Below are 72,089 nucleotides of genomic sequence, written 5' to 3'. Positions count from 1 at the left end.
TAAAGAAAATGATCGGGCTCATCTACATGCTATGCACTTAACTTAAGGGCATTACTTAGGCTGCAATAAAAATCCTGCTACCAGAGGTAGCTCCAAGAGGCCCTATAAAAGCAAGCTCCAAGTCTGGGGCTTTCAGTCTGAGTAATTTGCAGCAAAAAGTTGATAAAGTGTCTGCTGGCTTCCTCCACACTGCTGTTTTTGAAACTTGGTTTCCTTGGATTACACTTTCTCAGGGAGCCCTTCCTTAACCATAGAGCTTTGGCTATTGGATGGTATAGAAATGTAATAATAATAATAAAAAACTTTCCCAAAATGTGAGATCTGTTAATGAGGCCCTGCTTCAACTATATCTTGTTTAGAAGTCATTTTGGTTTCCACAAGTAGCAGGGCCTTTTTGGTTGCTGCTCCAGACCTGTGGAGCACCCTTCTGCATCATTATTATCCTTCTCATGACATTCAGAAAGCAAGTGAAAATAATCTTGTGCTGTCAAGCTTTGGGGAATTCACCCTTACAATTACTATTTCATGCCACTGGGTAAGTAGTGTTCTGTTTCTTAACAGAAGACATGATTCAATATTAGTGGCTAATTGATCACCTGTCACAAGCATTATATTCACAGGAATTTCACAAGAGAAGTGTTTTGGAAGGGACAAGTCACTAACTGGCATGTATTACTGAGACCTAGGTGGGGGAACTGGGAGGGGTCACTCTCTCCCAGCTGTGCCCTCCTGGGTACTCAGTGCAGCACCAACACCGACTTGAGGGTCGGGGAGGGGGGGTTGCCGTGGTCTATAGGAATTCAATCTCCCTCTCCAGGCTTCCTGCTCATTCGAGTGCAGATCTTGAGTGTTTGTACCTTGTGCTGGGTACCCGGGACAGATTAGGGATTCTGTTGGTGTACCGCCCACCCTGCTGCCCATCAGACTCCCTGCCTGAGCTGACGGAGGTGGTCTCGGAGTTGGTGTTGAGGACCCCCAGGATGATGGTCCTGGGGGATCTCAACTTCCATGCCGAGGCCGCTGTATCCGGGGCGGCTCAGGACTTCATGGCCACCATGACAACCATGGGACTGTCCCAACATGTCATCGGCCCAACGCATATAAAAGGACACATGCTTGATCTGGTTTTCTCGACTGGGCAGGTGGATGGTGATCTGAAAGTGGAGGAATTAACATCTGTCCCTTTGTCATGGTCAGATCACTTCCTGCTGAGGTTTAGACTCCTGGTGGCCTTTCCCCTCTGCAAGGGTGGGGGACCTATTAAAATGGTCCGCCTCCGGAGATTAATGGATTCCGATGGATTCCAGAGGGCTCTGGGGGATTTTCCTGCTGGTATGGCTGGTGCTCCTGTTGAAGACCAGGTCGCTCTGTGGAATGCAGAGATGACTCGGGCGGTTGACACGATCGCGCCCAAGCTCCCTCTCCCTCTGAGCAGAGCCCGGCCAGCTCCTTGGTATACACCTGAGCTGAGGGCAATGAAGCAAGAGGGGAGACGACTAGAACGCAGGTGGAGGAAAACTTGTGCTGAGTCTGACCGAACACAGGTAAGAGCCCACTATCGAGCCTACTCTGTGGCGGTGAGGGTGGCAAAGAGGCAGTTCTTTTCCACCAGCATTGCATCTTCTCAGTGTCGTCCAGCGGAGCTTTTCCGAGTGGTTCGCGGCTTGTTACATTCTGGGCCAGGGAGAGAGACGGTGGAACCCTCGGTAGCATGCTGTGACAAGTTTGCGCGGCACTTTGAGGATAAAGTCGCTCAGATTCGTCATGAATTGGACACCACCATTAATGCAGTTCCATTGGTAGAGGCGTTCAGAGTACCGTCTGGTCCAGTTTTATTGGATGAGTTTCAGTTACTGAGGCCTGAGGATGTGGACAAGGTGCTTGGCCAAGTCCGATCGACCACTTGTGTGCTTGACCCTTGCCCTTCATGGCTTATTAAATCAAACAAGGAGGGGTTGTCTGGCTGTGTCCAGGAGGTTGTAAATTCCTCCTTGAGAGAGGGAGTGGTGCCTGCCGCTTTAAAAGAGGCGGTAATTAGACCACTCCTGAAAAAGCCTAACCTGGACCCAGAGGATGTTAACAATTATAGGCCAGTGGCCAACATCCTCTTCCTGGGCAAGGTGCTTGAGCGGGTGGTTGTAGGACAGCTCCAGGCACTGTTGAATGAAACGGATTATCTAGATCCATTTCAATTGGGCTTCAGGCCTGGTTTTGGAATGGAAACTGCCTTGGTCGCCCTGTGGGATGACCTCTGCCGGGAGAGGGACAGGGGGAGTGCGACCCTGTTGATTCTCCTGGACCTCTCAGCGGCTTTCGATACCATCGACCATGGTATCCTTCTGGATAGGTTGTCTGGGTTGGGAGTTGGAGGCACTGCACTACAGTGGTTCCGCTCCTACTTGGATGGCCGATTCCAGAAGGCGGTGCTGGGGGATTATTGCTCTGTGCCATGGCAATTGTGCCATGGGGTTCCACAGGGCTCTATTTTATCCCCCATGCTGTTTAACATCTACATGAAACCGCTGGGGGAGGTTATCCGGAGGTGTGGGCTGAGGTGCCATCAATATGCAGATGACACCCAGCTCTACCTCTCTTTCTCATCAAAACCAGGTGAGGCAGTGGCTGTTCTGAACCAGTGCCTGGGCACGGTAATGGACTGGATGAGGGCTAATAAACTGAAACTCAATCCAGACAAGACGGAGGTACTGTTAGTGGGTGGTTCGTCTGCCCGGCTAGGTGATATTCAACCTGTTCTGGAGGGGGTTGCACTCCCCCTAAAGGATCAGGTTCATAGTTTGGGGGTGCTCTTGGATCCAGAACTGTCACTTGAGGCACAGGTGAACTCAGTGGCACGGAGCACTTTTTATCAGCTTAGGCTGGTATACCAACTACGCCCTTATCTGGACAGAGATAGCCTAGCTACAGTTATCCATGCTCTGATAACTTCTTGTCTGGATTATTGCAATGCGTTATACGTGGGGCTGCCTTTGAAAACGGTCCGGAAACTTCAGCTGGTCCAAAATAGGGCAGCAAGATTGTTAACAGGGACTGGCCTGCGAGCTCATATTACGCCAGTACTTTTCCAGCTGCACTGGCTGCCAGTCCATTTCCGGGCCCGATTCAAAGTGCTGGTGTTAACATTCAAAGCCCTTAACGGCTTGGGGCCAGGTTACCTGAAGGATCATCTCCTCCCATATGTGCCTGCCCGGACCTTAAGATCATCATCAGCGGCCCTTCTCCGTGAGCCCCTGCCAAAGGAAGTGAAGCGGGTGGCTACTAGGAGGAGGGCTTTTTCTGTTGTGGCACCCCAGCTCTGGAATGAGCTCCCTAGTGAGGTTCGCCTGGCACCTACATTGTACTCCTTTCGGCGCCAGGTGAAGACCTTTTTATTTTCCCAGGCATTTTAGCATTTTAGCTTTCTAAATTGTTATCTTTGCTGTTTTAAATCTGTATTTTAAACTCCTGTACTGCTGCTAGGTTTTATTGTGGTTGTATTGTTATATTGTGGTTTTAATGTTCTATATATTTTAAATTGTTTTATTGTGTGTTGTTTGGTTTTAATTTTTGTGAACCGCCCAGAGAGCTTCGGCTATTGGGTGGTATAGAAATGAAATGAATAAATAAATAAATAATTTGGGCCTGGAACAAAAGTTAAAGTCGTCTTTGTACAATCAAAATAAAGCGATTTGATTGAAAATCTTTTGTCTATAAATACCTAGCCAAGCAGAGTGTCCTCTCCCTGTTAAAAAGACCTCCCTGTATGTGGGAAGTGCCACATGGCAAGGGCAAAATAATTAAATATTTGGTTTGGCATCACTGCGGGTGGGGTTACTGAGTGTGCTGATGTCAACGATCTTCTTTTACTTGTAATTACCAGGGAAATGCAGGGAGGAAATGCAGTAGCCATGCATTCCTTGTGGTGGCTTAGAGAGCAGACCCACTGAAATCAATGGGACAAATTAGTCAGGACTAACTGATGTCCCATTCACTTCAATGGTTTTACTCTTAATCATGACTAAGTCTGGAATCAGCCCAACATCTAGTTTGGTCCTTATTAAGGCTGCAGTCATATGCATGCTTACTTGAAATTAAGACCCATTGAACCCAGTAGAACTTACTTCCAAACAAAGAATCATAAGGACTGGCCTCTTGATTTATTACATGTTAATAAAATTAAAGAATAATCCATTATTTGTTCCAGTCAAGGATTACTCAAGACTTTTGCTGCCTGAGGTGAAGGACGAGATGGCGCCCTCCCCTTCCATGTATTCCACTGCTCCTGAAGGCACCAGGTTATCTTGGGAAACACACAGCAGGCTTCTCCTTGCTGCCACCTCTTAGCAGCTGCTGCTTGAGGTGACTGCTTCGCTCTGCCTAATGGTAGGGCTGGCCCTGATTCCAATAGTTTTGCACTCATTGGTCTGTCAGAACACTGTTAGATGGGGGCAGTTTCTTCTTGCATGTTTCCCCTTATATCTCTGTAGCTAAAAAGTCTGGAGACGTACTTCAAGAAAAAGGAAAACTGAACATTTTGGAAAGAGGCCTGGAATATTCCGGAAGGGGACAGGGCAGGCTCCTGCAGGAACCCTCTAGATATTGCCCTAATCAATGGCAGGACAAACATCTACCCTCACAAAAGAGAGGTGGGAAGTAATTCATTCTCCAGTCCGTTCAGTTCCCAGCCTGTTTTGTAGGGAATGTTGGGGCTGCCAACAGGAACACCAGTGCCAATTGTGACAGTTGTTGGTGTGAGAGGGGACATCTGTCTACAGAGAAATCTGGATGGGATAACAAAATTATATCCTGGAGGCCACTGAAATGGTCATCAGATAGTAATAACGTCTTCCCATTACTGGCTTGGTTGTGATGTAACCCATTGCCCTGTCAGAGGGGAGAAAGTTCTATCCTCTATAAAGTTGTCATAGAGAAGTAATTTTTTTGCAAACAGGAAAAGCGTTCTCTTCACTGACAGATGGATAGCTGTTGTCAACAGTATCTTGCTTCTATATATTTTCTTGCATTATGAAGTACAGGGCATTATAAAGTACTGAGCAAGTACGTGTGTAAAAAAATGTGCTCTATCACAAGTCTGACCATTAAAATACCGCCCCCCCATTTAAGTACCTGTTCTGGATGTGAATTCTGTTGTATGCTTTGTTTTACTTGACTGGGGATATTAGAGGTCCTTTCAGAAGCTGATAATAGTTATAATCCTGAACCAACACATCCTCGTGACTCAGGAATGCATCTCAGGTTTTGATAGGAGAGGGCAGACTGAAGTATTAATTTAATCCATTTATTAAAATACTTCTACCCTGCCCCTCAGTTACAGACTCCCAAGGGGCTAACATCGTAAATAAATACATATACAAAATGACATCTAATTTTAAAAACAAGTAAAAAGCAGTGACATAATAAAAGTGACAGAGCGAGAATCATCATATATCAGTCTTCCCCTTGAGATGAGGTGTACTACAACTCTGATCATCACCAACCAGTATGACCACTGGCTGGGGATTATAGAAGCTGTAGTCCAACAGGTTTGGAAGACACCAGGTTGGGGAAGGCTGGCATAGATAATACATACCACCACCACCACCACCACCACCTTTAATCTGGACATTAATAGATATTATTATTATTAATAATAATAATTACATTTATATCCTGCCTTTTTTCCTCTTGCAGGTACTCAAGGTGGCTAACATGGTCCTCTTCCTCTCCTTTTTATCCTCACAACATCCCTATAAGGTAGGTTAGGCTGAGAGTAAGTGACTGGCCCAAAGTCATCCAGTGAGCTTCGTGGCCAAGTGGGGATTAGAACCCAGGTTGTGTGTGTACGTGTGTCTCCACCAGTGATTTTCCCTGAGCTGACTGTATTTGGAGGTCGTTAGGGATACATGGCATCTTGGCCATCCAGCAGCCACCCAGGAGCTTATCAGGGAAAAACTGGATTTCCTGAGTCTGCTTAAAGTCCGATTCTTTTCCTTAAGTCGAGTTCTCCCCGGTATAGTTGCTGTGTGCCCCAACCCCCGTATTTACCTCAGGTATGCTAGCCCTGCCCAGGGGTGTGCCCTTCACCATGACCCCGGCCAAGGGGTGTTTCCTGTCCCTGTGTTTCCCAGCACAAACCAGTTAGTGTCTACTCAGAAGTAACTCCCATTGTGGTCCATGAGGCTTGTCCCCTGAATGCGCACACTGGCATTTACAGAGATTCCCCTCAACTGAAATAGCACATTTTAAAGCACCATTTCCCTAAAGGCTGTAAAGTGCTTTCCTGAAGCTGTGATTCTCTATTGTTTGGTTTATTCCCTTCGGAAGTAACTAATTCACACCTTCATTCCTGTGCAGCATAGTGTTAGAAAGGGGGCTGGTTTCCCATTCCTTTGTTTCTGCTCCCTATCTTTCCCAGCACAAACATATGTGTGTCTACTCAGAAGTAACTCCCATTATGGTCAATGAGGCTTGTTACCGAACAGCGCACTCCCAAAGTTACTGAGATTCCCATGTATCAAAATAATGCATTGAGAGAGCATTAATGTCAAAGCTTCAAAGCTTTGATTGATCACAGCAGGGCAGCGAGAACACTGTGTTCCCATAATGATTGTTTATTTACAGAAGTAAGTAATGTGCGGGGGCGGGGGAGAGAGAAGGCGATTATTCACATCTTCAGCAGCTTCAAGGCTAGGGGAATGCTGTGTTCCTGTGATGATTGTTGGTTTAAGGAGTACTAAATGCAGGGCAGGGGGAGAGAAGGAGAGTGATTTTTGGCAAGACACTGGAGGAAACCTCCCAGGATTTTATAGAAGGAGAAAGTGGGGGAGAGCCTAGAGAGGGGGAGCTGCTCTTATTGGTTGAGCAGCCCCTGCCAGTCAGATTATGTTTTATTTTATTTATTTATTATTAAATTTATTAATCGCCCATCTGGCTGGTCACCCAGCCACTTGTACAACATACAATAAAAACAGTTTAAAACAATAAAATTCTACAATAAAAACATTTTCTAAAATACCCTAACCCACCCCAAATGCCTGCCTGAACAACAACGTTTTTAATGCACGACGGAAGCTCATTAAAGAGGGGGCATGATGGAGTTCCCTAGGGAGGGAGTTCCACAGAGTGGGGGCCACCACAGAAAAGGCCCTCTCCCTCGTCCCCACCAGTCTAGCTGTCCTGGCTGATGGGACAGAGAGAAGGCCATCTGAGGCTGATCTTGTTAAGCGGCCTGTCTGGTGCTGCTGGAGGTGCTCCTTAAGATAGGCTGGGCCGGAACCATATAGGGTTTTAAAGGTCAAAACCAACACCTTGAATTTGGCCTGAAAAATAACTGGTAACTCCTTCAGCACTGGAGTGATGTAATCTCGCCGGCAGCTTAATCAGGCGAGCCGCCGCGTTCTGTACCAGCTGCAGTTTCCGAACCGTCTTCAAGGGTAACCCCACGTAGAGCGCATTACAGTATCTAAACGAGAGGAGACCAGGGCATGTACTACCGATGGGAGCAGATGGTCGGGAAGGAAGGGGCGCAGCCGCCGTATCAGATGGAGTTGATACAGCGCTGTCCGGCTCACAGCTGACACCTGAGCCTCCATGGACAGCTGGGAGTCCAAAATGACCCCCAGGCTGCGGACCTGGTCTTTCAAGGGTAGCCGTACCCCATTCAACACCAGGTCAACATCCCCCAGCCTCCTCTTGTCTCCCACCAAAAGTACCTTGGTCTTGTCAGGGTTCAGCTTCAGCCTATTCCTCCCCATCCAGCCACTCACCGTCTCCAGACATTTGGACAGGGATTCTACGGCCAACCTTGGTGAAGATTTAAACGAGAAATGTTCAGATTATGACACAAGCGCACCAAAGCCGATCCCTTGAAAAAATCCAGGTAATCCTCCATTTGCTTTATCTTCCATTGTCATGGAGAAACCCCCTGGGTCTCCCAAGTCCTAGTCCAACACTCTAACCACTACGCTACACTGGCTATCCACATTGTATTATGCCAGTACTTTGCCATGTGCATTGGCTGCCAGTCCATTTCTGGGCCTGATTCAAAGTGCTGGTATTAGCATTCAAAGCCCTAAATGGCTTGGGACCAGGTTACCTGAAGGATCCTGTCCTCCCATATACACCTACCTGGACCCTAAGATAATCTTCAGTGGTCCAGGAGCCCCTAACAAAGTAAATGAAGTGGGTGACTACTAAGAAGAGGATCTTTTCTGCTGTAGCATCCCAGTTGTGGAATGAGCTTCCCAGAGAGGCTTGCCTGGTACCTACACTGTGCTCTTTTCGACGACAAGTAAAGATCTTTTTATTTTCCCAGGCATTTTAGTTTTTCAGTTTCTGTTTTAAAACTGGTCCTGTGTTTTAAATTTTTGCACTGCTGCTAGGTTCTATTTGCTTATTATTTTTATTTTTTATACTATTATTTTAAACTTTTGAATATTTATATTGTATTTTACTGTGTTGTATTTTATGGTTTTAATTGTTGTGAACCGTTCAGAGGGCTTCAGCTATTGGGTGGTATATTTATTATTTATTTACTTACAATATTTATATACCACTCAACATCAAAAGATTTTGGAGTGGTGAACATCAAAGATAAAAGAATAAAACACCATGTCAAAACAATGATTTTTTTTTTTTAAAGAAACAAGTTCTGATAAAACAGAATAAACCGAAACTGGTCACTCAAAGAAGGCTTTCTGAAATAACAGTGGCTTCAGGAGGTGCTGGAAGCAACACAATGTTGGCACCTGCCTGACCTCCAAAGGCAGGGAGTTTCACAGGAAGGGGGCCACCACACTGAAGGCTCTTTTTCTGGTGGACTCCAGCCAGGCCATGGGTCCATGTGGAACCACCAGGAACATGTCCTCTGATGACCTCAGTGACCGGTCAGGTTGGTAAGGAAGGAGATGCTTTCTCAGGTAACCTGGTCCCAAGTTGTTTAGGGCTTTGTACACTAGTACTAATACCTAGTATAGAAATGGAATAAATAAATAAATATAGATAAATAAATACATAATTTGCTTTATTACAAACACATGTATTGGGTTAGATCCAATGTCACACTAGCACAAGTCCAGTAGCGCAATGGCACTTTCTCCCTGTATCCTCCCACTTGCAGCCCTCTGCACTGCCTGAAAATCTGCTCCAGAAGGTTTCCCAGCCTTCCGGAGCATATTTTGAGGGCATGTGGGAGGCTGTGGGTGAGAAGGGGAATCCGACCCCCTGTTCCTGGTTCCGCTGTCAGAACTGCTTCTATCAGCAGAATTGTAGCATCAGATCTAACCCACTGGTTATTTTTGTGATTTTAAAATGAATAGCAAACTTTCATTTGTTAGGAACAACAGCCACAGCAAAGTGTTAAGGCCTTTGGAAGATTAACCTTGCCCCCCCCCCCATCAATGTATTTTAAGAGGCAGTGTTTGATACATTTTATCCCTGCTTTGAAAGATCAGGGTGTTTCTGAGAAATCATTAGATTTGGCACAGGGTGAACGCTTCTTGAACATACCCTGCGTTCAATTTGTCTGCATCGCCAAGGACTTGGTCCTTTAAACAGCATCCTTGAAAATGATAACAGCTTAAATCTTGTTTGAAGTATTTACTTAATTTTGTTTGAAGTGTGTGTGATAAGAACATAAGAACATAGGAAGAGCCCTGCTGGTTCAGTACAAGGGTCCATCCAGTCCAGCATTCTGTTCACACAGTGGCCAACCAGCTGTCGACCAGAAATCCACAAGCAGGACAGGAGCGCAACAGCGCCCTCCCACCCATGTTCCCCAACAACTGGTGTACACAGGCCTACTGCCTCTGGTACTGGAGGTAGCATGCAGCCATCAGGACCAGTAGCCATTGATAGAGTTCTCATCCAGGAATTGGTCTATTTGTTTGGGCTACATCTGTTATTATGTTAAGGAGCCTTTGTTCATGCTTCTATAGTTGCGTTTAGAGCAAAGGCTCTCTGTTGTGCATGATATCAAACTGGTATATATATATCTAATAATCAAGTCTAGTCATAGAAGGGTTGACACAGACAGGGCTTAAACAGTCACTGAGCGATATGTGTTAAGCATGCTGTCTTTAGGATACTTGTGTATCATTTTGTCTGCACCAGAGAGCAGATGGGAACATTCTTAGGACCCCGATGCAGTTACATTAAAAAAAGCTACCGACCAAAGCACATGTTACTTTAAAGACATAGCTAGCAGTTATATCTTTCCTTCGCACCTTTTTGTTTGTTTGTTTACCCTACAGTAAGTGTGCACCCCTCCCCCCAATTTGGATGGGGACCCAGTCCTGATCCAGATTCCCCTCTCCCTGATGAGTGCAATATATATTGCCAGATAGTGACCTCTCTGTTTTTGATGGGATTATGTAGTAATGATGCCTCCTGTTAGAAAGGCAATTTAGCAGAGAAAAACAAAAGAGGCAAAACAGACTGAGCGTTTACCAGTGCCACATGCACAAAAGGCTATCTTAGAATTTTAAATTTTTTTTTTAAAGGCCACACTCTTCTTTAGTGAAGAAAAGTAAAATAGTTTACAAACAATATTCTTGCATATAAGATGCAGGTTCAGCATAGGGTTTCAAAAGGATTCTGTTCAGTCTATACTGTGTTCCATTACACAGGCAGGAGTGAGAGAGCAAACACAAGACATGTTCCTAGCAATGGAGGAGGTGGGGGGGGAGAAGGGGAGGAGCAAAACCACAGGAAACCACACTGTAGGCTATAGAGATCCTAAGGCTAGCTGTGGCCAACATTCCCATGCATTAACTAACTGCAACACTGCCCCCTTCCAGTAACTTTCAGATGAGGTTGCAATATTCCCAAACATTTTAAGGGATCACTATTTGTCAGTATAAATTACAGGCATGCTCCCCACCCCACCCCTGGTCCTGATTGGGACTGCAGCAGTGTGTAGAGTTAATGCCCAATTACCCCCAAGTTAGGGTCTTGATTCAAATCAGGATCCCTGCACTTAATTCTAGAGTACAAAAAGCATAACTGTTAGCTACATCTTTAAAGTAGCGTGAGCTTTACTCATTAATGTGAACAATGTGATTGCATCAGGGACCTAAGAACGCTACCATCTGTCTGCTCTCTGGTGCAATGAAAATGCTTTGGGTCAAAGTAGGCCTCAGCCCGCTCAGCGCCTAGAAAGGAGGGTGCATTTGAATGTAAAAAAAGAAAGAAAAGAAAAGCCACTTTGGTTTGCGGTAGACCACATGCTTTGCATGCAAAAGATTCAGATTCATTCCCCTGGCATCTCCAGGTAGGAATGGAAAAGACACTTATCAGAAATCTGTAGAACTGTCGCTGGTCAGTACTGATCTAGATGGAACGATGATTTGGCTTGGGATATGGCAGTTCCCTATTGATGTAAGTGTGATAAATAAAGTTCTCGACTGTCTTTGCAGTGAAACCGATTTATAGGGCAAAAGTGTTAGCTGTTCCCAGTCTTCTAAACATTTCTACGGAGAAGCATCCTTTGGGGGGTTTTTTGGTCAGTTCTCATTGTTTGGTAACACAATATCAATCTTGCCATCTTCATGCTTTAGATAGATTGGGCAGGGGGAACTGTATTGTAATACTGTCAAAAAACAAAACATGAAACACTTCAACATGTGATTGGCAGGTTGATTACAATAATGCATGTGATTAAACTCTTGGTGTGCTTGTATAACGAACGAGAGGACGTCAGTGGTGATTAACTGTTTTTTTGTTAACTCTCGGTACGTTAACTTTTTGAGTTTGTGTAGCCTGTGCACGAGAACCAACGGGACACCTGATGATGAGTTATTCAGTGGTTTTGTGTCTTTTGTTTATCTTTTTTTTTTAAAAAAGCCAGGAAAAGAGATTGTAATTGGTAATCAGGGAATCAATGAATTGAGCATTAAGTAAGCTAAATACTTTATTTATATGTGATGTAAATTACATGGATGCAAACAGAATAGCACAAAGTTACCTGCATGTTATACTTGATGGGAGGGTAAGCCCAAATTTTTGCTATTGTCCCCAAAGCAGTGGGCGTTTGAAGGGTATCATTCAAAAAATGATGATTGGAATAGGATTCAACGATATGGAGGTTTTTCTGTGGGCTGCACATACACCTGTGGCACAGTGGGTCAATCCAAAACCTACTCTGCTTACTTGGGGTATCAGTCCTTCTGGGGCGAAGGCCGCATCCCTCCATCAGTGTGGCCTGGCTGCAGCAAACCCGCTCCCCCTGAGAGCACATTTTCATTGTTACATAAGGGTGGAGCTAGCCATGGAAGTCAAAGGGGTTAATGGGGGGTGAGGACAGGAAAAGGTGGTGACTGGGAGGAAAACTCTTAATGAAAACAAGAGGAACTGACAAATACCATCCCCACCCTGAAACTAAAGCTGCAATTAATTGGCTAGAATTATCAATTAATAACATAATTTGATCAACGAAAAAGTACTGCAGTTAATTGGGCAGCAGATTCCTTTAAAACCAAGTGTTACTTTTAATGCCAGTGCTTTTAAAAGCTTCCGTGCTTTTAGTACAAATGCATGGTTACCATTATGTTCAAAGAGATATTCCCCTTCTCTCTTGCCTAAGAAGGAATTTCTGTTCTAAGGTGATGCTTGCTTTGACACTCACTTGCACACACGCGTGCGCCACGCGCACACACTCCACATCTAAAAACAATGCATGCGTTTTGCTCCAGAACAATTGGATTACTCAGATATACATTTATGCAAATTTAGGTTGATTAATTATCAATGGCTAGACTCAAACTTTGATTAATCAGCGAGGATTTCTTTAATCAAGTGACAGCCCAGCCACAAACATATGCAGACCTAGAGCCAATTTCACATGGCTGCTTTCCTTGCCTGTGTGACATAATTTTCCCCCAGGCCTATTATGGTATAGGCCATATGAAAAGTGTTTGTGTTGTGAAAGCTCCAACATATTCTACAAACATTTGGCTTCATATTACCTAGGGGAGGGGTCAACCCTATTTCCTGTTGTGATTTAATGGTGTGCACACTTGCTTCAAAATATGTTTCATTGACATTAATAGAATTTCATTACAATTAAATGCGTTTAGTATTGGGATGTGAACACTGGAAGATATCCCAAGCATCATGTGATCCTCTCAATGGTCTGGTCTGGACATCGTAACAACCTAGGTTTGTTTGTTTTTTAAACCCAGGGCTGTTGGGGATGAGCAGGCGTGCTGATGAACACTGGCTGATTCCTTCTGCTACAAGCAGGAGCAGTGAACAACCCAGAACACTCGTTACCTGGGTTGCTTAGTGTTGCATCTGAACCTCTGGCTTGTCTCTCTTGGGGCAAGCCAGAGAAACAACCCTGGTACAAACCATGGGTTCTTTTTTCTGGCTTGTTGAAGGAGAGACAAGCCAGAGGTCCTGGTTCAAATGCAACGCTAATCCAGGGATGGCGCATCCCTAGGTCATTTAGGCAGTGCGCTAGCATGTTGCCTCGTTCACGACAACCCTCACTTTTTTTTTAAATGGTGGGTTGTCGTGATACATGAACTGCATCAGAATGTAAAGCAGTCTTCCCCAACCTGGTGCCCTCCAAGGTGTGCTAGACTACAATTCCCACACTGAAGAACCAGCTCCATTCAGGGAAGGATGGACAGACAACCAGCAGGGATGCCTTAGATCAGCCTTCCCCCACCTGGTGCCCAACATTTGGAGTTGTCTGTCCATCCTTCCATGACGAACATCCAGTGCAGCTGGTTCTTCAGTCTCCTAGAGAGCTTCTTCTAAGGCATACCTTTATGCCCAATTTGTGACTCACCATGCCAGTTTTAGCCCATTAACCATATACTGTGACTGGCTGCCAGCTGCTTGACACCTCCCCTTTTTTTTAAAGTTCCAGGCTGGCTGCAAGACATTTAGCAAGCCCCTGTTGGATCATCAGACATAGCTGGTGGGATGTGCTTGTCTTGCTGTATCACAAACTCTGCAGGTGTAATTAGGGATGCTGGAGAAATTTGAGACAGACTAAGGCAGCAATCCTATGAGGAGAGGCGGTCGCCTCCAAGTTCGGAGTCGACCACCTATCCAACGCAGGGCAGGAGAAGCACAGTGGAGACCATCTCCTCCACGGTTCTCCTGCCCTGTGTTCGTGGCTAGATAGCTGATTCTGGCTGTCTAGCCACGGGAAGTTGGAGCAGGGGCGGCAGTGGCTGGACAACACATAGGATGTGTCGTACCAACATTTCAACCCTCCCCGCCCTGGGGAATGCCCCGCCCCCGCCCCAGGGAATGCTGTTATGAGTGCAGAGTGCGGGGCCATTCCGCGCTGCCTACGAGGCAGCGCGGGAGGGGGTGGGGGTCAGGGAACTGACCTCGGAGTGTGGGACCAAGGAACCAACCTATCTATGATCATCTAGCCGCTGACTAGCAGCCATAGGATTGCACCCTAAAATGAGTGTGGATTTTTAAGAATCCAACCTGCGGAATCTGCTGTGGAGCGACCCCCTCAGGTCATGTGGAGTCCATGGACTTTTGGATTTTTTTTTTTAAACTTTCCAGAAAGGTATGCATACTAATTCATAGGAAAATACACGTTTCTGCTGAGGAAAAGTTGAATGGAATGGGGGACAATATGCAAAATGTTACATGCTAAGATAACTTATGTAAATTCTTATGAAACCTCTTCCGCAATTATCTGTAGGGATGGCGGAGAATTCCGCCACGGATTTCAGTGAGGCCGAATGCACTGGCATTTGGCCCCCCGAAACCCGTGGCGGAACAGCCTCCCACCCCCCGCCACCCTGCGGAATCCCCCCAGGACGAAACTTACCTGGGGCGGATGCGGAGGCGGCAGCGGCTCCGGTGGCGGCTGGTCTCTTGGCCGGCTGCTGCGGCTGCCATTTGTGTCCCACCAGCCGCGGCCGGGCTGCTGCGGCCGCCATTTGCATTCTGCCAGGCTGCCGTGAGAGGCTACGTAAGTATTTACATAGCCTATCACGGTAAAGGCAGCCATGCAAATGGCGGTCACTATGCCATTTGCGTGGCTGCCTTCACCGTGATAGGCTATGTAAATACTTATGTAGCCTATCACGGAAAGAGCAGCGGCGCAAATGGCATAGCGGCTACCGTTTGCGTCCCTGCTCTTTGCCTTGATAGGCTACATAAATACTTATGTAGCCTATCACGGCAGCCTGGTAGAATGCAAATGGCGGCCGCAGCAGCCCGGCCGCGGCCGGAATTCTGGCTGCGGAGCTGCCGTGGAGCAGAGCTGGCCAGGGAGGATTCTGGGGGGGGGGACGGAGCACCTCCCCCCCACCGCGGATCCCCCATTGTGGAGCCAGGTAAGGGATTCGTACATCCCTAATTATTTGTGTATTTTTCCGCATGAGGGGAAAAAAAGTTCTCATCCATATGCAAACAGATGATGGAACAAAAGCTTTTTGTTCTGTCGTGTGGTTTTAAGCTTTCTGTATTGTTTTAAGCTTTCATATTTTATATTGTTTTGTGCTGCATTTTGTGGCTTTAGTTTTTGTGAACTGCCCACAGATCTTCGGCTCTTGGGCAGTATAGAAATGAAATAAATAAATAAATAAACAAACCGGACAATCTATGAAACACAAAAGAAGTGGATTTTACACAGTCCATGCATCCCTACGTGTAATCCAAGGTGTAGGAACTTTAGCGTTTAGGCCTTTCAGTTATACGTATTAGCAGCAAATGAGGATTTACACACACACACACACACACACACACAGCATCTTCTGCCTCCTTGCATTGTGACTGGTCCTAATTACCTCAAGAAATCGCTCTTTGATCAGTAAAGTGTTATCACTAAAGGCCAAACTCACTTCATTCAAGAGCTTTGCATCCTCCCAGCAATAAAGAGTGGCAAATAATACATTTATAGATTCTGGGGTTCTTGTTTTTAAATAGCATGTATTACAAACACTGCTCACATTTAATACAGTTATGTTTAGAGGTATGCTAATGGCCACAAGAAAGTTTTTTCAAACCTCCATAATGCGCTTTAATCACCGGCTGGAGATCAAAAACCACCATGATTTTTATACAGCATGGGCAGCTTCCAGGACTGCCTTACATGGAAACAGATCAATGGCAAAATTGGTAGATACAGCAAAGCATTTGCAATAAAAGCTTTTTATGTATCTTGTTCAAAGCATGTAAGTGCCTTTTAGATCACTGATTGAACTGTAGACAGTATAAAGTGGAACCTTTTAATACTAAAATAAATTTCCAGAGTAAAAATTCCATTATAGGGAAAAGTGTTTTTCCTGCAGTGGATAGATAATAATTCTTTCACACGTAATGGGATTCATGAAATGTTTGATGATAAACAGAAGTCCTCTGTACCGCCATAGCAAGACTGTACTGCTTGTGTGGGCCTGGATGAGATATATTGTGTGTGCTTTCTCCAAGACGGTGATTAGAAGGTCTAATGATGGTATAGGTAAAAAGGTAAAGAGCCCTGTCTTCAATGCAAATTTGGGGCCATAACTAAAGGAAGCACAGCAACTTTGAAAGTCACCAAACCTCCCTTTAATTTGGGTTACAAGCCTGCATTTCTTTAAGAGGCTCCCCGGTTGAATTTGTTGAAGGGCATCATTCACCTGGTATCACAAGGAAAGCCATTTTAGGGGCTAGATCCAATGTAAGATTTTGTAACCACACAATAGTCATTGGAGTGATAGTTATTCCCCATGGATGTATATGAATGAGGTTATTTATAGGATTTTTTTAAACCTGCTCCTCTGTCAAAAAGGCTCCCAGAGCAGCTTGCCAATAAGAAACAAGACAGTCCTTGTCTGCAAGCTTACAATATAAAGAGACACATCACAAAAGGAAGAAAGGATGGGAAGAGGGAAAAGCAGCAAGCGGTTTTTCAGCAGGGCTCATCTCTGCACCTCTACTGCAGGCAGCCTGCTGGAATGGTTGTTGGTGGTGAAAGTTAAGGGATGAGCCTGATGGAGGTGGTTTTAGTATGCTCCTTTCTGTCCTGGATCTCTTGCTAGCCAGGTTCAAGGGTCCCAGGTCCAGTCCCTGGCATCTCCAAACAGAAATGGGTAAGCCCCGTTATTTTGGAACTGGCATGTGGGAATATGTATGAAGCATGGCTCAAGTCCAGGCCCAGCATCAGCCAGTGGCATCCTTGAGGGCCTGCTGCTGTTGACACTAGCTGCCATGGGCCTCTCTTTCTAGTGCTCCTCTAATGAGCACTGGGCAGCTGCCATTGTAATTGCCCACAGTGCTCTGGAACACTGCCCCCCACCCCACAGAAGTCAACAGGAGGAGTGGAAATGATGCCTGCTGACACAGTGGCCATCAATACAGTGGGGCTACCAGGGCCTCATGCCAAGGAACCCTTCAAACGTGGGACTGGCTCTGCCCTTACCAAATTGGTGGGGTTGCCCCCCCCATTGTTTGACCCGAAGTCCTGAGCATGTGCCTCTGCTTCCCAAATCCTACACCACTACACTTGTGGGTGCAGGCAGTGCCAATTGCTATCCGCCAGCTCATATCCCCATTCATTCTTCACCATCCCTTTCCACGTCTGCTACATGTGGCATTGTTTGCCCCTTTTCCTGTCCACCTCCAGGAATGGATCATTATTTCCTGTTGTGTTGTTTCTGGTTAGTGATAATCCAGATGGGGGTTAAAAAAAAGCATGGGCACTTCAGATACAACTTGGGGTGGGGCTTATGGTGCTCTAGCAATGCTAGGGTGCCCCACCCATGGGAGTTTGTGTGGGGGCGTCTTTCCACTTTAGTCTTGGCAGGCAAAAGCATGGCAGGCAAGAATGCAAAACAGCAATAAATGAAGCAGTATTTATTTTAAGCATTTTTACCCTGCTGTTCGGCTGAAAAGGCTCCAGCAGCCGTTTACACAAAAAATCAATAAGCGCAACACCAAAACAAAGGGGAAGTATTTGAAAGACACATGTGTTGAGAATGTAAGAAGACATCGACAACACTGAGAATGGCACCATAAAATAACTAGCTCGGTTCAGATGTTACAACGATCCATGGTTTGGCACTACAAGATCAAGCCTTCAAAGAGCCTCAGGCTCATATGTGTGCCCTTCAGCCCTTACCTGATTCCTTCCCTCCTTTCCTGATCTGAGACAAACCATAATTTAAAAAAGTTTGTAATCCTAAGCACACTTTTGGGAGAGTAAATGTCAAATACATGATTGCATTTCATTTATCTTTTTTGAAATTACGTACTTTGGGGGAGAAGGATCAAGACTAGGACCATAACAACATAAAACGAGCCATGCTGGATCAGACCAAGAGTCCATCTAGTCCAGCATTCTGTTCACAGTGGCCAACCAGCTGTTGACCGGGAACCCACAAGCAGGGCACAAGTGCAACAGCGCCCTCCTGCCCATATTCCCCAGCAACTAGCGTAGGCATACTGCCTTGAATACTGCAGGTAGCGCATAGCCATCAGGACTATAATAGATTGTATCATAGAATCATAGGGTTGGAAGTGGCCTAGAAGACCACTGAGTCCAACCCCCTGCTCAGTGCAGGAAGCCTGATTCCCAGGCGGTCTCCCATCCAAGTACTAACTAGGGCTGATCCTGCTTAGCTTCCGAGATCAGATGAGATCAGGCACATCACCAGTAGCCACTGATAGCCTTGTCCTCGAGGAATTTGTCTAACCCCCTTTTGAAGCCATCCAGATTGGTGGCCATCGCTACATCTTCTGATAGAGAATTCCATAGTTTAACTATGCGCTGTGTGAAGACCTTCCTTTTATCTGTCCATGGGCATGTCCATGCAATAGCTGCATCTTGTATCCTATTTACTGTAGAGATTGCTCTCATGTAACTGTACTTTACATTCCAGGTGTAAAGTTCTAACAATAAGTTTGTTAATGAGATAAAGTTAAGGTTATTGGGCTTATTGATTGGGTCATATAACCAGGATCCAGGTGTGACATTATAACCATCTTCAGATTTAGAAAGAGGAGAGCAGGGTAAAGAAATAGCAGTTTGTTTGCAGCATAGTTTGTTATGAAGTAGCTCTCTTTTGAGTGAACAGCACTGACTCCATTTTGAGACCCTTCAAAAAGCCAGGCATCTTCATCCCCAGCCTTAGCAAAGGTGGGAGAAAGGCACAGGAATGGGATTGAGAGCATCATGCAAGACTAGATCAAGCAATTCAGCTTCTAGTGGACTTCTTAAAATGCATTCCCCAAAGGCAAAGGTGGGAGTAAAAATTCAGCAAAACAGAATGTGCTGGATAGAAAGAGTGGTATTTGGTGAGTTGCCTACTCAGCTACCTGCAATATGCTCCCATTGTGGAACTCCCGCCTTGACACTTGCCTTGAAGACAATCATTAACATGCAAGGTCATCTTTTGTTAAAAGGGTAAGAGATAGCAAGTATGACGTTTGTTTCTGGCAAGCACAGCCATTGTTCCCAAGCACCCTATTTTGTTATATGGGATGGGAGGCCAACTCAGTCTTTCTCTCATAGCAAGCAGCACCATTTCCAGTGTCTATTGGCAGTTTCTGGCTCATCATAGTTGTGATGTCAGTGCCTTTCTCTGAACTGTATAAGAAGCCTCAGGTTGGGGCAGTCCTGGGTACCCCTCTTCCCGGAAGTGGGGGGCCATGCTGCTGAAATCCCTAGGCACCTCACCCCTCCAGGGGTGTAGTGCCACACTGCTGCTGAAATCACTCAGTCTCTCTCTTCCCAGAGGAAAGGCTCCATGCTGAAATCGCTAAGCTCCTTGCTTGCCAGAGCAAGGTGCCAACAGTGGGTGCTTTGCTTTCCCTACTCAAGGCTCTCTGCATTCCTTCTTCACCTGAGACCAGGAAATGCAGTGCACACTAGTTCCTGTCTGCAGGAAAGGGCTTCAGCCCAAGGAAAAGTATATTGCTTTTGGAGGTTTTTAAGTACAAATTGTAGCCTCCACCCCTGCTTTCCGTGTGTGTGTGTGTGTGTGTGTGTGTGTGTAGGCTTCAGGCCTCAGGAAGACTCTTTCCCACAGTCTCGAAAAATACTTTTATGCCTGGAGCTCAGCTTCACCAAGAATGCAGCTAATTTCCCCACCAAAGCATAACTTGGTGAAGGCTGGAGCGTCCCCACTTGGTCTTAAGTGTTAAATCCATTTGCTCAGCTAATTCCCCCAAGACCAGCTTGTATATTTGAATCTTTGTATACCTCAATAAATGTGCCAATGTGGCGTTATCCTCTCCAACGGTGTGTGAGTATCGCCTTCTTAGCCATAGACGCTCTATTGCCAATGTCTAAAGATTCCTTATAAGCGGGTGTGTGAGTCTTGTTACAACATGTGCAAGTTCATACAGAGGTCTACCTAGAGCACATCACGTAACAGCTTATTAAATACTCATGTAGCAAAAATTCAAGAATACAGATGACGTTGTCTCCAAGCTTAAGGCTGCAATCCTATATAAACTTCACCCTCACCTTCATAGGCTCATTGCCTGTTCTGGATGGGGCTCCACTCTGAAATATCAGGTTTGCCATCTGGGGGTACTCCTAGATCCATCACCGTTGCTGGAGGCCCAAGTGGCCCGGACAGCTTGGAGGGCATTTTACTAGCTTCAGCTGGTTCACCAGTTATGGCCTCTCCTGGGTGGGATAGCTTGGCCACAGAGGTACAGCACTAGTGACCTCAAGACTGGATTACAGCAATGTGCTCTATGTGGAGCTGCCCTTAAGGCTGCTACAGAAGCTGGAGTCAGTGCAGAACGCAGCAGTTTGGCTATTGCTGGGAGCTGCCCTTTTTCAGCATCTAACTCCTTTGCTGAGGGAACTGCACTGGCTGCCTATTTGCTACTGGGTCAAGTTTAAGATTTTGGTTATTGTTGTTCAGTCGTTCAGTCGTGTCCGACTCTTCGTGACCCCATGGACCATAGCACGCCAGGCCTTCCTGTCCTGCGCTCTCTCCCGGAGTGTACTCAAGTCCATATTCATTGCATCGGTGATGCTATCTAGCCATCTCATCCTCTGCCGTCCCCTTCTCCTTTTGCCTTCAATCTTTCACAGCATCAGGGTCTTTTCCAGGGAGTTTTCTCTTCGCGTTAGGTGGCCAAAAGATTTGAGCTTCAGCTTCAGGATCTGTCCTTCCAATGAGCACTCAGGGTTGATTTCCTTTAGGATGGACTGATTGGACCTCCTTGCAGTCCAGGGGACTCATAAGACGCTTCTCCAGCACCACAGTTCGAAAGCATCGATTCTTCTGCGCTCAGCCTTCCTTACAGTCCAGCTCTCACAGCCATACGTTGCTACTGGGAAAACCATAGCTTTGATTAGACTATCATCTTTGTCGGCAAGATGATGTCTCTGCTTCTTACAATGCTGTGTACTAAGCCCTAAACAACTTGGGACTAGGATACCTGAGAGAGCACCTTCTCCCTTACTATCCTGTCTGTTGTTTGTACACTAGTAGCAAAACCACTAAGGTCATTAGAGTCCACCCGGAGAAGAGCCTTCAGTGTGGTGGCTCCTTTCCTGTGGAACTCCCTGCCTCTGGATATCAGGCAGGCGCCAACACTGGGTTGTTTTTGGCACCTCCTGAAAACAGCTCTTTTCCAGGAAGGCTTTATTCATTGGCTGACCAGCCTCAGTTTCATTGGCACTGCTTTTTAAAGAATAATTTTAATATCATGTTTCATTCTTTTTATCTTTTGTTCATTTTATCTCTTGTTCTTTACCGCTCTGGAATCTGTTTAGATGTGGAGCGGTATACAATTGTAAATAAATAAATAAATTTACGTAGAAGTAAGTCTCACTGAACATTCTTCTGAGTGGACATATATAGGATTGCATTGTAAAGTACAACTTAAACAGAGACAGGGCGCAATCCTAATCAAGTTTAAAAAGTCCTATAATTCCCAGCATTCCCTAGCCAGCATTTTTAGATAGACTTTTTTTCTCTCAAAACACACATAAGATTCCACCCTTAGGATGTAATCCTAACAAATTACACCCTCAATGATTGTAAGCCCCCAAACATGGAGGCTTCCAATCATCCGATGAAGGCAGGAAGAGCGGTGGAGGAAATCTTCACCTCTCCATCTTCCCACCATGCATTTTGCACTACATGGGCTTTTTTGCCTGTCTAGCTGGGGCACTTGGGGGGGGGAGGAGGAGGCTTGAGAGACCTCAGAATAGCTTGTATCCAGTCTCCTTCCCTCCCTGCCCACTGAAACGCCCCCTTTCCCCCCTATCCGAGGTCGCTTTTCTGACCTTGGAGAGCAGCCAGCACTGTTCTTTCCACACTGGCTGCAAGGGGTCAGATCTCCGAGGTCAGAGCACTGTTGCTGACCTCGGAGGTAGTACTCAGAACAATCCTGTATCCCCTCAGATGCTGTCTAGGGGCCACAGGATTGCTCCCTCAATTCATTAGATGAAGGTTAGATGGGAAAAAGCCCACTTTTTAAATACGTATGTATAACCACACACACGTATTATATAAACATTTTAAAAATGTATATATAAATGTGTACACACATATATATATGGTAGAGGTTAAAGAGAGCTAGTTAATTCATTATTTGAAAGTCAGATGGGGAAAATGCTTTTCAAATATGTATCTATAAACACACACATTATATATACATACATGTTGTTGTTCAGTCATTCAGTCGTGTCCGACTCTTCACGACCCCATGGGCCATAGCACGCCAGGCCTTCCTGTCCTCCACTCTCTCCCGGAGTGTGCTCAAGTTATATATATATATACACACACACACACACACACATATAGTACAAGTTAAAGAAAGCAAGTTAATTAATTACTGGAAGGTCAGATGGGGAAAACGCTTTTCAAATACATATCTATAAACACACACACATATTATATATATATATATATATATATATAGTACAAGTTAAAGAAAGCTAGTTAATTCATTACTGGAAGGTTAGATGGGGAAAACGCTTTTCAAATACGTATCTATAAACACACACACACACACACACACACACACAGATATATATATATATATATATATATATATATATATATATAGTACAAGTTAAAGAAAGCTAGTTAATTCATTACTGGAAGGTCAGATGGGGAAAACGCTTTTCAAATATGTCTCTATAAACACACACATTTTATATATATATATATATAGATAGATAGTACGCCCCTTCATGGATCACGGCCTTGTTGTGGCGAAGGGGCTTGCGTAACTCAGTGAAGCCATAAGCTATGCCATGCAGGGCCACCCAAGACGGACAGAGAGTTCTGACACAATGTGGTCCACTGGAGAAGGAAATGGCAACCCACTCCAGGATTCTTGCCAAGAAAACCCCATGGAACGTATCACAAGGCTAAAAGATATGACACCGGAAGATGAGCCTCTCAGTTCGGAAGGTGTCCAATATACTACTGGGGAAGAGCAGAGGGAATTTCCAAGTAGCGCCAGAAAGAGTGAAGCGGCTGGGCCAAAGCTGAAAGGGCACTCAGCTGTGGATGTGTCTGGTGGTGAAAAGAAAATCCGATGCTGTAAAGAACAATATTGTTTAGGAACCTGGAATGTCAGATCAATGAATCAAGGTAAGCTGGAGGTGGTCAAACATGAGATGGCAAGACTGAACATCAACATCTTGGGAATCAGCGAACTAAAATGGACAGGCATGGGTGAATTTAATTCAGGTGACCATCATATCTACTACTGTGGACAAGAATCCCTTAGAAGAAATGGAGTAGCACTCATAGTCAACAAAAGGGTGGGAAAAGCAGTACTGGGGTACAATCTCAAAAACGATAGAATGATCTCAGTACGAATCCAAGGCAAACCATTCAACATCACAGTAATTCAAGTCTATGCCCCAACCACTGAGGCCGAAGATGCTGAGGTTGATCGGTTCTATGAAGACCTACAACACCTTCTAGAACTAACACCAAAACAATATGTCCTCTTCATCATAGGGGATTGGAATGCTAAAGTAGGAAGTCAAGAAATCACCGGGATAACAGGCAGGCATGGCCTTGGTGTACAAAATGAAGCAGGATAAAAGCTAATAGAGTTTTGCCAAGAGAACACGCTGATCACAGCAAACACTCTTTTCCAACAGCACAAGAGACGACTCTACACATGGACATCACCAGATGGTCAATATCGAAATCAGATTGATTATGTCCTTTGCAGCCAAAGATGGAGAAGCTCTATACAGTCAGTAAAAACAAGACCTGGAGCTGACTGTGGCTCAGATCATGAGCTTCTTGTTGCAAAATTTCAGCTTAAATGGAAGAACGTAGGGAAAACCACTAAACCATTCAGGTATGACCTCAATCATATCCCTTATGAATATACAGTGGAGGTTAGGAAAAGATTTCAGGGATGAGACCTGATAGACAGTGTGCCTGCGGAACTATGGACGGAGGCCCATAACATTGTTCAGGAGGCAGCAACGAAATCCATCCCAAAGAAAAAGAAATGCAAGAAAGCCAAGTGGCTGTCTGATGAGGCTTTACAAGTAGCTGAGGAAAGAAGGGAAGCGAAAAGGAAGGGAGAAAGGGGAAGATATACCCAACTGAATGCAGAGTTCCAGAGAATAGCAAGGAGGAACAAGAAGGCCTTCTTAAATGAACAATGCAAAGAAATCGAGGAAAACAACAGAATGGGAAAGACTAGAGATCTTTTCAAGAAAATTGGAGATCTCAAGGGAATGTTTTGTGCAAAGATGGGCATGATAAAGGACAAAGAAGGCAGGGACCTAACAGAAGCAGATGAGATTAAGAAGAGGTGGCAAGAATACACAGAAGAACTATACAGGAAAGATCTGAATGTCCCTGATAGCCATGATAGTGCGGTCACTGAACTTGAGCCGGACATCCTCGAGAGTGAAGTCAAGTGGGCCTTAGGAAGCATTAGTAACAACAAAGCTAGCGGAGATGACAGTATTCCAGCCGAGCTATTTAAAATCCTAAAAGATGATGCTGTTAAAGTGCTGCACTCAATATGCCAACAAATTTGGAACACTCAACAGTGGCCGCAAGACTGGAAAAGGTCAGTTTCCAATTCCAAAGAAGGGCAATGCCAAAGAGTGTTCAAACTACTGCACAATTGCGCTCATTTCACATGCCAGGAAGGTTATGCTCAAAATCCTACAAGCTAGGTTTCAGCAGTATGTGAACCAAGAACTACCGGAAGTACAAGCTGGGTTTCGAAGAGGCAGAGGAATTAGAGATCAAATCGCCAACATTTGCTGCATCATGGAGAAAGCAAGAGAATTCCAGAAAAACGTCTATTTCTGCTTCACTGACTACGCGAAAGCCTTTGATTGTGTGGATCACAACAAACTGTGGTAAATTCCTAAAGTGATGGGAGTACCAGACCACCTTACCTGTCTCCTGAGAAACCTGTACGAGGGTCAAGAAGCAACAGGAAGAACCAGACATGGAACAACCGAGTGGTTCAAAATTGGGAAAGGAGTACGACAAGGCTGCATATTGTCACCCTGCTTATTTAACTTATATGCAGAGTACATCATGAGAAACGTCGGGTTGGATGAATCACAGGTCGGAATTAAGATTGCCGGGAGAAATATCAACAACCTCCGATATGCAGACGATACCACCCTAATGGCAGAAAGCGAAGAGGATCTCAAGAGCCTCTTGTTGAGGGTGAAAGAGGAGAGTGCAAAAGCTGGTTTGAAACTCAACATTAAAAAAACGAAGATCATGGCATCTGGCCCCATCACTTCCTGTCATATAGAAGGGGAAGAAATGGAAGCTGTGACAGATTTTACTTTCTTGGGCTCCAAGATCACCGCAGACGGTGACTGTAGCCATGAAATTAAAAGACGCTTGCTCCTTGGGAGGAAAGCTATGGCCAACCTAGACAGCATAGTAAGAAGCAGAGACATCACCTTGCCGACAAAGGTCCGTCTAATCAAAGCTATGGTTTTCCCAGTAGTAATGTATGGCTGTGAGAGCTGGACTATAAGGAAGGCTGAGCGCCGAAGAATTGATGCTTTCAAACTGTGGTGCTGGAGAAGACTCTTATGAGTCCCCTGGACTGCAAGGAGGTCAAATCAGTCCATCCTAAAGGAAATCAACCCTGACTGCTCATTGGAAGGACAGATACTGAAGCTGAAGCTCCAATATTTTGGCCACCTAATGCGAAGAGAAAACTCTCTGGAAAAGACCCTGATGCTGGGAAAGACTGAAGGCAAAAGGAGAAGGGGACGGCAGAGGATGAGATGGCTAGATAGCATCCCGGATGCAATGAATATGAACTTGAGCACGCTCCGGGAGAGAGCGCAGGACAGGAAGGCCTGGCGTGCTATGGTCCATGGGGTCACGAAGAGTCGGACACGACTGAACGACTGAACAACAACAACATATAGTACAAGTTAAAGAAAGGTAGTTAATTCATTACTGGAAGGTCAGATGGGGAAAACGCTTTTCAAATACGTATCTAAAAACACACATACACTATATATATATATATATCAAGTTAAAGAAAGCTAGTTAATTCATTACTTTAATCTATAAACACACACCTGTGTGTATGTATATATGTGTCTGTCTGTATATATATATACACACACACACACACACACATATATATTAGTAGGCTCCCCCCCCCCAGATCAGACTCCACGCGGAGGGCAGCTGGGGGCGCGCTGGAGAGTCGGGCGCACGCGCAGCGCAGGTGCCGCCGCCCAACCCCCGCCTCGCTCCCCGCGGACCAGGCGCAGAGGGGCGGGGCGCCGCGCTGCGGCGTCCACTCAGGCGCCGCCCTCGCGCGCCGCCCCGCCCCGCCCCGCCGATCCCCGCGCGCACGAAGCCGGAAGCGGCCGCTGTCCCCGCGCGGGAACTCCGAACTTCCGCCCCTGCCCGTATCCGGTGTGGCGCGAAGGCTGCAGGGTTGTGCGCGGATGGCTGAGGGCGAGCAGCGCGCCCGCTGTTTCCTCTCCCGGGGTCTCGTCGGTCGACGACTCCTCTAGGTACGGGTGCGGCTCCGCCTTTCTCGGCTGCCTTTACGCGGGCGGGGGGCGTCAAGCTGGCCGGTGACCGCTGCTGTCCTCTTGGGCGGCCGCGGCTGACGGGGAGCCGCTCCCCTTCCCCGCCTTCGCCTCCCGCTCCCCGGTTCTGCCGCTCTCCACCTTCGTCCTCCAGCGCCGCGGCCGGTGCCAGCCTTCCCTCAACCGGGTGCTCTCCAGAGGCGTTCGACTACAACTCCCAGCATCCCCCGCAGCCAGCCGTGTTGTAGGCCGGCGCATCTGGAGGGCACCAGGTTGGGGGAAGGCGGCCCTGTGCCCTTCTGAGGAGGCTCCCCTGACGCCTGGGGCTGCAGGAGGCGGGAGGGGCGCGTTTAGTTCCTGAGCAGAGTACAGCGTGCCAGCAACTGGGGAGGGGGGCAGTTCAGTGGCCGAGCACCTGCGTTGCATGCAGAAGGCCCCAGGTTCAGTTCCTGGGTAGGGCTTCTCCAGGTAGGGCTAGGAAGAAAACCTGCCTGAAATCCTGAACCACCATTGCTGCCAGTCAGTGTCGACAATACTGGGTTAGATGGACCCATGGTCTGACTCCGTATAAGGCAGTTTCCTATGTACTGCTTGAGCTTCTTTGGTTCCAGCCTTTCATAATGGTGGAGGAGAGGCAGGTTACATATTGCAAGTAAATAAATAAAAGTAATGGAAATATTCACAGACCAGGTCTACAGCCCCCCTCCGCTCCAGCCAGCCTGACCAATGGGATGATGGGAATTGTAATCTAAAGCATCTGGAATGGCCCAAGTTGAGGGAGGCCGCCATAGCTCTTTATGTGTGTTCCCCTTTTTGGCACACGGCTGTCTTTAAATAAAGGGAGGGCCTCCAACAACTTTTTCTTCTTTTGATGGGGGTGGGGGGAAGTGGTGTGTCTCATTTTCAGTTAGTTGTCTTGGTCAATTTCCAATATGCAGTGACGTTTTTCCAAGAATTTTGAAGCCATGGAAAAAAAAATGAAATTTGGGGGGAAAACAAGCAATATTTACTTTTTTTGGCGTTCTCCATGGATCAAGAGTCACTTTGTTGCTTTAGGACAGCCTTCCCCACCCTGGTGCCTGCCAGATGTTGTGGACTTCAACTCCCATTAGCCCCTGCCAGCATGGCCAGTGGTTAAGAATCAGGGGAGTTGTAGTCCAAAACGTCAGGAGGTTGGTGAAGGCTGGCTTATAGAGTTCCGGTTTCAAACCTAATGGTACTTGCCTGCTTGCTAAAAGGGAGCAACCTTGCTGCAATAAACAACAGTTTGTGGTGGATTAGAGCACCACCAAATGAGGAAGGACATCAGCTGTTGAGTCATTCTGTGTTCCCACACAGCAGAAACGTTGTACTCAAAATAAATGAGAGTCATGTTCATTTTAGCTCTATGCAGTGTGGATGGAAACGTGTAGTAGCCGCTTAGAAAGGGAATAACGGCAAAAGCAATGATGCAGAATAGTCATTCATGTCCTTGTTCTGTCCAGACTAGACGATTGTAAAGCTGCCTCTGAACAACGTCGTCTGGTGGAGGGTGTTCCAGACCCCAAACTCTAGTGTTGTTGCAACTGTTCTGATTGCCAATTTGCTTCTGCGTCTAATTGAAAGTGCTGGTCTTAGCCTCGTCTCGGGCTGCTTAGGGCCTTAAAGGTTATCTTAGCCCGCAATCCTGTGGGAATAGGCGCCGCCTCCGAACTCAGAGGCGACTGCCTAAGAAATGCAGGGCAGGAGAAGAGTGGAGGGGATCGTTCCCTGCATTTGTAGCTAGACAGCTGATTTCGGCTGTCTAGCCGTGGGAAGGTGGAGTGGGGGAGGCGGCTGCTGAATGACACATAGGATGTGTCATATCTGCGTTTCCGCCTTCCCCACCCTGGAATGTCCCCAGAACGCCCTGTTTTTGCCACTCTGCACTTCTCTTCCAAGTGCGCTGCGTGGGGCCGTTCCATGCTGCCTGCAAGGCAGCGCAGGATGTGGGGAAGGTCGGTTCTCCAGGAACCAACCCTCGGACTGTGGGCTCTAAGGTTGGTTCCCAGAAACTGACATATCCTATGGCTGTCTAGCCGCTGACTAGTGGCCATAGGATTGTTCCCTCCACCACTGTAACCTTCAGTATGAACCTGCCTGGGCTCTCCATTTAACAACCAAGGCCCTACTGACAGCTGTTGTCTGAGGTATGGCAGGTAGGGACTTGTAATGTGCCCCTTTTAGTTGCAGGTCCCCAAAGGGAAGCTTTGGGAAGCTTCTTTCCTCCCCAAAGAAGTCTGCCTGTCTGTTGCCTTGCTGGCCTTTCAGTGTGCGGTCAAAATGTGGGTTTTCCAAAAAGACTTTAAGATGATTTAGGTTGCTTATAGAACTTATTTCTGGCTGCGCTGACGGTTTTTGTGTTCTGCTGTTATTGATTATATGGTTCTTAACTATGTCATTGTAAGCTGCCTTAATGTTTTACGGAAAGGCAGGATTATTTTACTAAATAAAATAATTAGAGCTGTGGTTCTCAGGCTTTCATAGTTTACTTTTAGCCCTGCAGAATGTTGGGAACAGGGCCAGCCATGTGGTTCTGCTGTCCTCTTCTTCATGTGTAGATTTTATACATGCCAGCTGAGGGCTATACTAACTATCCAAAGCTTTTACTTATTGTAGCCTATGTGCCTTTGCCAGTTTAAAAACAACTATGGGGCAGAACATTTCTGTAAGCAAGGGCTGGTAGTTACTTACTGAGCAGAGCAATTTCTTAAGATAGAAAGAAAATGTCCTTGTCTGTTTTTAGAGAGCAAATGTTGTTTATTTGAGAACAGCAAATTGCAGGTTGCTAAAGAGCATAAAAGTAGGAATATATGAGATCACATAGGTGAGCATGGTGGGTGATCCTCCAAGTGATGTACATAATGCCATCACCTTGAGTGAAGGGCTGTATCCCAGTGCTTGTGGTAAGTTACCCGTGAGTGGCCCTTACTATCAAGCTTATAATAACTGTATGGCATGTGACTTGTTGAGCCATACTGATAATGCTTGATCTAAAAAAAAGAGTATTTTTCATTTCTCTTTATTTACATACAAAATCAGTCAATTTGGTGGCTGCATTCCGAAATCATGCCAAAAACCATGTTTTTTTGTTATTAAAAGACATATTCTGCCTTTCCTTAATGAGCTCAAGGTGGCTAACAAAGTTAAGAACAATTTAAAAGCAATCTGGAATAGCAAAAAGACTCTAAAGCAGCATAAAAGAGTAAATCAGCAGAGTGAAAAATGAAAAAGTAAAAACAGCTAGAAACAATAATTTACTTAGACAGCTTAAAACCATGCTAGGAGCCCCCATTTATGGTCTAAAAGCCTTCCTAAAAAGGAAGCTTTTAACCATCCTACGAAAGGCCATTAGATGGGTTGAGGCTAGCCTTCCTCAGGGAACTCCATAATCTGGGCTCAGCAACTGAATGGTCTTTTCCCTGGACACAACTACATTCATTTTGGGAGACATTGGGGCATGGAGGATGGTCTCTGACCATAATCTCAGTAGCTGGGCAGGTTCATACAGAAGAAGATGGTCCTTCAAATTTTGACAACTGTAGTTTAGCGTATGTGCGCAAGTCAGCTCCCTTCTCCCCTTTCCTCCTAGTCGGACACGACTGAACGACTGAACAACAACAACAGTGTGTTTTTAACTGTAGTTAATACAAATGAGGGTTTGGTATGAAGTCTAAATTGAGCTATTGGTAGAGGTGTAGTGATGCAGTTTGAAGGCTTTGAAGTGTAGATTTAATCTTCAGATTTAATCATAACCAGGATGTTATTTAAAAAAAAATTCAATATTTAGGGCACAATCCTGTTGAGATAGATGGTCACCTCTGACTTCCTCTAAAGTAGGATGCTACTGCCTATCCAATGTAGGGTGGCTGAAGCATGGAGGAGAGGATTCCTTCTGTGCTCTGGCTGCCCTGCAGTTTTCCTTAGACGCGTGATTTTGGGCGTCTAAGCGCAGCTTTGGGGAGGGGGTGGGATTGGGGCTGGAGACCACATAGGAAGCTGTCTGAAACAGCTTCCGCGGTCTCCTCCCCTTCTCGCCCTCAGGAATGCCCCGTTTTTGCCCTCTCCACAACCTGTGTTACGAGCATGGAGGGGCATGGTGGGGCAGCTGCCACAGTTCTCACCATGCTGGCTACGAGAGGGAGGGGGAGGGGAGTGTGGTTTCCCAGCTCTGAGTTCGTAGCACTGTCTGTGAGCTCAGAGCCAGGAAACCGAAAAATCCTATCTCCCCCAGATGCTGTCTAGGTGACATAGGATTGCTCTCAAGTATTTTCAAACTGAAATTCATTTTTAAAAGGGCATTGGTTTTATCCATCCTATTTTAGGATAAAATTTCTTGAGCAGGTTTAATTGTAATTGACTTTTACCTTCTATTGTTCACTCGTCTGGAAATTACAAGAAAATGGAGATATATAAATAAAACAAGTAGCAGTATACCCTTCAGAACACAGTTGGTTTTGTTTGTTTCAATACATCTTTGGGCAGTATCCAATGATGACCGCCTGTGAGTGGCCAGTCCAGTGGATTCCGTTGCACGAGTGGTGCCCACCGCTTGCACAGTGGAGATTTAGTGCTTCTGGGGGCAACCCAAAACGAGTAGAAATGCTTGTTTCAGGAACTGGGCAGGTCAGCAAAGCTCACATAAGGGAGAACCATAGTGTTGGCTACTGCCTGTAGCCTCAACATCATAGTCTCACTGCAGCATAGTTTCCTTCTCTCCCTATTATGTTTGAAGGGTTCTTGCACTATTGCTGCAGGATTGGGAATAGCAGAGTCGTGCCAATAGTACAGAGAGCTAGTGTAGTGGTTAGAATGTTGGACTGGGACTTAGGAGATGTGTGTTCTAATCACCACTAGGCCATGAAGCTCACTGGGTGACTTTGGGCCAGTCACTGACTCTTAGTGTAACCAACCTCACACGGTTGTTCTAAGGATAACATGGAGGTGAGGAGCATCATGTACACTGTCTTGGGCTCCTTGGGAGCAAGGGAGATATAAATGTAACTGATAAAATAAAGGTTATGAGAAATGCTTTGTTTTTGGAGCAAATTACTCTTCTGCCTAGTACCCTCCACGTTTGGATAGCATAGTGCAAAGGCTGTCAGATATAAGAGCCAAGCATTTTTGCTAGACCATTCAGTTAAGGGTATGTATGAAGAATAATAGTTCAAAGATAGAGCACACTGAATGCAAAAGGTCCCAGGTCCAATCTCTGTAATATCTCCTTAAAAGGTTTATGTAGCAGTCAAGTGGTGAGTTAGACCTCTGTCTAAGGCTCCTCTGGAGACCTGTTGCCAGTCAAGAGTAGACCATTCTAGGCTTGACCTTGCAAGCAGGGACAATGTCATCCTAAGCAAGCGGATAGGGATATAGGAAACAGGAGTTCTGTAGGTAGCATAATGGTAAAAAGTAGATTTGCTACAAGTCCTGCTTTTTCCCATAGTTAAGAAGGGGACTTCCTTGATGTGCATTGCAAATTAGCATTTATAGTGTATCATACTTGTTGTTGCCTCTCAACTGAGATGTCCAAGCTTAAGGAGGGCAAAACTGACGCAATGATAAGAGAAGGCGGGTGTTTTTTTTTTTTTGGCCAGCTCCTGCTTTTTACTGCAAATGCCTCATTGGAGAAATTCTAGGGGTAAGTTCTAAGGGAACAAAACCAACAGTTAACTTTTTTCTTAGAGCAGACATTACTTGACCCATTATAAAAGTAGCTATTGATTTATCTGGCAATGCATTAAATGTTAGCATGGGGTGATAGTCATGTCTGCTAAGTACCTCAAAGATAAGGTTCTGTCAATCTGAATGGTGTCTGGTTACAATAGGTATTTGAGATTTTGATTGGGGATATATAAGTTCTTTACAAACTGAGAAATTATTGCACTTAACGAGGAAAGTAAAAGTTGTCTTTGTTCAGGATTCAATTAGGAGAAAGAAAGCTTGTCCCAAAAGAAAAACTCTGCACTCAAAGCATCAATGGTCTGGAACCAGAATTTATATGGTGCTTATTTTAGTACTTGTGAAAGGAGGATATGTTGAATAATGGGAAGTGGCAATAGACATCTTAAATAACTAAAAACAAGTGGGAGTGTGGAATAAACTTGGCCTCTTACCAGTGGATTTGTTTTTCTTCTGTTTAGTGAATATGCCTAACGTAAAGAAGACAGCTGGAAAAAGAGGTCCTGCAAAGCGGAAGCTTGCAGAAGAATTCCCTCCTGGAGAAATTTTTACTGACTTATTAAAGAAAGCTTGGAAGCTTGGCCCAGTTATAGGCAAAGGTGGTTTTGGCTGCCTGTATCTTGGTAAGATTGGTTTTAAAAGGTGTTAAATGTAGAACCCTGTATTCTTTCTGGTGGTGGTGGTGGTACCATATAATTTTAAGGCAGTGGGAGCAGTAAAATTAATTTATCATGCACACAATTTGGCTAGAGAGTGGCAGTATTTTTGCCTTCAACATTCTCTTTTGAGGAATCCAAAGATGCGCTTAACATATCACGATTTGTTTAGCCCTACTAAATTTCTGCTGCTAATCCTGAGTTTATTCATCACCTTCATGCTTGGAAGTAGGGCTGCTCCCAGCTTGTCCTCCCACCTTCACTGAACCTTCATCCTCCAGCGAAGCTGGATGGAGAATTTCAGCAACCTTTGCAAACAACTTCTGAAGGTTGCAACACTTTTGTGGGTGGGGGGGTGGGGCAAGCTTTTTGACAAGATGGCCGAACAGTCTCTGTCTTTTTTCTTTTCTTTTCTTTTACTTTAAACAAGGGCAAGCTGCTACACTCAGCAGCTGGATGCCTGCTAGTTAAAAAAAATCTCTTTTTAAAATGGTGCTGATAACCTAGCGTGATTCCCAGTGACATTGTACAGAAAAAAGATGGCTGCTCCCATGGACCTGAATGTTGCTCCCTCCCCTCCCAAACTCCGGAAAGGGTTTTCCCCTCCAACCTTCCCACTGAAACCAGGGATCCACCCTACCTGGAAGTTTCTCAGAGGCACCTTGTTGGCAGGTGTTGGAAATGGAAAGATGGACTGTAGTCTGATTCAGCAAAGAAATCCTTATGTCCTTTGTTATGTGGAAGCTTGGACCCAGTCAGCTGCTGGATGGACATGGCTTGTAAAAACGCCTAATGCATTTTGACTAGAGATTTCCAAATTAATACCTGAAGCGTGTGTCTCAAGAATTGTCATAGTTCAAAACTGCCTTTATGAGTTTTATTCTTTCCCTTTTGTATATCAGCCTTTCCCAAACTGCAGTCCTTGATGATGGGCTACAATTCCCATTACCTCATCCAGCAGAGTCAATGGTCAGGGATGATGGAAGTTGTAGTCCAGCATAATCTGGAGACCCCAGGTTGGGAAAGGCTGTTTTATATTATTTTTAAAAATCTGATTCAGTTATTGTGTTGGCTAGAAAGTTGGAATTGATGGCCATTCTGGGGTAGAAAGAGAGTTTTGCCTCAAGGCTTGTTTCTTGCCATGCTGCTGTAGCCCAAGACTGTTATCTTCTGATCCCTACAAGCATTGCTATTTCTAAACTAGTGGTGAGGATTTTAGTGACAGGATTCTTTTTGGAAACTGGCAGATTCATGAGATGGAAAATAATGAATTTTGTGATATGTTTTTAGCTTTGCTGTTTTAAATCTGTATTTTAAACTCCTGCACTGCTGCTAGGTTTTATTGTGGTTGCATTGTTATAATGTGGTTTTAATGTTCTATATATTTTATATTGTTTTATTGTTTGCCGTTTGGTTTTAATTTTTGTGAACCGCCCAGAGAGCTTCGGCTATTTTCATAGAAATGAAATGAATAAATAAATAAATAAATAAATAAGTAAGTGGCATCTTAGTTAAAAAAGTAAGTAGCCTTAGTGTTGTAAGATTTTAATCTCAGGATATGGTACAATGATGGCTGTTTGGTGCTACTGTTACTGTGCTGCTTGTACTGAACTTGCTCTGTTCAGACTTGCAATAATTGAAAAGGAATGAGCACGGTTCCTTCCTGGCTTGCAAATGTCAGGCAAACTAATGTCACCATCTCAGTCGCTCACCAAAGTTTTATGGCTCCTCGCTCCTCTGTGGGGGCTCCTGGAGAGCCATTTCATGCTACAATTTAATATGTGCATGCAAAATCGTTTGTGTTTATATGTAAAGCCGAAATGCTAAGTGCAACAACATGTCTATCGTAGATGTGTAGCATACAAGTATACTCACTTTGGAGGCAGGATTAACCAAGGAACACATGTAATGTGTGAAGGAGCCAAGCGGTATTCCTTTCTGCCTGAAACTGCTTCTAGTGTAAAGCCCCCCCCATTTGGTTTTCTTCATCAAGCTATCAAATACTTGTTTCTGCTTTATTTTGTACAATTACTAACTACATTAAAAGGTTGTCCTCTCATCCTACTGATAAGAAGCCCTTCATGTTTTAACAGCTGATGTTAATTCTTCAAAATCGGTCACCAGTGACGCACCCTATGTTATAAAAGTGGTAAGTTTAATCTTTTTACTTTGAAACAGCCTATATTTGAACAGTCCAATATTATAACTTGAATTTGGTTGGTTAGCATGCTGTTAGCGTTCTTATTTAAAATAATTTACACCATTGTCCTCTTGCTGCTTCGTTATAGTCTCAAATTGCAATAGATTTCTTTTCTACGTTAAGAGTCTTCTGCAGTAGTAACATAAGAAATGATTGTAATTCTGACTATGACACACTTTACACAGTGCATGGGTGGTGGAAGACCAGTTCCATTTTCCTCTCCAGTCCATCACCTCCACCCCTGTTCTCCAGCTGTACCACTCATCACCTTGCTCCTTGACAGGTTGGTTGCAGGGGATAGATTCAGCTGGGACAGAGTGGGGCACTTAAAGCTAGAATTATCCTTGGAGTACTCTGTACTATATGACTTCATGCAAAGTGCTGGCACTAGCCAGATAAAAAGCAGCAGGAAAGAGTCATGCATTGCTTCTGATACAGCCAGCTGCCTTATGCAAAGTGACAGTGTGCACCAGAGGATACAGAGGACTTTGGGGCATGCTCCAATTTTCTGTGCCTCCTCCTAGCTGCCTCTCAGTTCCCCCTTCCCTGTTCCCACCATCCCTTGAAAGGGAGGGGTAAACGTGGCAGACACTGGAGGCTCCCGGGGTAGGGGGGGAACCCTTTGAAGGGCCAGATTTAGGCACCATTTGCTGAACCTTGGCCTCTATTTGCCAGTTCGACTATGATATATTGGACATTTTGGCAATATAAGGGAAGCCTGTTGATTTTAAAAAAGCCAAATTATAAGGTGCCGTTTAGTGTAGCTACAAATACTAATGCTTGTTAGCAATCAAGTAGTGTCATGTGGATTTGCCTGTTTCTGGCTGCCTTTTATTTTTAAGATTATAGATACTATGAATCGATTATGTTTACATTTGTAAAAATAGTCTATACATCATGTCTTTGACTACTAAATGTTTTGAAAAGCATTAATGCATAGTTCATATTGGTGATATATGTGTGGTTTTAAAAGGATGTTGATATAAACATTTTATTTATATAGAACATTCGTGCTTTGTGGTCTGCTTTAGTGTATAACCATAATGGAGATAAATTGTGTTAATAAATGAATGCCTCTGACAACACAGAATAGACAGCTTGAAAACATAAATGTCTTTTAGACATTAGGGACATATGACACCAGATGTAGATGTACACAAGAACTTAAACCCATTAGAGTTGACCGGGGGTCAGGATTGAGTTGCTTAAGTTAAATCAGGCTCATCTGGACAATATAATATGCTTGCACACTGATATGCAGGACATACTAGTTGTGGTGCACTGGCATAGACTGTACTGCTTCAAAGACAAAAAACATTGAGACAAGCTTCTTGACATGGGATAGCCCCCTGCGGTGTTCAGGCTTACCTAAAATTCGGCAGCAGCTTCAACTGAAGATGGTGAGAAATAAATGCCACACAAACCCTGATCTTTCACATTACTCAGCCTTATGGTAGGCTGTAATGTGCACAAGCTCACGTATTGGCATTGGTGAGGATCAATCTGTGCTTTTTAGAATTGGAGCCATTGTTTTAGTAGGAACTGATTTGATAAAAGGTATCCTTTGTACACATGGAAGAGACCATATCTTGCCATGCTCTGCATGTGAAAGGTCCTAGATTCAGTCCCTGGCATCTTTAGCTAAAAAGATTAGGTAGCTTGTGATGGGAAAGACCTCTGCTTGAGAGCCTGGAAAACTGCTGCCAGTCAGAGTAGACAATATTGGACTAGATGGACAAATCATCTGAACTTGAAAAAAGGCAGTTTCCTATGTTCCCAAACTTACTTGCAGATTTACTTCTGTAAGAGCAATCCTGTGGTCTCTGGGCAAATGTCCCAGGGACCATAGGATTTTTCGGATTCACCCTTCCAAGTTGTAGACACTGCTATGACCTTGGAAGAGGGAGTTGGAGATCCACCCTGCCTCCCCTGCCCCTTGTGGCCGGCATGGAAAGAACCATGCCAGCTGCTGTCTGAGGTCGACTTGGAGGAAGAAGAGAAAGGGTGTATTTTGGTGGGTGGGGAGGAGACAGGAGAGACTGGGATACGATTTATCCTGAGCCTCCTTCCTTCCCCCTCTGAAGTGCCCTCACTAGATGGCCTAAAAAGCCCGTCTAGCGAAACCTGCGTTGGATGATCAGATGCTTTCGAGTTCAGGGGTTTCTGGTCACTGAGGGTGCAATCGATAAGATTGTGTCCTAGGAGGCATATGCTCTGAGAATAAAGCAAAAGTGTATATATTGGTAATTCAGTGTGATAGTAAATGACGCACTATTACTAAAATGTCAAATATTAGGCCTTCGTTCACCATATTAAAGTGAAAACCCCATCCTATTGAAGTCTATCGAAACATTCCTGTTTTCTTAATTGATTGGATTTTTTCCATTACATATCAGCCATTGAGGAAATGGTTCAGAGGTGTTGTTAATTAAAAGGAAGATAATTTAAATGGTTAAATTTCAAGTTTTGCATAGGACGGTGGAAGAAAGCTTTATTTTAGTATCAAAGTGTTTGCTAGGGAGAGGTGGACAGAAATCAATGTGAAAAGTTACACTTACTTTAAAATGATTTTTAAAGGAGCCCAGTGACAATGGACCACTCTTTACTGAATTAAGTTTCTACACACGAGCTGCTAAACCAGAGCTAAGTAAGTAGTGTGCTCTTGAGTTCTGATTCAACAAAATTTCTTTAATCCTTTTTTGAATATCATAATATAGAACATAGAGTAGTAATATATTGTTTAATGGTTCATGGGCAACTAGAACAATAACACATAGAGGACTCTTAAATGGTTTCTTTAAGAGCATTTTAATTATAACTGGATGTTTCTTTATAATGGTGCAGTGTTGGATATTTATTGAAGGTAATTGTTTATAAACAGGGTCTACTGAACTGGAACACTTGCTCTTGTCCTTTTCATGCTAGAAGGTCACAGCCCATTGAGGCTGCAGCCACTAATTTGCAAGGGGAAAATGGAATTTTCATACTAAAAGGTGGCTATTTGAATGGGGAAAAAGTATAAGCCATTGGATTTAAATATTGTATTTGAATTTGCTAAAGAGATAAGATGTCTTGGCTGTTGCTTGCCTGTGCAGGATTCATTTGTTGTATTAAAATGTCTATGAATGTAGAAAGGGAGAGGTAATGGCACAATCCAGCCAAAGTAAGCACTTTTAAATCTTACTAATTTCAACAGGAAAGGCTTGCCCATGACCAACTCTACTGAATCTTAAAAGTTCTTAATGTTGGCTAGGTTGTAACCTTAGTGCCTTAGTAGTAAATACGTGTTTGCTATTCACTGATATTAATCAGTTGTCTGATTTACCAGTATTCACATTCTTGCGTAAATATGGCAGTAATTGCTTTGCAGAAAACTGTAACAATGCGTATTTGGAAACTGTTTTATGTTTTCAGTTAAGAAATGGATTTCTTCTCACAAACTGAAATACTTAGGTGTACCAAAGTACTGGGGTTCTGGCATGCATCAAAAGAATGGCAAAAGGTACAAACAATATATTATTTTAGAGTGTATAGGATATTTCATAATCACATCTCCCAGCAACAGCTATTCCACAAGCCCTACACTAGTTCTTAAAAATATTAGTGGATATCATTAAACGACAGCCTTTGGCATTGTGTTGGCAAAAGTTTATCATTGTGAAAATATGGGGGGATTGTATACCTGAAAAAAATATACGTACAGCTAAATCTATGGTAAACCTTAAGTAAATGTTATTGAGAGATATTAACTGATACATGTATGCAGAGGCTATTGTTAGGTGAATCTTAGGAATTTTAGTATTGTTAGCTCCATTTTGCGTGGAGCTGCTTAAAAATTAATACATTTATTAGTTTTTAAAGTGCTGTATAATTCTTTTTGTTGTTTTTAATGCAGCACACTAACACGGATACACCTCTGGAAATCATTACATATGTAACTTACGGTGCAATCCTATGCATGTTTAGACAGAAAAAAGTCCTATAACTCCCAGCATTCCCTAGCCAGCATACTTCTTTCTATCTAAACACGCATAGGATTGTGCCCTTAATGCGTATGAGTCTGGGAGGAATTAATCATGCTCAACCAATATAGTTTTTGCTTCTAACCTATGGTTCAAAGATGTTCGTGAATCATAAATGCCCTCTCACTTGCACTCCAGATTGCCCTGATTTTCCTCTCCGGCTTTTGACCACAACTTCCCTGTTAATGTTTAGAAAGTTACTGAAGACCTTCTTATTCTGATGGACCTTCAGTGTTAGTTGAATTGTTCTCTAGTGTTTTGTTACTGCTTAATTTAAATATGTATATAAGATGCATAAACAATGGAGAACAACATAATTTGAAGTTTGCTGCTTGTTCTTAAATTTGCGGGTTCCTATTGTATGCTGCTCTCAGGGCCTTTTTGCCAGACAGATACTTAGACATTTGAAAATAAATGGGTAATATAATTTTTGGAATGACAACGTCCCTTTATTTTGAAATTAGCTATAGATTTATGGTGATGGACAGATTTGGGAAAGATCTTCAGAAGGTTTTTGAAGAGAGAGGAAAGCAGTTTACACGCAAAACAGTATTACAGTTGGGCTTGAGAATAGTAAGTTAAACTTTCAATATTTTTAATGCTACCTAATGTAATCTCGGCTTTAAGGTCAGTCTGTAATGACTGGGGTTGAGCATTTTTATGACATTGACCTATATTGTGCTTTTTTTTAGCTTGATGTTTTGGAGTATGTTCATGAACATGAATATGTGCATGGAGACATCAAGGCCTCAAATCTTCTTCTGGGCTACAAGGCTCCACATCAGGTAACTTCCAGTCTTTTCTTTTCAGAGTTTAACCTATTGTTTTAAAGAAAATGGAGCTGCTATGAACCTCAGTAGAAGTCTTGCCTTTATGAATGTGTACAGCATTAATATTTCTGCTTGACATTTATATCTAGTTAATGTTGTACATTTTTTATTCACTTTGCTGGCAGTTGATCAAATTGGCTATTCTGCCCTGAATAATATTCAGGAGAATGCTTGTGATACAAAACGAATTTCAAACAGCTATTTGGGGGTGGAAGTTTAAAATTATATAGTACACCGGTGAATTACGTTTGCCTGTCTGCTTTGTCAATTTTTTATTTCCTTTGTTTGAAGAATCCATCAAGCATAAGTGTTCTGCTACTTGGAAAACCTGATTTTTTAACATGTTGATTATTTAAATCAATTGGTTTACAGAAATATCTGTAGCTGTCTAATTTTATTATTATTATTATTATTTTACATCTTTAGCGTTTGGCAAATGCACATATGAAGTCCATAATTTTCCCCTGTTCAAGTGCTTATCTTGGGGTGAATAAGCAAATACTAGTACTTTTGAAGTAGCAAAACTAGCTTTGCGAATAAATTCACAAAATGTACTAGTCCACAAAAAGTTTTGCTTTTCTGTTACCCATATGTATATGGACTTAATATACCTATAGAAAGAAAGGCAAGGGTCACTGGTCGCTGTCACTGGCTAGAGTAACAGTGAGAGCCAGTGTGGTGTAGTGGCTAGAGTGCTGGACTGGGAGCCGGGAGATCCAGGTTCTAGTCCCCACTCAGCCATGGAAGCTCACTGGGCGACTTTGGGCCAGTCACAGACTCTCAGCCCAACCTACCTCACAGGGTTGTTGTTGTGAGGACAAAATGGAGAGGAGGAGGATAATGTAAGCCACTTTGGGTTCCTTGCAAGAGGAAAAAAGGTGGGATATAAATGCAATAAATAAATAAATAAAGGTCTAAGAGTCACTGGGCGGTTGTATCATTTACCATCAAGAATACAAAACTTGAGCTTTTGCGTCATGTGGTCTTAGTGTAATGCCACACAAAAGCTTCCTCTGTACTAAACCAGCATAAGAATGGTGACAGATGCTTGAAGAGGGCCCCCTTCCACTGTTTAATCCAGGGGTGGGCAGAAGGTAGATCTCCAGATGTTTGGACTTCAATTCCCAGAAGTCTTTGTGAGCATGGCAAATGCTCAGAAATGCTTAGAGTTGAAGTCCAAATCCTCTGAAAATATACTTCCTGCCCACTCCTGGTTTAACCTATCATACCAGCTGCTGACATGAGTCAACTCACAGGAGGATCCCTCTAGCAATACAGTTAGACTCAGATGCTTCATAAAGTAATATAGAACCAGGATGACATGGCACATATTTGCTGGTCCCCAGCACTCCATCGTCCACACCTGGATTTGGGTCTGAAAGACCAAGGAAAAGTTGTAAGTAAGCAAGCACAATTTGTGACATTGCACATCATCATTACTGATCATGGGACTTTCCTGTTAAGGCATCGGCTTTAGCTTCCAATTTCCCAACTTTGTGGAGTTTGAATCAACATGAGATAGCCTTAACTCTGGACTTAAACTGGCAGGTTTACTGATTGAATTGAATTTCCCAGTTTTTGAACAAGAAGTGTATAATGACATTGTTGGCAATCCGGCCCTCTCCTCAATGTATTTGGATCTGCTTTCCTGTGAATTGTATGATATGTGGGATTATAAATACTTAACTGATTTCATTTCAAGGTGCGCACTTAACATTTTTAGGTGTATATCTCGAACAGTCCCCTTCATGGATCACTGCCTTGTTGTGGTGAAGGGGCTTGCATAACTCAGTGAAGCCATAAGCTATGCTGTGCTGGGCCACCCAAGACGGGCAGGTCATGGCGGAGAGTTCTGACAAAATGTGGTCCACTGGAGAAGGAAATGGCAACCCACTCCAGGATTCTTGCCAAGAAAACCCCATGGAACGTACCACAAGGCTAAAAGTTATGATGCCGGAAGATGAGCCCCTCAGGTCGGAAGGTGTCCAATATACTACTGGGGAAGAGCAGAGGGAATTTCCAAGTAGCGCCAGAAAGAGTGAAGCGGCTGGGCCAAACCCGAAAGGACACTCAGCCGTGGATGTGTCTGATGGTGAAAAGAAAATCCGATGCTGTAAAGAACAATATTGTTTAAGAACCTGGAATGTCAGATCAATGAATCAAGGTAAGCTGGAGGTGGTCAAACATGAGATGGCAAGACTGCACATCGACATCTTGAGAATAAGCGAACTAAAATGGACAAGCATGGGCGAATTTAATTCAGGTGACCATCATATCTACTACTGTGGGCAAGAATCCCTGAGAAGAAATGGAGTAGCACTCATAGTCAACAAAAGGGTGGGAAAAGCAGTACTGGGGTACAATCTCAAAAACGATAGAATGATCGCAGTACGAATCCAAGGCAACCAATTCAACATCACAGTAATTCAAGTCTATGCCCCAACCACTGAGGCCGAAGAAGCTGAGGTTGATCGGTTCTATGAAGACCTGCAACACCTTCTAGAACTAACACCAAAAAAAGATGTCCTCTTCATCATAGGGGATTGGAATGCCAAAGTAGGAAATCAAGAAATCACCGGGATAACAGGCAAGCATGGCCTTGGTGTACAAAATGAAGCAGGACAAAGGCTAATAGAGTTTTGCCAAGAGAACACGCTGATCATAGCAAACACTCTTTTCCAACAGCACAAGAGGTGACTCTACAAATGGACATCACCAGATGGTCAATATCAAAATCAGATTGATTATGTCCTTTGCAGTCAAAGATGGAGAAGCTCTATACCGTCAGTAAAAACAAGACCTGGAGCTGACTGTGGCTCAGATCATGAGCTTCTTGTTGCAAAATTTCAGCTTAAATGGAAGAATGTAGGGAAAACCACTAAACCATTCAGGTATGACCTCAATCATATCCCTTATGAATATACAGTGGAGGTGAGGAATAGATTTAAGGGATTAGACCTGATTGACAGAGTGCCTGAGGAACTATGGACGGAGGTCCGTAACATTGTTCAGGAGGCAGCAACGAAATGTATCCCAAAGAAAAAGAAATGCAAGAAAGCCAAGTGGCTGTCTGATGAGGCTTTACAAGTAGCTGAGGAAAGAAGGGAAGCGAAAAGCAAGGGAGAAAGGGGAAGATATATCCAACTGAATGCAGAGTTCTAGAGAATAGCAAGGAGAGACAAGAAGGCCTTCTTAAATGAACAATGCAAAGAAATTGAGGAAAACAATAGAATGGGAAAGACTAGAAATCTTTTCAAGAAAATCGGAGATATCAAGGGAACCTTTTGTGCAAAGATGGGACAAAGAAGGCAGGGACCTAACAGAAGCAGATGAGATTAAGAAGAGGTGGAAAGAATACACAGAAGAACTATACAGGAAAGATCTGAATGTCCCTGATAGCCATGATAGCGCACTCACTGAACTTGAGCCGGACATCCTCGAGAGTGAAGTCTAGTGGGCCTTAGGAAGCATTAGTAACAACAAAGCTAACGGAGATGACAGAATTCCAGCTGAGCTATTTAAAATCCTAAAAGATGATGCTGTTAAAGTGCTGCACTCAGTATGCCAACAAATTTGGAACACTCAACAATGGCCGCAAGACTGGAGAAAGTCAGTTTACATCCCAATTCCAAAGAAGGGCAACGCCAAAGAGTGTTCAAACTACCGCACAATTGTGCTCATTTCACATGCCAGCAAGGTGATGCTCAAAATCCTACAAGCTAGGCTTCAGCAGCATGTGAACCGAGAACTACCGGAAGCGGGGTTTCGAAGAGGCAGAGGAACTCGAGATCAAATGGCCAACATTCGCTGGATCATGGAGAAAGCAAGAGAATTCCAGAAAAACGTCTATTTCTGTTTCATTGACTACGCTAAAGCCTTTGATTGTGTGGATCACAACAAACTGTGGCAAATTCTTAAAGTGATGGGAGTCCCAGACCACCTTACCTGTCTCCTGAGAAACCTGTACGAGGGTCAAGAAGCAACAGTAAGAACCGGACATGGAACAACCGCTTGGTTCAAAATTGGGAAAGGAGTACGACAAGGCTGTATATTGTCACCCTGCTGATTTAATTTATATGCAGAGTACATCATGCGAAATGCCGGGTTGGATGAATCACAGGTCGGAATTAAGATTGCCGGGAGAATTATCAACAACCTCAGATACGCAGACGATACCACCCTAATGGCAGAAAGTGAAGAGGATCTGAAGAGCCTCTTGTTGAGGGTGAAAGAGGAGAGTGCAAAAGCTGGTTTGAAACTCAACATTAACAAAACGAAGATCATGGCATGTGGCCCCATCACTTCCTGGCATATAGAAGGGGAAGAAATGGAAGCTGTGACAGATTTTACTTTCTTGGGCTCCAAGATCACCACAGACGGTGACTATAGCCATGAAATTAAAAGACGCTTGCTCCTTGGGAGGAAAGCTATGGCCAACCTAGACAGCATAGTAAGAAGCAGAGATATCACCTTGCCGACAAAGATTCGTATAATCAAAGCTATGGTTTTCCCAGTAGTAATGTATGGCTGTGAGAGCTGGACTATAAGGAAGGCTGAGCGCTGAAGAATTGATGCTTTTGAACTGTGGTGCTGGAGAAGACTCTTACGAGTCCCCTGGACTGCAAGGAGGTCAAATCAGTGAATCCTAAAGGAAATCAACCCTGAGTGCTCATTAGAACGACAGATACTGAAGCTGAAGCTCCAATATTTTGGCCACCTAATGTGAAGAGAAAACTCCCTGGAAAAGACCCTGATGCTGGGAAAGACTGAAGGCAAAAGGAGAAGGGGACGGCAGAGGATGAAATGGCTAGATAGCATCACCGATACAATGAATATGAACTTGAGCACGCTCCGGGAGAGAGCGCAGGACAGGAAGGCCTGGCGTGCTATGGTCCATGGGGTCACGAAGAGTCGGACACGACTGAACGACTGAACAACAACATCTCAAACAATAAATCCAGGGAAACATGCTTGCTAATTAGAACATATCAAAAACATAATAGTACAATAATACTTTCATTATGATTAACAAATGTTAAAAACTAGAAGTGCTGCTTTTGAGTTATCCAATCCAGAAGACTTCTTTGTGCTGAATTATAACAAGCAAGGGGTTATTGGATGCTCTTTCCAGCATTATATAATGCAATTTGTGGATTGTAAATGGACGTTGCAATTCTATTCTGATTTACTAAACAGTTCCATTAAGTAAAATACACTCAGATTGGAGATAACAGGGATGCAGGTGGTGGGAGATTCAAGCAGCACTGGGAGGGAACGGCTGCTTTTCTCAGTGAGAGCTGAGTGGCTTTGTGCATTGCACACCGCCTGAAGATGGGCCAGCCAAGTTCCTTTCTCTGTATTGAGAGGCATGGAATTCTATGGCTCTCCAAGCATGGAGAAAGGCAAAACTGGAGGGTGGGGTGATGGCATGGGTGGGTGTGGCTTCAGTATCTAACACACTGATGTTATCCAGCCTGCAGAGGGTCCAGTGCAGGGCAATTTGGCTCAGGAAGTGTTCTGCAATCCTGCCTTAAGAATCAAGCACTTTAAAGATGTAGCTAGAAGCTCTGTGTTTTTTTTTTTCTCTCAAGAGTAAGCTCAGGAGACTTGATATGGATCAGGACCCTGGTGTGGGCTTTATCTCTTGTCCCCTTGCTGTTTTTCCTGTTCAAGGGGCATACGCATGCAGTGTATGTTACAACTGGATAATGTTTTGGCAATGTTTAATTGCAGGTATGGGGGTGGGGAGCAATCTGGATCAGAACCACAGCGGGGGTATAGGGTAAAAGCTCCTGTATCCTCCCACTCTAGTGTCCCAGTTCATGTAGTTTGATCCTGAGAGGTCACCTTCTGTAACCAAAAGAATAGACATTGTACATAGACTCCACTAGATTCCCTTTGCAGTATAGAATCCCCCTGCAGACATTGGAACACTGGCAGCATTCTAGTTTCAGAACATTTGTGATGGACTTAAACTATATATATCAGGCTTGTGCTGGTGATATGATGCAAATCAGGGACTTGGACTCTCCACCTACTCTCCTAGCATAGTCTCTTCTAGATCCTTGGAGTCAGGCCAGTGGTTCTTTTCAAATTGGGAATTAATTGAATATTTATTTAATTTATACCCTACCTTTCTACCAAAAAATGGCACTCAGTTTGGAGTATGTAATATTTTGCTATACTGTTCTTTTAAAACTAGTATTAAATCGCTCTAGGTAAAAGTATACTGTGGAAGGAGACTTAGTTTTTTCCTTTATGAAAAGCAAATATCTTCCTTGTGTAGTGTTACATCTAATAATGTGATGCGTTGCTCTTATACATTGGACTACGTGGAATGATTAGTCTGTAGATACTAGAATTATTTTTAGGTTATGTTTGAAGACCGAATGATAATTCCTGAGAATAATGATCTAATGAGAACTCTTTGTACAGATGAAAAACATTATCTTAATATAGTCATTTTTAATTCTTGAGTGAAGCTGACTTTGATGCATCTGGAATCTTAACAGGTGTACTTGGTGGATTATGGCCTTGCGTATCGATACTGTCCAGAAGGCAATCACAAGGATTACAAAGAAAATCCCAAACGGTGTCATGATGGAACCCTTGAATTTACTAGTATTGATGCACACAAGGGGGTGGGTAAGTAATTTAGTTTTGCTACTTGTACGATGTTCTTTGTATTTAGTCATGGTGGCCATGTTGAAATACTGATCTAAAGTAGCCTGCTTACATCCCAAAAATCCCAGAAAGCTGTGACTAATTAGCAGAATAACTTTAAACAATAAGTGTTGCCAGTAGGATTATATTATTGTTGGGAAATGATACTACTGAAAGTTTCTGTAAAAGGGGTGTGGTATAGCTGAATGCTTAACAGTTCTGTGAACCTGATTTACATATGAAAATCTGGGTATGGGTTCTCTTGTTTGGTCAGCTAAAAAAGTCAAATATTGTCATTTCTCATTATCTTGTCAAACATAGAACATATATTTTAACATTGGAAAACTTGGGCCCTGTCTACATGGCACCACTTTCACCCTTCACTCTGTTGCAACTGCGCAGCATTTCAGCTTCAAATTAGCTTCTGCTGGGATACACTTGCGATTTACTGCGGGTTTCCCTAACTGACTCCTCTGTGCCCTTTTTTGCCATTATACTTGAATGCGCAGCTGTGCAGTCCTGTGAGTGCAGGACTCAGTGGCTGTTTTGTATTTTAGGGGTTCTGTTGTGTCTTTCTGTCCCTCGTTAGGTAAAAAGTAGGAGTTCTCTGCTCCTTCATTTCCACGCTGTCTGTCAGTTCCCCAGTCTGAGACTTGCGATGGTTCGCACTCACAAGCATGAGCGGTACGTGCCTACCCATCGCTCCAAAATGGAGGCTGGAGTGAAGTTGGTCCTCCCCCAAGATCCCCCCGGCCCTTGGGCACTGAGTCCAAAAGCAACCATTGCAAAGATATGAAGCTGCAAAAATGTGATTAAATAAATGAAAACACCTCTCTGTGCCTCTGTAACTGTGCAGCTGCGAAGGGACAGGGGGAGTAAAGGGGCATCACGGAATGACATAAGCAACAGCACGCCTACAACGCATCCACTACAAAATGCGAAGTCAGTTTGGGGAAGGGACAGATGGCTCGCAACCGTGAGGAAACCCACAGCAAACGAAAAACATCACAGCAAAACGCCTCCTTAGAAATCTGCATTTTCCGGGAGAAAACCACAGATGGTTGCAAAGTGGCGATCGTGTTGTCTTTCCTGAGGGACCTCGACTCACAGCCGCCCTGGAGTAAAAGGCTCGTGTAGATGGGGCCTTGGGCAGGTCTCAAGGGATGGATGGATATGCCTACAGATAGGAAACCCCATTCAGAGAAAGTTGCCTTATACTGAATCAGACCATAGGTCTATGTAGCTCACTACTGGCTACTCAGTGGCTCTCCAGAGTTTCAGACAGGAGTCATTCCCAGCGCTATCTAGGGATGCTGGAGGCTGAACTCAGGACCTTCTGCATGCACAGCATCTGCTCAGCTACTAAGCTAGATTCCCACTCCCCTCCCCTCCCTTTCACATAGCTAGAGAGTTACTGTTCCTTTTTCTCTTCAGCATTCCCTACCACAGAAGAGACACTCTTAAAAAAAAAAAAAATTCACAGCAGCTTTTCTCTTCACCTTCAGGTAGGAACTGCTGCAGAGAAAAAGTGAAGTTCTGTCTGCACGTGTAGTTATCTTCCACATATGCATGGACAGGGGTATATCTGTCACCTTCCAGGATGAGAGACATTTTAAAGTGTAATCCCAGTGTTTGGCCTAATTTTGACAGTGTAATGCTCTACTCAGTTCAGTAACTCTGAGACTAATGGTAAAAAAAAAGCTAGAGAAGCATCCTATCAAGAAGTGTGCTGTGGCGCACTGTGGCTCAAAGTAGGTGTAATTGTGACTGTCTCCTAAGCTTTCTAGGGCCAGTATCTGGAGAATGTTGCAGCTAGTTCAGTGAACCCAAAGGGACTTTGATCTTCTGTTAGTCAGAAAGAAGTGCCTTCATGCTTTTGAGGAGAGTCTCAAAAGCAATTTGTGATATGGCATGGGGCTTGCTGTTCTAGAAAGAAAAGTTAAAAACCCTTGGGTGCCCCTAAAGTAGTTGTTTGGATCCCAGCCATAGTCAGGTCTGACCCCACTTAGAAACCTCATTCATTGCACACCTCTTCTCCTTGAAACACTTAATCTTCAACCAGGCATGACAGCAGCCTGGGACTCTCCATCCCACACCTCCCTTTTCATGGATGACTGTCAAGATACACACATAGGAGATGTTGGTATGAAAGCATTTATAGGCCTATGACCAATAATATCATGCAGAATGCTTTGCTCATCCCAAATTCCAGGCCAACCAAGTACAGCCTGCCCATCACCTTTGAAACACACTGTGGTATTATGTTCATGGTTCCTTTTAGATTCTTAAGTATACGTTTTATAGCTGTCAAGCTTGAACTTTATTGTGAATTTAATACTCTGTTTTGTTTGTAGCTCCATCAAGGCGTGGTGACTTGGAAATTTTGGGTTATTGTATGATATGTTGGCTTAGTGGCAGACTGCCTTGGGAAGACAACCTGAAAGACCCCAATTATGTCAGAGACTCCAAAATTAGGTAAATGGCTATTTTAATTAAAAATAAATTTGAAAACAAAAACAAACTTGGCATATTCAAAAATAGCTCAACACCATCCTCTTATGAATCCAAAATATTGGTCGGATGTATAGTTAGGATTTGACCGACCCAGGAGAAGTGAGATTATTGTATTTTCTAAGACATACTACATTAGATGAAAAATTCTTATTTAAAACATGCAGTTAGGTGTTACAATATTGCACTGCCAAACTGTTACAAGAAGGGATGAATATTCCTCATTTTGCAGAAAAGAAAACTGGTGAACAAGTTGGACATACAACAAAGACAAAGTGTAAATGTTGAACAAGTTGACTGCCGTCTGCCCTGCCCCCCCCCTTCTTAACATCTGAACATGATGGTCTTACCTTTCTTAGACTACTGAGCAACCTTGCTCACACATGCGCCACAGAGCCCTGTGTTAGTATAAACTTGTTTTACCTGTCATTTCCTCTTGGAAGTTCTTATTCCATTTTCCCAGCACAAGTTAGTCCAGTTAAAGATACTGACTTTCCTACTTGATAAATGTACATGGTTTTCTGGGAATTTCATGATATAGTAACACATCCATCAAAAATATTATAGTATAATAATATTGCCATTCATCTAAGGTTTTGGTTGTCTGAATATTTTGAGTCCATATTACTAAATGAGATTGTACTGTAGTAGAGAATGAAAGATATTCATTCAGTATTGAAGTATAATTTTAAAATTTAATAGATTGGCCTAATTTTTCCTCTCATCACTGTGTATATACACTTGAAAGGGATCAAAATCTAGCAAAACAACTAGCTGTTGATCTGTTAAATATAACTTACTGCTTTCTTTTTCTGTCAGGTATACTGATAATATTGACGAATTGATGTGCAAGTGTTTCACTGAAAAAGATAAACCAGGTAGGAAGGTTCAAATTAATATTAACTGATAATATTTTCTAAATTTACTTACTTTTTTTTTTTTTTAAAGAACTATATAGAAAGACATAAATGTTGAGGGGTTTTGTTGAAACAAAATTAGCCAGCGTCTAACTTGGAGGATTTGATCCTGAGGTCCTGGCATGCATTTTCCAAGCAGAGTTAAATGATCCCTGAATAACTTGCCTAATTTATGATGATATCCAACACTGCGCAAGCAGATATCCTTTTATGCACTGTGACTTCTCCTCCCTCCTGCTCTCCCTATATGCTGCCAAAATCTGCTCCAGAGGGTCTCCCAACCTTCCGGAGCCGATTTTGGGGGCATGTGAGTGGAGAGGGGGACTCCATTCTGCCAGCATCTCACCCCGTGTATTTGGATTTTTTCCTACTGCACAGAATGTAGACATGGTTCAGGTTCTCAAAGAATTGGGGGATGAAGGAAATCAGCTTCCAAGGAAATGTTTTTTCTTTTTAACACAGAGGTCAAAATCCATAGCCATTAAAATCAGTTAGAGTTCTCAAGTTGACTTCAGTGGTATCTAAATTATATCTAGATTCTCCAGTCGTAGCAGACCTTGAAACATATATGACTTTCAGATTATAGGTTTCAGTTGCTTGAGAGATTCCTAATGTGTATATTTGTGCCTGCAAACAAAACAAACATTTTATTTCTAAAATACTAGGAAACATAGCATAATTTCTAAGAAATGTAAAAATTCCTGTATAAGTGGAGCCTAGAAACTGTAAGTAGCTGGCTCAGGTCTGTACTACTTGGGTTGGATCAAGTCGAGGAGGAGGTGGGTAGAAGATGACTTTCCTGCCTATCTCCCCTCAGTAGCCCACTGAAAAGCCTCCCAAAGGTTGAGGGACCCTGCTTAATGGGGTACCTGAGGGGCAAGCGGGGAATCACCAAGAATTGTGTGATTTCTAATCCCCTTCCCCCCTCAGCCTCCTGTACCACAGCACAACCCATTCACAGGGGTTCTCTGACCCCCCCCCCACACACACACTGAGAGGTTTCTGGCAGGCTGCCAGGGGAGGAAGTTGCAGTAAAATTACCTTCCACCCACCCTCCTGGCATTGTCTGGATCCAATTTTTGAAATAGAGCACTCATTTTCCAGAAGCAAAGCAGTTTTTGTGAGCAAAGGAGACCAAACATCTGAAAGTTCTAGGCATTTTAAGGAAGATTTGTTTCCAATACTTTTTAAATGAAATGTTGAGGGGTTTTTTCTGGACAACTGCCGTGAATGTGTGGTAGCATCCATGTGAGTTTGGTACCTATTTCTAGATGTATTATAGGTTGAGTTAGAACTCAGTCATACTTTTAATGGTTTTCTTCAGGTGAAATAGCCAGCTATATGGAAACTGTGATGGCTTTGACCTATACTGAAAAACCACCATACCAGCAATTACGAGAAATACTTCTTCAAGGTCTCAAGGACATTGGTCAGAAGGATGATGGTATATTGGACTTTGAAGTTTCAGAGAATGGAGATGTTCCAGCCAAGCCTGCACTTAAGGTCTTTATTTCTTAATTCAGATCAGTATTTAATGCCTCTTGCTTTCAGCTGAAAGGAGAGTGAGTACTGTTGGAAATAGGTGTCATGTAGGTGAAATCAAGACTAGAAGGGGGAAAAGAACAAATGTACGCTTGAGACTTGACCATATTTCACGAGCAAAAACCTTGCTCAGTCTTATTGTCACTGGCCTGAATCCAAAGAGCTACTTCAAGCATGTCCAAGAGCTTGCATATACCCCATGGGAGTTTTTTTTCTTTAATGGGGACCTCCGTGCCATATTACAAACTGCTTTTGAAACACCACTCTGCTTAGCATAGGGGGCTGAAGTGGGAGAAACACATGCCCAAAGTTCCCTTGGACCGAATAAAAAACTAGGTACACAGGGGTCTTTGGATCCTGGGCAGTATCTCCCCTGAAAGTGTTCTTTTTAAGTATGGAACTGTTTGTACATAACAACAACCCATCGGTTTAAAAACTGATGGGCGTCCTTGTACTTTACCTTCTACGACTGGCTCCTTTGTAGGTTGTGCAGAGTGACATGTGAACCTGGCTAAACAACCCGGTGGATAACCCAGCAACAAACCATGGGTATTGGTGCACCCTGCGTATATTTAAATATTTTTGGTATTAAACCAATATAAATGCTGATTTTAATGCCTGTAGTTCAAGGTGAATTTTCATCTATAAGTGTGTGTGAGAGACTGTATGTGTGAAAAAGAAGTATTTAGGCCACTTCTGTGCAAAAACACGCTTGGCTGTTTTCGTTATTCATAGACAGGGAGACATACATAGAATATATTTATTGACCTAGATGTGATTAAGTGGCATTATTTATGATTCAAGTGTAAGATTTATTTGAAGGCTGAAATAGCAGAAGTGCTGCTCTGTACATATGGGAAGAAATTCCATGGTAGTAGTTTTGGGGTTAAAAGTATTGTATGGTAAAGTTTTGTCACCAAGAAGCCTGGTCCGCAGTTTTGACTAGCACACTTGTGATTAATAAACTGGGTCTGATATGTTGACTTGTGCAGTCTCTGTGTGAAAAAAGTGGTGCTTCTTACTCTCTCAGTTAAACTGTAATTTAAAATTTTTTGAAAGTGACTTGAAATAAAAAGGGGATCGTTAAGAGGAAATAACGGTGTGTTTGTGATACTGTGCTGCTGCAAGATCCTTTTCACTTGATCCTATCAATTTCCTATAGAATTTTAAAATTTTGTTGTTAGCCGCCTGGTGTATCCCGGCTACATAGAAGGGTGGGACCTGAATCTGCTTAAATATCTGGGGCCTGTGACTTTATGTCTCTTCCATTGTAAACTGATTTGATCTTCTGTTCAATCAGGCTTTATTTCCCACTGTCTGCACCTAATAAGAATTAATTTTAGCTGGTAACTTTTCCCTGCCTATTGATTCTTTTGTTTTAATGATTTAGATTGTTAGCCAATTAATGTTTACTTAGGTAAAGCTATACGTTGCACTGAATAATTGGTCTTGCTTCTGAGTAAATATAGTTGGGGCCAGGGTGTTGAACTTTACCTCTAAATGCCTTAAAATACAGGTGGTGATTGTACGTTTCCCCCCCTTGACTAATTGGAGAAATTGGATCATGGAAAATAATTTCCAAATGCCTTCCCTGAATCTATGTATATCTCTTGTCTTAAACAATGTTCTCAGCCTTGAGCATCTTTCAAAAAGAAGTGCTCTGATTTACAATCCTGTTAGAAATCCACACTTTAGTTAATTGAACCAATTAATCTATTAATGCACTCAGCTCTACCCTCTCTAGAATTTTCAGCTGGTTTATCTTGGCATTTAACTTGGTGGGAATCCTGAATCTAATCAGCATTCACTTGTTTGCTATGATAAACTTATCCAGGATTTAAAAAATACACACACAATGGAGTTGAAACCATTTGTGGTACAGTGGTTAGGGTGCCGGAGTAGGACCTAGGAGACCAGGGTCCATATCCCCACTGACCATGAAGCTCACCAGATGCCCTTGGACCAGTTGCTATTTTCCAGCCCAAATTACCTCGCAGGAGATTTTGAGGATGAAATTATTGTGGAGATTGAAACCATTTATGCTGCATTGAGCTACTTGGAAGAAAGGGAGGATATAAATGTAATGAATAAAAACTTCCTTCCTGGCCCTTCTTAAGGATAAATGCAATGTGCTTCACAGCAGCTCTGGGTAATGAATTAAGATAATCTCCTGAAGGAATATGAATTTATATATTTTAGGGATTTCTACCCATCCAGCAACAGGTTCCTAGGGTGGCTTGCAAAAAGTTAAAATGATATAACAAATTAAAGGAAACCCCCATAAAGAGTTGTATGAAAGGAAATGAAGCAAATGCAAATCAGTATATAATTTGGAGACGATTAAAAAAACAAGGAAAATAAAAAGGTCTTTACCTGAAGCTGAGAAGACATCATGGTAGGCACCAGGCAAGCCTCCCTGGGGAGAGCAGGGTGCCACCACCAAATAGGTCCTCCCCATAGCCACCTGTTGCACCTCAGACAGTGAAAACACCTGAAGAACGGACTCTGTAAAAAATGTAGTATACAGGCAGGCACATTGGAGACAAGTGGTCCTTCAGGTGTCCTGGTTCATTTTGAATTGATCCTGGAAACAAACTGGAAGCTGGTGTAGTTTGCAGAGCACATACATAATGTGATCATAATGACAAGTCTCAACAGTCTCACATCAGTAATTGCAGCTTCCAGATCATTTCCATAGACAGCTCCATGCATAACACATTACAGTGGTCTAATCTAGAGTTTACCATGTCATGGATCACTGAGGCCAGGCTAACTGTCCAGATTGAGGCCCCTGCTGGTGCACCGTTCCACAGAGGAAACCTGCATCTCCAGTGACAAAGATTGGACCATGCAGCACCCCCAGGCTGTGGGAGTACAACCTGTCCAGCAGTCCAGTACAGGATGAACACCACCAAGCCAGGCATATGAACCACTCACCAACTGGACCTTTATTTTTTCTGGATTAAGCTTAATTTTTTTTTGGCCCCCATCTAGTCCATTAGCACACCCAACCACTGGTTTGGCACCATCGCTTCATCTGAAGTATATGAAAAAAATAGATTTGAGTGTCCTCTGTCTTCATATTGGTGACACCTCACTCACCCGTTTCATGTAGATGTTAAAAAGCATGAGGGATACGATAGGACCCTGTGAGCCCCATAGCATTTATGCCAGGGAATTGAGCAGTAATCCCCCAGCGCCACCTTCTGGGATTGGCCATCCAAGTAAGAATAAAACCATCTCATCACAGTGGCCCGGTTCACATGACACAAAGCTGGTTAATAAGTGATGGTGGCTTATTAACCACCTCCACACATGCTGTCCAATTACCTTCACTGGGAGTGGCTTGTCGGTACTTGCGAACTCAGTGATGATGGGTGGCTGAGGTGGTTAACAAACCACCCAGAACCCAGGCTCTGTTGTAGGGTTGCTGGGTGGTTTGTTAACCACCCCAGCCACCCACCCCTGCCAGGTTCACACATAACAACAAGCTGCACCCGGTGAGGGTAATTAGGGAGATAAGCCAGGGGTGGTTATCATGCCACCATGGCTTATTGACCTCCCTTGTGTCATGCCAACCAGGTGGATACCTCCAATCCCTAACCCAGACAGTGTATCCAGAAAGATATCATGGTTGATATCATGGTATTGGAAGCCTCTGAGAGGTCTAGGAGAATCAACAGTAAGTTAAGCTAAGCATACTCTTCGTGAATGCTTTGCTGGGTCGGCGAGGATTGCAAAATATAAAGCTGCAGTTGGTTTGTATATTTTAAAAGGTGATCATTAACATAGCTTGTATATTTGTCATTTTTGAATAAGACAAAAGGAAGCCCAAATCAGCTGGATGTGTTACTATCTGATATGCTGATATTTTACAGGGGCTTGCAAATCAAAACTATTGTTTTAATATGGTTTTGCGCTTTAGCTTTCCTTACTCTTAATGTTGAGAATTTTGTTTTATTATTTTTTTATTTTTTTGGATTTATGATATACACATTTAAAATGCAGCCCTGCCATCATAAGACCTAGAATCTCTTTTTCAGATCAAAACTTGAATTCTAAGGGAGTCTGCTGGTCACACAAATGTTCCTTGAGCATCCCATGGAGCCTGCGGGCTATGTTGCCCATCCTCACTTTGCATTATTAACTCACTAATTGATTTATGACTATCATATGAAATGGACATTATGCTTATAAAGGTCAGGGTATGAAGGGGACCATCAGTAGTTCATGGTTGTCTTGTCTGGATTTCAAAGTCCAACTTGATAGACAGGAGTTGGGATTTTGTGTGTAGTTCAGCATTGATGCTTCTAGTTCCTACCCTGTCAGTTTAGTTGTGCTGACCTGTATTTGCTTGAAAAGATTAGCTTCCTAGAAGAAAACCTCAGTGAGGAAAGGATCATGGAATTCTTTAGAAATGAATTCCTTCTGGGTAAAACTTGTCATTATCCATTTAATCAGCATTGGAAACTTAGATTTTCCTTACAGTTAATGCTTCTTTCCAGAAGAGACAAACTGTTATAAGGGCTGGGAAGAAAGGATTGATAACCATAACAACACTATTTTAGAAATGAACAATGACTTTGCCTAATATTTGTAATAGGAGAGGAACTACTGAAGTAGCTAGCATGCCATAATGTTTATACTGTGACAGGATTCTAGCAACTTGTTCAAAAATGCTCAGGTCTAGTAAGAACTCTGCCCTGGAGACTTGCATACTCATCCTCGGGCTTGTTTACACGCTTTCCCCCTCCTCTTCTCCAGAACTTTCTCTTCCCTTCTCACATTTCAGACCACACGGTGGTGCAGCATTATTTATGTGCCAACATTTTTTGCTAATCATAAACCTCTAAATCTGAGCTTGGAACCATGTTTTGATCTGAAGAGGAGGGAGATGAGTGTATGAACTTATGGGGTACTCCCAATCTAATATTGGGTAGGAGTTAGACAGCCTTACATATTCATTGGGCCTCAGACAACTTTCAGATGACCCAGCCTCTCTTCCTAAACATAAATTCCCATCGAAGATGGCTTCCCTCTATAAACAGCTCATGTTCACTATTTTGTAATTTGTATAAGGCTGCAATCCTACACACACTTATTTGGAAGTAAGTTCCATTGATCATGTACTTTTGAGCAAACATGCATAGGACTTCACAATAAGTTTATCAACTTAAATTTAAATTGTTGACCAGGATTCTCCTCCAAGCTGAACTTTAATCCAGATTGTGCCTCTGTGTGTGTGTGTGTGCGTGCGCGCGTATATATATATATATATATATATATATATGGCATATCAGAATGGCAAGTATTGTGAAATAGCAGCAACAGCTGCTGCCCACCTTAATTGAAATTCTCTCACACTAAGATCTGTGTCTTTTCCACAATAAATTTTAAGTGATGCTAGTTCTAAGATTTATTAATGAGACATTGTTCCCAACTTGGCTTGAATCTAATTCACTTTCATATGTAATGGATGATGTTACTCTAATATTTGCATGGGTTCAGTTAGCTCCTGTCAAAAGAGGAGTTATCCTCATTGCATTGCAGTGAAAGCATCTATTATTGCTGCTGTAAACTACTCAAGCCATGGGGCATGTCTTATGTTCGGTGATGAGCCCACTGATGGCACTCGATAACTGCTAGGAAATATTTGGAGTGAAATAAATATGAATTAGTGATTCATAGTTTGCCTTGCACTCTGCATCAGACATGGGTGTTGTCTCTGTCAGGGAATGATGCCTGACTTCTCTTGCTATGTAACTCACCTGCATCAAGATTAAGAAAGCGCTTTTTATTGAATAAGCTTGGAAACAAGATAAATGTCCCTTTGCTTTCTGTGTGGAAAGTATTTGATATCTGCTTTTGCAATGAGCCTTTTAAAAATCTCTTCGGTTCAACCAGGAGGAATGCATTTATATCCTGTTTATAAAAGCAATACAGTGGTGAAATATTCCTCCTTAATTTTGGTCAGAATGAACAAAAGTGTCCGTGTTTATTCCTGCCTAATGCATCACAAATCTGCTGACATGCTAACCTTGGAGTCTTGGTTGGCGTTAATCAGGCCTGTGCACCGGCAGGAAAGATGTACCTAATGCACTCCATCAGTGCAGTTTGCATATGGAAGTTCTCACAGGGGAGCTGCCCTGTGCCAGCTGAGGGTTACCTGCCCACTGCAGTTATTGTATGTAATTATCGAACCAATCTGTTCAGCCCAGCAGGGTTTAGATGGTAATCATGAAGCAACACTTTGGAAAGATGTAATGCACTCTCCCCTTCTCTCATCAGCTATGTGAGGTTGTAACCACTTCAGCAGCTATTTCAGTAAAGCTACACGTTTGTCAAACTTACCAAAAAAAGCAAGCTAAACTTTAGCAGTTATTTTTATGCTTATGGACTGAGATGTGTTTGTGTGTGTCTGGCAAAACGTATTGGCTTGTCAACATGCATTGCAAAAAGGGGGGAAAGCACACACACTTCCAGTTTATTTTAAAATATTTTTGTCTGCTCTGTGGTTTTTAGAATATGTATAACCTGATGGAACTTTGGTTGAGAAGCTGTTCTTGCTGTGGGGAGGTGGGGGAGAATAATGTGCTGTTGTGTTCTAGCTGTGAAAGATCAGGCTTTTGAGGAAGATTATAGAAACAGAATTTCCTTCAATTGAACCATCTAAAATAAAAATGAATTCTGGTAACAATCAGTACTTGATTAATTTATCGGCCTTTCTGATTGGAATTGGACTTTTGAATTGTGCCTGCCTTTTTAATCTTTGAATCCATTATGTATATTCTTTATTTTAATAATTTAGTTTGTGATAATGGGGCCTTGGTAAATCTGGAATACGTTAGCAAAGGTTGTGGTGGTAGTGGGAGAGACGGTGGCACAGGCAAGGCAGCAGTATGAGAGGCAACGTTCAGGGCTCGGATGCTGTGGCTTCCTCAAATTCTGATCCTTCAGCTGATATCAAGAAAGGCCAATCTGTCTATTTCCAGTTCATGTCATGTTTGCATGTTTTAACCCATAATTCCATTCCAGTTCTGCATTAATTTGCATTTTTAACCCACCCACCCCCGTGCATTTTCTCTCAAAATGCAAACCTACAAGATATTTTGATATGTTTAACCTGGACAGTATCCAGTGGGAGGGTGCTCCACCTCTGCTGGTTCCATTGCGTTCGCAGGAACGGCCATTTGTGCAACGGGGCTTTTGAACATCTTAAAGTAACCCCAGAAAAGAGTGGGAGTAAATCCTTCTGTGGACAATGCTGACCTGCCCCATTGCAGAAAAGAGCGTCTCCGCTCGTTTCAGGTTACTTTGAGAAGCACGAAAACTCAGTTGTGTGAGCAGTTGCTCCTGTGGGTGCCCAGGCACAATCAATGGTACCCACTGACTAGAACTGCATTGCAACATTCAGATAACTGAATGTTATCTGGCGGATAACTAAATTCCAACGTGTGCATTAGTCCAAGAGTGCAGATCAGGGGTAGAATCCAACTAAAGTCCTACTTAGAGTAGACCTACTGAAATGAATGGGACTTAAGTCCAAATCATTTTGGTGGGTCTGCTCTAAGTAGGACTTCAGTTGGATTCTACCCCAGGTCACTTCGTATAGGAATTTGCAAAGATCATATTCCTCACACATCCCTAGCTGATATTGCCTATATATTGTAAAAGTTTTTCTGCAGTTGTGAAGACTACAAATTAAAATTGAAATTGAAAATAAAAGCTGAGCTGCTCAGACAACCCAGAAAGCACATGTTGTCGTTCATGCACAGGGAGCATTCTTGTCTTTGGACACAACCCTCATGTGCTTTAATGAATATCCATTTGGTAAATTGTATCTGATGATTGTAAGCTACAGCCTTGCTCTTGAACAAAGCTCAGCTTTTAAAATGGGTTTGCATAGGAACCTGTTAAAAAATAAAAATAAGATATTGAAGATCATGGTATGTTAATTACGGTAAAATGTTTGGTTTTTTTCTGTTAGGGGCTTTTTGAGTTGGTTACTCACAGAAGGCAAAGGTGGGGAATTTTGATAGAGAAACATAGTAATTTACAATAGTGTATTATTCTGTGATTTAACTTGCCTACGTGCACTTTTCTGTTCTGAATAAAACGTGACTTTTGTTTTGGGGTAATAGACGAAAAGGAAATTAGTTGCTGCGTCAGGGGCAGCCAGTTCTGATGAAGACGATGCTGAAACAGCTATAGATGATGTGAAGACTATCAAAAAAAGGAAACGTGCATCACCTAGTAAGTCAAATGTTCCTGTTAGTATTTGTCACAGATATATCATTGTGGTTGAAAAAATTCAAAGATGTTTAAGTTTTGCAATAAATATGACCATTTTTGTTGGGTAACTTGAAGAAAATAAGATTGTCAGCTATGTGCTGGCAGCAATTGTGAAATATACTTGCTCCTCATCATATAAAACAGGTGACAGTTACTTGATGAAAGTTGGTGGCAGTGCTTCCCTGCCCCTTTCCCCACCATTTATTTTCCTCTCTGTTCTTATTTTTATCCTCCCCTATCTTGTCCAATTCATTGTCAGGAAGTGCTGACTCCCCAGGACCAATTCATCACAGCAGGTTGCAGCCAGAGGCTAGCAGCAGCAGCAGCAGCCATTTACAACAGTGAGTGGAGCTACTTTAAGAAAAGGGAGTTATCCAAATAGACTGAATAATAATCTTGGTTCTATTTTGGCATAATTGGTAGCTTATGAAGAGCACATGCACATCAGCAGGACTGTTGAAAGCAAGGATTTCAGCCCTGTTACCTGAGATCCTTTGAGCAGGAAGTGCCAGGGATTAGAGTCTTGACCTGCACACATTCTTTGCCAATGAGTTACAACCTGTCCCGAAGAGAAGGGCAATGGGACAGATGGTACTTATTCCAAGTGAGGTGTCTCCTGTGGCTAAAACTTACAGGACCTGACTCATACCTAGTCTATTACTCCATCTAGCCTAGCACTTTCTACTCTAGACAGTGGATAAAATCCAATGGTTTGTTTGATTTTAATGTTGAAATTGATTATTTAGTTGAACTTTATACTGAGCTTCTCTACAGTTAAAGTTTATTTTATTACAAACATGTTAAAAGAAAAACCTAAAATTAAAAATGAATCCATGACTTTATGGGGATGAGAAGGCTAGAACTAGGGCCGAGTCAAAGTCTGAGTTGTCCGAGGTTTTACTTAAATTGGTGGAAATCTCAGTTGCTGTCATTTTTCCACCTCAGAATGCCCCTGGAACGATGATGCCATGTTGTGACGTACCATCGCTCCTGGGGCCACATGTGGAGCAAACATTTCATGTACAGGCTGGTGGTGATTCTCCCCTGGTATTCTACTCCCCCCCCCCTTTGTTAAACCAAAAATCAGCTATTGTAGGTCTGCACAATGTAAGACTATGGGCCAGTGGGGTCCCCCTCCCTATTTGTGACTTCTTGTGGAATACCAAATAACCTCTGTGTTTGGGCTTCTCCCACTTTTGGGGGGGGCGGCGGGGCATCCTAAGGCCCACCAAAGCAATCAAAATTGGGACATTGACGGCAGAATCCTTACATTGGTGTCTACATTGCTCCTCTTCTCTAGATTTATAGGTGTATGATAAATCTGGGACAAGTTAACATAAGAAGAGGCCTGCTGGATCAGACCAAAGGCCTATCTAGTTCAGCATTCTGTTCACACTAGATGCCTATGGGAAGCCCTCAAGCAGGACATAAGCACAACAGCACCCTCTCACTCCTATTTTCCAGTAATTAGTATTTAGAGGCATGCTGCCTCTGATACTGGAGGTAATTTCTAGCCCCATCATCACTAGTAGCCATTGATAGCCTTATCCTCCATGAGATTTTTTTCAAACCTATGCCAGCCAGAACTATGCTGCATGGCCCACCTTTGCCTAATGCCAACTTGATGTTACAGAAGCATGATCCATGTGTTGCAATCTCAGTTGTGTCAATTTAACATAAAGCAGGGTAGAGGGAGTATGGATGGAGTGAGTAGATGCTGAACCATTATGTACACAGAAAAACACAAACACATTATCTCACACTGTCTTGCCCTCCCATCCCTCACTTCAGTCATGTTTGTTGTTATTTTTTAACCAGAGATTGCTTCCAGTCTCGGAGCCCCCTAGGAAAAAAAGTGGCTGGAGAATAGTGGATTTAGCAGGAAAGCATAGGGAAGGGTGACAGTACTCCACTCCACTCTCCCCATGCTCTGCTTTAAATGGCCACCCCACCACTCCTGCTTTATGAGAAATTGGCATGATATGTGTGCCACTGTAATGTTTAATCCAGCCTTGAAGATACCCTCAATGCGTGAGTTGCTGGAAGAGTGAAATTCTTGTATTTTTTTGCTTCAGAAATTTGCAAGGCAAAGGAGAGAAAGAAGGAGGGGATAGAAACAGATAAAAAAAAAGAATTGAAAGGGCAGAAACCAAGAGATGAGGTGCAGAGAGAAGAGAGAGTGTGCTATGGAGTAGAAAGAGAAAAGGAGAGAGCATTAACAGGAAGAGGTTCAGAGAATTCTATGCAGTGGTGCAGAGAGAAGAAAGTGCAGGCTATGGGTTGAAGAGAGAGAAAGGGGCTAACAGTGGGCAGAAATGGAAACTTTGCATTAAATATGGTATCACATATGCCAGTTTTGCGCCCTCCAGATGTGTTGGCCTACAACTCCCATTATCACCCGTCCCATTATTGACCATGCTGGCTGGGGATGTTGGGAGTTGTAGTCCGACACATTCAGAGGCATCAGGTTGGGGAAGACTGATATGAACAATGCTCTCAAGAGTTGGCTGTTTTTTCCCCATATTTATCACTTGAACTTCACTATGTTAAAAATTTCACTGCCATTTTGTAGGCTGTCCTTAGTGTTATGCGATCCTTTTGTAGTTTTCATGCGTTGGTTTATGCTTTGAAATCAACTGCAAATTGATCTTGTATGAACTGATTTCCTAGTCATAAATCTAGTGACAAACCAGTATATCTCAATCCAGATGTTTTGGATATCCCTCTGTTATTTCCCTTCCATTATGAAAATTGAGCATTTCATATATATTCTCTTTAAAAACCTTTATGGTGACCAGTTCCGGACTCAGGGAAGGACATTGCTTCTTATGCCATATTTCAGCCTTCCCCACCCAACCTGGTGCCCTCCAGATGCACTGGACTACAACTCCCATAATTCCCAGCCAGCAGCCATGAGAGAACAGTTTGGATGGGAGGAGGGAGTTTCCCAGTCCAGATTCAACTTGGTTACCCCTATTGACATGATGTACATTACTTAAAACCCCAATAGATCTTTGCGGCTTGCTTCTCTACGTAACTGATGCTGATTCTTTGCTAACATGTAATGTTCATCCATGCTTGGAGCTGGTCTTTTCTTAGCTGGAGCTGTTGCCCAGCACTGAAGTCAAACTTGCAGGTGTGCAAGTTTCAGGTCACTGAACACACCTTCTCTTTGTTCCATGCTGCTCTTTAAGTCTGAATTGAGTTCTCAGTGTCCAAGGCCTCTAATTTATTATGAACCTTCATTCAGAAACCACACAGGCTATCTCATGTGTTCCTTCCAATTAAACTGTTGCCTAACCTGTCAGTGCAGGACTTTCAAGTCAAGGTATTATGATGTATACTTTTCATGATGTTTTCTCCAGCAAACAGTTTTGCAGTTTTGGTTTCTTTTGTGTTACCAGTAACAACCACACTATTTGATGTTGAGAGTCGGTCTTGGTGCCCCATCTCCTGCTTTTGACTCTTTTGGAAATGGCTGTTGTCACCCCACCCCACCCCGATTAGAGTTTGGGAATTTAATTATACAAAGTGGGACCTGCAATACAATGTTGCATTGTGAGGTACTCTTGTCCAGTGAGCCAGCCAATCAGTGCTGCCCTCTTCTAAACTACTCCATTCCATTTCTCCTCCCTGTTTTCCATTCCTTCCCCAGATAGTAAGTCTGTGTTCTATGCCCACTGCGTATGTTCAGTCTTCATTGGGCTGTTCTGGGTTTCTTCCCCCACCCCCAGGTTTTTGCTTTCTACAGAAGGGAGTTTTCTACAAAATTTCCCCCATGTTCTTGTGCATGGATGATCAGCACTCAGAAATTGAGTTTGCTCTTAGCATATAGCAGGGGTGTCAAACTGCAATCCGCAGGCCAAGTGTGACCTATCTAGGGTCCCAGTCTGGCCCTCTGGGGTAACCCAGATGTCCACGGCCCTTCCCCTGGCTACACCTTCTTTCATCCAATCACCATTTGTTTTGTGGTTTCCTGGCTTTCGTGCAGTTTTTTTTCCCATTCTAAAAGGTTGAGGTGCCTCTCCTAAGGCTTAGTTACTGTGAGTAAGAGCCTTAAGCCAAAATATGCTGGTATTTGGCCCTGCCCCTTTTGCCTGTGACCCCATCCACCACTGGAATGAAGCCCCAGAGAGCATCTGTGAAATTAAATTTAGCTCTTGGGCTGAAAGAGGTTCAACACCCCTGGTACATAAGATGAGGTAGAAGCTTGACTTTGTGAGCTTGACCTCCTACAACAGTGCAAGCTTTTGACTTTCAATACCCCATCTTTTGTGTGTCTTCAATAGATAAGGTGCTAGAGATATTAAGCCACAAAGTCCTAGTCAACACAACCTGGGTGCTTGTTTGCGTCCCTGTCTGTGTTTTTATATTAAGAGACACTGAGAGTTGTTTCAGAGGTCTTTTCCTTTCTATGTCACTTTTAGAAATTTAAAAGGGCCCAAAGTCCTTTGTTTTGCTTGCCCAGCTTGGGGCAAAATTAGATACAAGGGTGAGAGACGAGAGTAGCAGATAACTGTCTGCCATCTTTACTTGCTGTTAATTTCACATGGCTCTCGCTTGCAGTCAGATTTGTGTCCTGAAATCTCTTGGAGCGCACAGATCAGATCTGACCTGACAACAGGAAAGGTGAGAGACCTGTGTGGTTTTAAAGTGATATAGACACTGAGATATTAGTGAAAACAATGAATGCAAGAATTATTTATGCTCCTGCTTTATTTATTTATTTATTTATTTATTTATTTGTGGGATTATTGCTCTGTGCCATGGCAATTGTGCCATGGGGTTCCACAGGGCTCTATTTTATCCCCTATGCTGTTTAACATCTACATGAAACCGCTGGGGGAGGTTATCCGGAGGTGTGGGCTGAGGTGCCATCAATATGCAGATGACACCCAGCTCTACCTCTCTTTCTCATCAAAACCAGGTGAGGCAGTGGCTGTTCTGAATCAGTGCCTGGGCATGGTAATGGACTGGATGAGGGCTAATAAACTGAAACTCAATCCAGACAAGACGGAGGTACTGTTAGTGGGTGGTTCGTCTGCCCGGCTAGGTGATATTCAACCTGTTCTGGAGGGGGTTGCACTCCCCCTAAAGGATCAGGTTCGTAGTTTGGGGGTGCTCTTGGATCCAGAACTGTCACTTGAGGCACAGATGAACCCAGTGGCACGGAGCACTTTTTATCAGCTTAGGCTGGTATACCAACTACGCCCTTATCTGGACAGAGATAGCCTAGCTACAGTTATCCATGCTCTGATAACTTCGCGTCTGGATTACTGCAATGCGTTATACGTGGGGCTGCCTTTGAAAACGGTCCGGAAACTTCAACTGGTCCAAAATAGGGCAGCAAGATTGTTAACAGGGACTGGCCTGCGAGCTCATATTACGCCAGTACTTTTCCAGCTGCACTGGCTGCCAGTCCATTTCCGGGCCCGATTCAAAGTGCTGGTGTTAACATTCAAAGCCCTTAACGGCTTGGGGCCAGGTTCCCTGAAGGATCGCCTCCTCCCATATGTGCCTGCCCGGACCTCAAGATCATCATCAGCGGCCCTTCTCCGTGAGCCCCTGCCAAAGGAAGTGAAGCGGGTGGCTACTAGGAGGAGGGCTTTTTCTGTTGTGGCACCCCGGCTCTGGAATGAGCTCCCTAGTGAGGTTCGCCTGGCGCCTACATTGTACTCCTTTCGGCGCCAGGTGAAGACCTTTTTGTTTTCCCAGGCATTTTAGCATTTTAGCTTTCTAAATTGTTATCTTTGCTGTTTTAAATCTGTATTTTAAACTCCTGTACTGCTGCTAGGTTTTATTGTGGTTGTATTGTTATATTGTGGTTTTAATGTTCTGTATATTTTAAATTGTTTTATTGTGTGCTCCTTGATTTTAATTTTTGTGAACCGCCCAGAGAGCTTCGGCTATTGGGCGGTATAGAAATGAAATAAATAAATAAATAAATAAGTAATTTTATTGCATTTATATCCTGCCTTTTTTCCTCTTGCAAGGAACCCAAGGTGGCTTACATTATCCTCCTCCTCTCCATTTTAGCCTCACAACAACAACCCTGTGAGGTAGGTTGGGCTGAGAGTCTGTGACTGGCCCAGAGTCACTCAGTGAGGTTCCATGGCCGAGTGGGGACTAGAACCCGGATCGCCCAGCTCCCAGTCCAACACTCTCACCACTATACCACACTGACTCACCACACTGGCTCACCACACTGGCTTTACCCACTAATGTACTCTCTGAATCACCCATTACTTTGACACAAATGTTTTTCTCTGCTTAAGATCTTGCAGAGAAATTTATACATGTGTAAGGGGATACCTAGGATTCTTTGTAGTTAAATCAAGCAGCAAGCACCTCTTCTCTCCCTGCCCCATCCACAAGTGAAATTTCAAAACGGGGTCGTTGTTTTTTGGAGTAGTCCTGAGGGCAGAAGATGAGTAGCTGGGACTGTGGGGATGCTACAACAAGAAAAAAAACCTGTGTGTGTGCATATGGATATGTGCATGCGTGCAGAACTTGGGCTGGGACTTAAGAGAAGAGGGGAGGATGAAGAACCTCCACCACTGCTTCTGCATTCATCACCCTTAGCCCAGGGGTCCGTACCTCAGGCCTGGGGGCCAAATCCTGCCCTCTGAGGTTCTCTGAAAGGCCACACCCCTTTCCCCTGGTTTCCTGGCTTTTGTACAGGTGTTTCTCCATTCTAAAAGGTTGAAAAGCCTCTCCTAAGGTTTAGTTACCGACAGTAAGAGCTTCTAAGCTAAAATATGCTTTATTTTTGCCCTTGCTGCTTTGGCTTTTGGCCATGCCCAGCACTGGAATGCAGCCTCCAAGAGCTTCTCCAAAATGGAATTTGGCCCTTGTGTGGAAAGAGGTTCAATATCCCTGCCTTAATCCATATGTACACACGGGGGAACACTCCTTACAATAATCTTGATGTTGGTGGGGCGGGGGTGTCAGATAAAAATATATAGCTGGGTAGATATTGCCTATAGGCTGGCTATTCGCAGTCCCTATCAAACTATAGTTTATATAGCTTGGAAGGCTATATACTTCTATGAATTTTATTACTACAAATTAGTTTTATGAGACTCAAGAGTGTCCTAAAGCGGGTGTGAGAGTGATTATTTTTTTTAATGTGGGATGTAAATCATCGGAAAATTCATGTGAATGTGTGAATATAGAATGTTTTGATTGTATTCTGACCATCACTTTGTGATCAGTATTTCTAATGGATGAATTATTTTTATTCTCAACTGTAGAGAAAGGCCCCACGAAACCCAAATCACAGAAGAATTCTCTGAAAGCCGAGACAAACCTGAAAGTGAGGAAGAGAAGTGAGAAGTAGAAGAGCCAGAATAATGTGTGCCTGTGGCTTTTAATAGGTATTTTTGTTTGGTTTATTTGCAATAATAGAGGGGTATTTTCCCTTTGTATGTATGTAATCTATAGCCCGTTGCAAGACCGTGTTGCATTGTGTAGCTGGGCTTGAAAGAATAAATATTTTAAGTCTTGTGTACAGAATGTACAGTTTAATAAAAATACATTTCAAAATTCTTAAATGGCTCTTTTTGCACATTCTTTTGCAGCTGTTCCATTTCTATTTAACTTGAATAAAAATAAATATTTTATTCTCACATCTGTTTAAATGAAATCACCTGAGGCTGAAGTTGAAGCATGCTTGAATGCAAGTTGTGTTGGAATCTGTCTGATTTATGACCAAGTTAAATGTGCTCATGATTGGGCTATGACTGCAGTTCCCAGCTAAAGAAAGACTAGTCCAGTTCATTTTTTTACTTAAGATATTTCTATGCCTCCCTTCATTAAAAACAAAAATGATAAAAACAATAAGGGCGTAATCCTATGGGGATAGTGGGCAGCCTTTGAACTCGGAGGTGACCGACCAGCAGAGGACTGAAGGGATCCTCTCCTCTGCGCTCTGGCTGCCCTGCATTTGTGGTTAGACAGCTGATTTCGGCTGTCTAACCAGAGTGCCGTGGGAGGGGGGAGGCCAGATGGCTCATAGAAGCATCACAAAGGTGCTTCTGTGGTCCCCTCCCCACCCGCAGGGATGCCCCGTTTTCGGCTGCTCTTATGAGCACAGTGCCAGGGACAACCCCCCCCCCCCTTTTACAAGGGGGAGGGGATGGGGAGTTGGATTTCTGGGAACTGAGCTTGGAGCATGGGCTCCGAGCTTGGTTCCCAGAAACCTTAATTCAGGTTCCTGATCATGGGAAAAGGGGGAACTTTCTTAATTGCAATTGGGTGTCAAAAACCCAATTCTACTGCAGATTAGCCAGACATCCAGATCTACTTTCTACCCATTCCAGGTACAATGTGCTATTTGTTTAAGAATACTCTGTTTTTCTGGTCCTGGATGTGTACCCCCCCATGGCAAGGAACATAACATTAAAAAACAATCATAACCTCACTAAAATCAAGTGGAATAGTCATAGATTAAAAACAAATTACAACTAGGTGATAAGTCTACATCCTAATTCTTTGCTCCATGAAATGAAAGGTGTTTTCCTGCGAACTGAAGCTCCTTCCATTCAGTGAGTGAAAGGTAGTATTTCTTTTAATAATCATTAATTTAAGAGGGAAAAGCTGAAAGAGTTCAAAAACCTCAGTCTGATCTTTTCTTCACATGTTTCTAATTAGCACTTCTTTGCATTCTTTATTTTGCTCAAGTACTTAAGAGTGCATTTCAGAGTGCAATCCTCTGCATGTTTAAAACAGAAAAAAAGTCCTGCAATTCCCAGCATGCCCAAGCCAGCATGGCTGGCTAGCATATGCAGGGAGTTGTAGGATGTTTTTCTGTCCAAACATGCATGGAATGGCATCTTTAATTAAATAAGGATGCAATTTTGTAATAGTGCAAAATTATTTCACTTGCCATAAGTGAAATAAGAGTTAACAAATGATATTTTTGAAAAAACACAAACCAAGCAACTTGTTCATAATTTCAGGTTTTCCATGTGTCCATACAAAATGAACATGACTGGAGCATAAAACAAATGTTACGTATTGTATTTATTTCATTTCTATACTGCCCAATAGCCGAAGCTCTCTGGGCAGTTCACAAAAATTAAAAACACAAAGTGCAGAATAAAACAATATAAAGTATGAAAGCTTAAAACCACAATAACATTGCTGTTATTTATTATGCAAACATGTATTAAAATTACTGTTTTGTACACATTTTAAGCAAACCTTCCTATGTTGTGGCTATTAACAAAGTGTGAGGGAAGACCGACCAGGAAAGAGATCTTGGGGTTGTGGACAGCTCAATGAAGATGTCAATCCAGTGTGCAGCCGCTGTTAAAAAGGCAAACTCCATGTTAGGCATAATTAGAAAAGGAATTGAGAATAAAACTGACAATATCATGCTGCCTCTATACAAAGCTATGGTGCGGCCGCACTTGGAATATTGTGTACAGTTCTGGTCATTGCACCTAAAAAAAGATATTGTGGAGCTGGAAAAGGTGCAGAAAAGGGCGACTAAAATGATCAAGGGGCTGGAGCATCTCCCCTATGAGAGAAGGTTACAACAGCTGGGATTGTTTAGCTTGGAAAAAAGGAGGGTAAGGGGAGACAGGATAGAGGTCTACAAAATTATGCATGGTGTGGAGACTGGATGGGGAGACATTTTTCTCCCCCTCTCAAAATACTAGAACCTGGGGTCATCCTATGAAGCTGATTGGTGGGAGATTCAGGACACATAAAAGGACGTAGTTCTTCACACAGCACATAGTTAAACTATAATTTGCTACCACAGGATATAGTGATGGCCACCAATTTCGATGGCTTTAAAAGAGGAAATTCCTCTTTTAAAGGAAAAATTCCTGGAGGAAAAAGCTATCAATGGCTACTAGTCTTGATGGCTATGTGCTACCTCCAGTACCCAAGGCAGTGAGCCTGTGTATACCAGTTACTGGGGAACATGGGCGGGATGGTGCTGTTGTGTTCATGCCCTGCTTGTGGTTCCTGGTGAACAGCTGGTCGGCCACTGTGTGAACAGAATGCTGGACTAGATAGACCTTTGGTCTGATCTAGCATGGCTCTTACATTCTAAGAACAGGAGGATTTAGATGATGCTTTAAAAAATGTAATGTGTTGACAGGAGAGCTATGCTTGATTAGACTAAAGGACTATCTAGTCCAGCTTTCTGTTCCCATAGTGACCAACCAGCTGTGGAAACCACAAGCAGGACAGCACCCTCCCACCCGTGTTCCCCAGCAACTGGTGTACATAGGCATCCTGCCTCTGGTACTGGAGGTAGCACATAGCCATCAAGCCTAGTACCCATTAATAGTCTTCTCCAGGAATTTGTCTAGCCCCCTTTTAAAGCCATCCAAGTTGGTGGCCATCCCTATATCTTGTGGAAATAAATTCTATAGTCTAACTATGCACTGTGTGAAGTACTTTCTTCCTTGTATCTTTCCTAAATCACCTACCATTAAGGTACATTTGAGAACCCCAGGTTCTATTATTATGAGAGAGAGAAAAATACCTCCTCCCTATCCAACTCCACACCATGCATAATTTTGCACTTCTCCATCATGTCTCCCCTTAAGCTAAACAGCCCCAGCTGTTGTAACCTTTCCTTGTAGGGGAGTTGCTTCAGCCCCTTAATCATTTTAATTGCCCTTTTTTTCCCCAATTCTACAAGGTCCTTTCTTAGGTGTGGTGACCAGAACTGTACATAGTATTCCAAGTCTGGTCATACCATAAATATGTATAAGGGCAGTATGATATTGGCAGTTTTATTTTTGGTTCCAAATTATGCCCAACATGGAATTTACCTTTTTCACAGCAGCTGCAGATTGTGTTGACATGTTCATTGAGCTGTCCCACCACAACTCGGAGATCTCTTTCTTGGTCAGTCACTGCTAGCTCAGGTCCCATCAGCATATGCATGAAGTTGGGCTTTTTTGCTCCAATGCGTGTCACTTTACACTTGCTATGTTGAACCACATTTGCCATTTTTATGCCAGATTGGAGATACTCCTTTGGAGCTCTTTGCAATCCATTTTTGTTTTAACCATCCTGAATGATTTGGTGTCATCAGCAAACTTGGTGACCTCACTGTTCACTCCTAATTTCAGATCATTTATGAACAAGTAGCAATTTCCATGGCTTTAAGCATGATGTGCTGTGTGAAGAAGTACTTACTTTTATCTATACTTCATATCCCACCATTTAAACATCATGGAGAGGTTCTAATACTATGACCGAGGAAGAAAAACTACTCACTTTCTCCACACAATTGTATACACCTCTATCATGTCCTCCTGTTTTCTAAGCTAAACATTCCCCAAAGTTGTAATCTTTTCTCATAGACCCTTGACCCCCCAACCCCTTAATCATTTCAGTTGCCCTTTTCTCTAGCTCTCTGATACCCTTTTCAAGTGGGGCCAGACAGAGCAGCCCAGTTTTGTTCTAGAAGCAAAAGGCAAGATTTTTTTTTTTTTTTAGTAAACTTTGCATTTCGTTCCTTATTTAAAAGCAAAGCTCACCATCCAATGTTAACGTGAAATATAATAAGAGAAGTAGAGCATTCTGAGCATTTTTTTCACCTGTGCTGACCAGTGCTCTATTTCTAAGCAAAGGTTTTCAAGAACACTCAGCTGATCTGTGCCTACAATAGGGATTGATCAGTTTATTTCTGGTCCTTGTCCCATTTGAATGAGATCGCCCATAAATCCATCTCATTTCCACATTACTCTGTGTTCTTTGTTTAAAAAAAAAAAAATCACATAACCCTATATGGTTCCGTCCCAGCCTATCTTAAGGAGCGCCTCCAGCAGCACCAGAC

The 72,089-nt window shown here is 43.3% G+C and overlaps 1 protein-coding gene across 9 annotated transcripts; it reads left to right on the top strand.

The window, feature by feature from the left end:
• Positions 1 to 26,820: 26,820 nt before the first annotated feature.
• VRK1 (VRK serine/threonine kinase 1) lies at positions 26,821 to 67,907 on the top strand. Of its 9 annotated transcripts, XR_014788459.1 has the most exons (16): positions 26,821 to 26,932; positions 33,109 to 33,270; positions 35,397 to 35,452; positions 38,081 to 38,150; positions 38,918 to 39,005; positions 39,990 to 40,098; positions 40,218 to 40,310; positions 46,868 to 47,000; positions 49,373 to 49,493; positions 50,349 to 50,407; positions 51,771 to 51,949; positions 60,130 to 60,241; positions 60,540 to 60,621; positions 64,847 to 64,909; positions 66,274 to 66,339; positions 67,534 to 67,830. XR_014788459.1 is itself a non-coding variant. In XM_084839448.1 (15 exons), exons 2-14 carry the CDS (start codon positions 33,114 to 33,116, stop codon positions 64,896 to 64,898), a joined length of 1,311 nt encoding a protein of 436 aa, XP_084695574.1. In that variant the 5' UTR covers positions 26,821 to 26,932; positions 33,109 to 33,113; the 3' UTR covers positions 64,899 to 64,909; positions 67,534 to 67,831. The 9 variants fall into 9 exon arrangements, 7 of the variants coding, with proteins under 7 accessions (XP_084695574.1, XP_084695588.1, XP_084695617.1 ...); XR_014788463.1 differs by lacking the exon at positions 60,540 to 60,621; XM_084839448.1 differs by lacking the exon at positions 66,274 to 66,339 and having other exon boundaries at positions 67,534 to 67,831.
• Positions 67,908 to 72,089: the final 4,182 nt, after the last annotated feature.

This window comes from Heloderma suspectum, chromosome 1 (genome assembly GCF_057233095.1).
Source record: "Heloderma suspectum isolate Gila_16-S chromosome 1, 16-S_ref, whole genome shotgun sequence".
NCBI lineage: Eukaryota > Metazoa > Chordata > Lepidosauria > Squamata > Helodermatidae > Heloderma > Heloderma suspectum.
This window is presented reverse-complemented; position numbering and strand designations above follow the sequence as displayed.

Coding starts and splice junctions, on each gene's coding strand:
- VRK1 (XM_084839440.1), top strand. CDS start 33,114: ATGCCTAACGTAAAGAAGACAGCTGGAAAAAGAGGTCCTGCAAAGCGG. Junction 35,453..38,080: donor CACCCTATGTTATAAAAGTG/GTAAGTTTAATC, acceptor TGATTTTTAAAG/GAGCCCAGTGACAATGGACC. Junction 40,311..46,867: donor GCTACAAGGCTCCACATCAG/GTAACTTCCAGT, acceptor GAATCTTAACAG/GTGTACTTGGTGGATTATGG.